This window comes from Coptis chinensis, chromosome 5 (assembly GCF_015680905.1).
Source record: "Coptis chinensis isolate HL-2020 chromosome 5, ASM1568090v1, whole genome shotgun sequence".
Lineage (NCBI taxonomy): Eukaryota > Viridiplantae > Streptophyta > Magnoliopsida > Ranunculales > Ranunculaceae > Coptis > Coptis chinensis.
In genome coordinates this window covers 35,641,017-35,713,105 of record NC_141460.1, presented here as the reverse complement: position 1 = coordinate 35,713,105, position 72,089 = coordinate 35,641,017, and the positions used below count along the sequence as shown (strand labels likewise).

The 72,089-nt window shown below is 36.9% G+C and overlaps 2 protein-coding genes and 3 long non-coding RNA genes across 6 annotated transcripts; 3 read left to right on the top strand and 2 right to left on the bottom strand.

Moving 5' to 3' along the window:
- Positions 1 to 27,882: 27,882 nt before the first annotated feature.
- LOC147497405 (uncharacterized) lies at positions 27,883 to 28,454 on the bottom strand. Its single transcript, XR_015197116.1, has 3 exons — positions 28,428 to 28,454; positions 28,216 to 28,317; positions 27,883 to 28,106 (listed from the first exon to the last, which is right to left on the bottom strand). It is a non-coding gene; the product is annotated as an uncharacterized LOC147497405 (long non-coding RNA).
- A 10,297-nt stretch (positions 28,455 to 38,751) lies between these two features.
- On the top strand, positions 38,752 to 39,438 carry LOC147497404 (uncharacterized). Its single transcript, XM_086562873.1, has one exon. The coding sequence runs from the start codon at positions 38,752 to 38,754 to the stop codon at positions 39,436 to 39,438; it is 687 nt and encodes a 228-aa protein (XP_086418999.1).
- Positions 39,439 to 52,995: 13,557 nt separating this feature from the next.
- Positions 52,996 to 53,741, top strand: LOC147497403 (uncharacterized). Its single transcript, XR_015194140.1, has 2 exons — positions 52,996 to 53,099; positions 53,578 to 53,741. It is a non-coding gene; the product is annotated as an uncharacterized LOC147497403 (long non-coding RNA).
- A 3,528-nt stretch (positions 53,742 to 57,269) lies between these two features.
- On the top strand, positions 57,270 to 59,016 carry LOC147497402 (uncharacterized). Its single transcript, XR_015197115.1, has 3 exons — positions 57,270 to 57,568; positions 57,930 to 58,161; positions 58,256 to 59,016. It is a non-coding gene; the product is annotated as an uncharacterized LOC147497402 (long non-coding RNA).
- Positions 59,017 to 59,860: 844 nt separating this feature from the next.
- On the bottom strand, positions 59,861 to 61,719 carry LOC147497401 (peroxidase 3-like). 2 transcript variants are annotated; one of them, XM_086563701.1, is made up of 4 exons: positions 61,477 to 61,719; positions 61,117 to 61,310; positions 60,621 to 61,030; positions 59,861 to 60,499 (listed from the first exon to the last, which is right to left on the bottom strand). In XM_086563701.1, exons 3-4 carry the CDS (start codon positions 60,718 to 60,720, stop codon positions 60,093 to 60,095), a joined length of 507 nt encoding a protein of 168 aa, XP_086419827.1. In that variant the 5' UTR covers positions 60,721 to 61,030; positions 61,117 to 61,310; positions 61,477 to 61,719; the 3' UTR covers positions 59,861 to 60,092. The 2 variants fall into 2 exon arrangements, with proteins under 2 accessions (XP_086419827.1, XP_086419828.1); XM_086563702.1 differs by having other exon boundaries at positions 61,117 to 61,256.
- Positions 61,720 to 72,089: the final 10,370 nt, after the last annotated feature.

Sequence of the window (72,089 nt, the reverse complement as noted above, 5' to 3'; positions counted from 1 at the left end):
TTTTGTGGGTTGTTCCAGGATCGTTTGCAGCTGTTCTAGAGCGTAGTTTTGTGATGACATCTCCTACAGTCATACTGGAGCAGTCTTTTGAAGACTTGTTGGGAAGCGAGACTTATGGAGGTTGGTTCCGCGACAGGATCTTGCAGTTAGGATGGCGGCATCTACTGCTAAGTGATGACGACTCATATTCACCTTAGCTTACTGCATTTTTCTACAATAATATTACTTTCTATTGTAACCAAGATGGAGAATAAAAATTTTCTCTTGCAATTAATGACACGATAATGGAATTCAGTAAGTCTTTGGTAGCGTTAGTTTCGGGATTGCCCTTGCCGGATCTTATGCACACGTGGGGATATATGACCGATAATGCATATCTCTATGACTATACATATTTCCATGAGTATTATGGAGGAGGGGTGTTTCGTATAATGGACCAAGGGCGATATAGCATAGCCCTTGGTAGACCTGTCCTTGAATGTAGGCACCACCATGTTATTCATCATGATGAATATTTTAGGGGAATGGCACTTGACTTCTGCAAATAGTACCGCTGCTGACGTTTTCCTTGCTTTAGCTGAGGGACATCGCCGATATGACATTCCCCAAGTATTAGTGGCTAGTCTTAAGAGAGCCCAAAGCATGAGGCATAAGTATCTTCTTATGCCTGTATTGGTTTGCCGCATCATGCGCGGTTGTTTACCTGTATTTTGTACCCAGTTCACGGATTGAAAAAGGGTTGAAGTCATGAGACCCACCAATTGTGTGGTTCGTTCCTTTCAAGTTATGACTTGGCCAGGATGGCAGGTGCAACCTCATTTGGTTGCTCCTTACACCCTATCAGACCAAGTCACACTAGACAGATTAACACGGGTGGATGACACATGGCAGCGGGCTTGGCAAGTTATCATGGCATGGCAGGACGCGAAGGAACCTCATCTCTTTGAAGAGGAAGATGAGGAGGATGACGCTTAAGGGGGTGATAAGGTAAGTTTTTAGTTTCAGTTAGTGTCCGCTTATGTCCGAAGCAATTTAATTCTTGTTAACCCCATAACAGGTGGAACTCCAATAGAGTTGCGCCTGTTTTTCCTTTTTCTATATTAGTAAGTTTTAACCTTGTTTTGCATATGTTCTAGAATTTCACGCGTTTCTATGGTATTTTTCTACCCTTTTTATTTCAATACTTTGAGGACAAAGCATGCTTCTTGTTTGGGGGTGGCATAGAAACACATGTAATTAAGGCATCTGTTAGGATATAGATATGTACAATATGCACTTATTTTCCAATAAAAATTCAAAAATATAAATAAAAAATTTATGCTGTACACTTAGGAATATTGATATTGTTTTATTTCTCTATGCTCTTAATAATCTAGAAGTCTCACATAGCTTTTGCATTAGAATAGTTTTTAGAAACTTAGGTTAATATATAGATAATAATCTTTGTATCTATCTATAAATATATTATATGAGAATCTATGATTGTTTGCCAGTAAATTTCTGAAATCTAGGCTAGAGTACTTATTCTACAAATCCTGTGAGAATATAGCCTAAAGCTTTATATGAGCGAAACATTTGAGAATGACACAAGGGAGAAGTAAAATCCGGATAGAGAAATCACACGTCCACTTGCTTGATCATTATACCATATCCTAAGCGAGAATTTAGGCCCTCTTTGGATCGATATAGCCAGAAATTCAAACCTTATGAAATTATTTTCCACTAGTTGCCCGTTTGAACCTTTCTTTAGCCTTTCATAAACTGCAAATCCTTTAACCTTTTACAAAAACAAAACAAAATAAAAAATCAACCTACCCATTATAGAATGAGTCTGAGAATAGGATGAGTGAAGAAAAGAGAAGGGAAAAACATGTGTAAACAAAAATTAGTTAGTTGCTTCAGAAAAGAAAAAGAAAAGGAATTTCCATCCAAAGAAAATAAAAGAAAAATAGAAATAGAAACAAAATAAAAACTCCAAAAAGCAGAATAAAAGGAGTCAAAAATCCAAAATAAAAAGGCTAAGGATGGAAACAAAGTGTAGAAGCAAAATAACAAGGGTTTCTCTAGTAACGTAATATGAAGACCCTATTATCTCAGACTTGTCCTTTTTGAATATTCATTTTCTTCCTTCTGAAACCATCTCCCAATCCCCGCAATACCTAATAAAGACCTCTAGCTCAATTAGGAATATGTTAGTGTGATAGTAAGTGGCAGATGTGTTTGATCAAACCTGACTTCCTTGTGTGTCATTGAGATTGTAAGGTAAAGTGTGCTCACTGTGCACTGGAGTAGCAAAACTTGAGCGGAAAAATCAGAGTGGTTTTTGTCTTGACATTTATGTGAGGACTTACTTAAGGACGCTATTTCGAGTTTTCATAAATGGACCTGCTAGTGCATTTCATAGTATTACTCATTGTATATATGTTTATTCGTAGATGATTAATTATTATGCATATATTAGCTTAGGTTTCGACTTGATTATTCTGTATTCATTGCTAGTGACATATATAGATAATTGGGAGAATAAATAAGGAAACAATAGTTTTATTTCTTAATCGTTATAGTATAGATGAAGTTTGTGAGTACCTTCACTGGAAAACTCTCACGAGGCTATAACTCGTCCACTAGAGAATTCCTAGTGGTTTAAGGCATTGTTGCATATGGTCAATGCAATCGCACTCGGCGAAACGAGATTAGTTAGAACTCCATTTTTGGTCACTTATGCTAATTTCTCATATTTGCTTGAAGACAAGCAAAATGCTGTTTGGGGGTGGTTTGATAAAAGCCCAAAACTGTAATTTTAACCCCCTAACAATAATACTTTTAGACCAATTATGCGAGTAATAAATAAGAGTTAATTACGTGTTTTTATGTATTTTAGGCATTGGAGTCAATTATGTGCAGAAATGTGTCACTTTTGCGAGATAAAGGAGCAAGGGTTGGTTGCTAAGAAGTTATGTGATTAAAGATCAAGATTCAAGGAGAAAAAGCCTTTTTAAAGCCCGGTCAAAGCTGAAAAGTCAAAGTCAACGCGGGCATAAACAGCGCAAAAGTTAGCAGAACTTCCGAAGACCGTATCTTTTGACTCAGACCTCGGAATTGGGCCTACCTTACGTCAAAAAGACCGGATCGGAAAGCGCTTTCCAATGGTCTGAGCCTTGACCGAATCAGAGGAGCAGAATGGGATGAAAAGTCTACTGAAGTCAAATCCAACTGAAAAGGGCTCTATGGACTGAAGAGATTGGGTTTCGGGCTCGATTTTCCGGCCCAAAACATGGCTCCTCAGCTCATGCACGAAAATGTGGATCTGGTCTCCTCCATTTCAAGACAGAAGACTTAACTCTAAAGCATTCTAGTTTTTAGGTAACCATTAGCCAATAATTCTAGGCTAGTTTTATTCTCCATTAATTAGTTTCAATAACTTGTTTTAGATCTAGTTTTTTTCATTCCATTAATTAGTTTTAGAACAAGTAGATTATTATTTGAGAATCAATTTTAGTTTTACAATAAAGTATTAGTTTTTATTTCTATTTAGTTTATTGATTAAATTCGTATTTAAGTTTTAGTTGTTTAAATTCTTAAATTATTTTGTCTTCATTGATAATTAGTATTCATAATCTTAGTGTTAATTTAGTTTTAAATCTTGTTTAGTTCATTTGGAATTATTAGATTATTATTGTTTAGATCAAATCAGTAAATTTACAATCTTTATATGATGTCTTGTTTAAATTTAATTAGAAATGATAGTTTAATGACTCTAGGCTAAACCTCCATTAGAGGGGTTTGAGGAAGCCTTGATGAAAACTTGAATGTGTAGTGTAGAAATAGTTATAAGATTCTATTCCACTCTAGAAGGTAGTTGATTCGCCATGAGAGTGGGTTGAACTTCCTCACATGCTAGTCATTATTTGGTAGAGATTGCCATGATTGATTAGGGATTAGAACGACCAATTCTTATCGTAAGAATTGGATTACAACAATCTATGCTAGTTTATTAAGTTTGATTCAAGGTGGAATCAAATTCCCCTAATTCTTTATCTAGATTCAAACTTTAGTATTTAAATTCCGTCATTTCGTTAATTACATATTGTTTTCTAGTTCCCATCGTAGTATAATTCCGTCATACTCTCATTAACTTTGGATAGACCGATAATTTTAGAAAACCCTAATTCCAAATAACTAGGAGTGGAACGAATTCTCTACTCCAACTCTATTGCGATAGCATTCGAGAGTAGAAAACTTTGATAAACCCTTAGCAAGAAAATAACTTTAGTTTTTCTTGCGTTTGAGTCTCGTCGCTTATTCATAGGTAAAACGATCGTTTTACCTTTATCAGTTTATATAGGACACCAATTACATATTTGCCCCTTCTAGAAACAACCTTGAGGATTATATTAAGTTTGTAGACTTTTTGTGACTTAAGCCCATACAATTGAATTCTTGATTTTGGCTTTAAGTCCTTAAGTCCATAGCTTTTAGTCCTGAGTCCTTAAGAGTTGACTTTGACAGTTGACTTAATTTGATTTTTTGGCACTTTTGCTCCTAAGCTGGAATCTTTCCAAGAAGCATCAATAGCAATCATTTTTGCGCTAAAATACACGTATTAGAAATATATGTCCTAAATGGCTTGTATCCTGCAAAAGATAGCAAAAGCTATAAATTATATGTTCATTAAGCATAAGAAGGGCAAAATTGAAGCATTGTAAAGGAAATAAAATGCACATTTGGGGACTGATCAACTACCCCCAAACAATATTTTGCTTGTCCTCAAGCAAAGATGAGAGAGAAAAAACTAAGATCACAAATGTGTGATTTATTATACTAGTCTCGTTCCGCAGAGTGCGATTGCATTGACCATATGCAACAAGGCCTTAAACCACTAGGACTTCCCTAGTGGATGAGCTTAAGCCTCGTGAGAGTTTTCCAAAGAAGGTACTCACAAACTTTCTCTATTTAGTATGAAGGGTCTCATTTCCTTATTTATTCTTAGAGGTTTATACATCTCATTAGCGGGGGAATAAAGAAAAGCTCATTTGAACTCAGAATAATATATATACAATAATTTATCATAAATGTAAAGATAAACGTGCAAAACATGAGTGGTGAAATGCAAAAGCAAAGTCATTTTCGAAACTTTTAGAAAGCGTCCTTTAGCTGGGTTCTCACAGGGGTGTGTTGTAATAACAACTCTTTGATAGATTCACTCAAGTTTCATTTTCTCAAGTGTAGAGGGCAGTTATATTCCTCACATACTCGAATGAGGTCCAAGAAAACCAGGGTCGATTGATCACAATATCCACTTACTATCACACCATCCTATTCCTAGTTGAGCTAGAGGTCTTTTATTATGAATTATGGGGCAAAGGTAGTGGTTTAGAAATAAAAGGAAGGGAAAACAAACTCTAATAAGTTAAGAAATTGGGTCTTCAGGATATTTGTAACTAGAAAAGAACCTCGTTTTGTTATTTTGCTTCCAAATTTGTGATTTATTCTTTAGCCCTTTGGCTTTGTGACTCCTTATGATTTTGAAATTTTGAGAGTTCTAACTTTGTTTTTGTTTCTTTTGAAATCGACTCCTTTTGATTTTGAACTTTTGGGAGATTTCGATGTTTGAATCTTTTCTTTATTTTCTTTTTGAAGCTTCTAACTATTCTATTTTTGTACAAGTCCTTCTCTTCTTTTTTTTACTGTTCATCAAATTCTGAACTCATCAGCTGGGTAAGCTTTTTATTGTGTGTGTAGTAACAGTTCAGGGATTGATTGCAAAGAAATAAAAAGGTTTTTAGAAATTGGTGAAGGCTCAAGGGGGGTAACTAGAGGAAAAACTATCTTTTTGGGGTTTTAACGTTTATTTGACTATATCGATCCAAAAAGGGGCCTAAATTCTCTCCTAGGATATGGTGTGATGATCAAGCAAGTAGACGTGTTATTTTTCTATCCGGACATCCCTGTGTCATCACTCAATAATCATTCAGATGAGGCTTTTGGCTAGATTCTCACAGGATATGAAACTTAATTGCTCTAACCTTAGTCTCGGAAACTTACTGCTATATACAATCAAATGTTGATGCATGACATTCATGAAAAGATGCAGAAACTATTGTATGTATATTAGTCTGAGTTCGAAGAACGACTCTTTACTCTATTTCTATAATGAGACTTCTAAACCATTTATTCATCATAGAAAAAGAAAAACAAGACTTTTGGTACTAAACAAAAAAATATTTTTGGTATTTTCGAAATATTATAAGAAAGAAAGAAATATAGAAATATACTTAATATATCTAATATAAGAATAAATGTCTAGTTTTTGTAGAATGTTACTATACCACCCCAAAACAGAAATATGCTTTGTCCTCAAAGTATGAAGAAAATGAAAGAGATTACCATAGGAACATGAGCAAAAGCGTAGTAACCTGTACTCTGTTCTTTGTGATGAGAATATACCACCCCCAAACAAGTTTGGAGTGTGGGTTGATAGATATAGAACGAGAAATACATGGTTTATCTAAAAGGTAAAAAATGTACTTATTCTAACATGAAATTTTTGGTTTTTTTGAATTTTATTTGTAAAAACATGCATAGTGTAGAAAATAAGAAAATTTGGGCATGATGTATTTATATGTCCTTCTGCTCATATACCACAAATCCTTATACATTCCACAAAACATAGGCATACATAACAGGTAATACTAATAAAAATTAGAAGTGCAGAAAGTAAAGACATGTACTAGAACAAAAACAAATTACATATAATTATGTAGACACTAGGGAGTTGCCTAGCTAGATTCTGCATGGGGTAACTAATGATGTCGAGATGAACTCGAGCAACTCCTGTCTTTTCCCTCTCGTCGAGCTCTCTTAGGTGTAGGAGCCTACGGAACTAACTCATCTCGCAGCTCCTGAAGCATCTGGAGAGTGCTAGCCTGAAAGTCGCACTGCTCGTGCTGAATTGTACTCAACTGTTGATGTGGTTGACGCTGACCCTCATGCATGAATTGCAAAGCATCCATGGGTCGTGTGAATTGAGACAGAGCTCCTGAAGTAAAGTAGTCTACTGGAGGTGGAGATGGAGCGGCATCATCGTCGAGACCGTGCTCGATCTCTTCTACAGCCTTTGAGGACCAGTTGTGCTAAATGCAATGAAGATACATAGGAGTGAATGTAGCAGACTTCACTGCCACAAAGTCACTCAGAACTGCTGCTCCCTAACGAAGCATGAGCTTAGTTACAAGGGTAGGAAGGGGAGCAGTACTCTGTCTAGACTAAGAAAGCTGGTCCTACAGGAAAGAACTAATACATAACCCGTTGTTCTCGGTTTGTAAAATCCAAAGAATGTGAAGGATCAACTTACTTATATCCAAAGGTTTTGTCATCCCCACAAGGTTGTGCACAATCCAAGTTGCACTGCCAACTGGTTCTTCCTCAAAGAAGTCTGCCTTGCGTAGGTGGAACCAATGACGTACTCGCCCTCTAACACAGTCACATGCATCAAATTGAACACTGTGCCATGTAACTGCTGACTCTTGGGCACCTTGTGTTGCACTTTGATACCCAAAACCAACCCAACTACCTGCCTAGTGAACACATGAGAGCCACCTCCAAATGAAATGGTAACCAAGCCTTCGTTATCGCGAGCTAAGCCGTGATAGAAAGCTTGAACAAGAGAAGGGGAGTAATAAGTAGAGGCTTCTAGCAAGAGTGGCCTCCAACCTCTTCTAAGGATCTGTCCCTTGAAGAAAACATAAAAAACCCTCAAATCAAATAGATTAGAAAAATCCATTTCGGGTACAATCTTTCGATTGGCAGCCATGAGAGGATGGTTTGGTTAAATTGAAAGTGGATATGAGGTGGGGGGAAGGTTTTCTAGTGGCAGTAGGAAATGTTTTTTATTTGGTGAAGAAGGAGGTGCAGAGCGGGTTGGGTATACGCGGGCGCGTGTCGGGTTTGATTATGTGAGCTAGGGTTTTTAATGAAAAAGATGGTACGTCGGGCAGTCACGTGGTTGGAATTTAAACTCGCGTACGTCCGTTGTTTGTTGGGTTTTTAAGGTTTGAATTTTTTTGCCCACGCCCATATGAAATGTGGAAATACTGAAAAGGTCCTATTCCGTCTCATAACTCGTAAAATGTGAATCCCCGCTTCATTACCGGTCCGATTCGGACAAACGAACTATTTAAACGATCAGCACGAAAAATCCTATCCAACGGTATATCACATGATTTGATCCAAGGTTGTATGGCACACAAGATGATAGATGAATGCCTTGAAGCGTGAAGATGACATAAGCTGTATACACGAATGAGCTTTAAAAAGAATAGAGTATGCCAACTTGAAAATAAAGCACACAAATAGCATAATGAATCAAAAAGAATGTTACGAGAGCAAAGAGAACGGATGGTGGAAAGAATATACAAACTTGAAATTAAAGACTAATTATTATTTTTTTAATTATATTTTTGAAAAACTATAAAAATGTTGGTCGTTTTTAGTCAGATCCCCGAGACTCGGGTCAATCCCAACCAGATGGTTTGATTACTCTATGAAGTTGGGCTCTGTGTTTTGGTATAAGACACATGTAGACTGTAAATACTGAGCCTTTGCTTATCGGTTGAAGCCTAGGGCAGTCTGGTGTTTGACATCTCAAACACCAATTCTCCCTGACTGACTGCATTCTGACGAATCCATTAACCTGTTAGCTCTTATACTATCCCTTCTCACATTCAATTTGAACATATTCCAATTTCTTTTTCATTGTATTAACCCCCATTTTTTACCAACAGAAAGCTTGGGAGAACGAAAGAGGCAAAAACAAAGCAGGGCTCGACGAAACAGAAAGTCTCATGGTACGTCGTCTTTCCCTGTCTCCTTGTTGCCCACATTCGATCCTTTTGGGACATCAAATTCTTCCCCTGATCTTCAACTTGGGGAGCCCGAAGCGAAGAGATTGGTAAAATTATAGACCAACTCGTCGTAAATTACCCCCCTGGGAAGTCGTAACAAGGTAGCCGTAGGGGAACCTATGGCTAGATTGAATCCTTCCATCCCGGTGAGTCAGTTACCTTCCTTCGTTGGCATGTAGCTAGGAACGTTTTCCTACACCAGGTGTGATAGTGTGAATTCTATTCCAGATATCATGTTTAGTATCGATCGGAAGAGACACAAAAACTTTAGAATCAGAGGGTGCATGTCTCCATTGAGCCTTGCTCGGTGGAGAAGAACTGTCTTTAGACATTTTGAAAGGTTTGCAGAAGGGGAGAAAAGAAGTTTTTAAAATTTTTGGCAACTGAAAATTTTGTAGAGTTTTTAGAAAAGAGGGGGACAAAAGTTTTGAAATTTTTGTACAAAATGAGTCTTTTAACGTCAGATTCTCGAGACAATAATAGAGAGGTGCATGATAGAGTTAAACAAATCATGGTTTCACTTTGGGTTACACCATATGTTTAATTCTAGAAGTTGACCCCTCGTCGAGTTTTTTTTTTTTTTTTTGTTTTTCTTAAAAGACATCTCTAACAAAATAGATTTACAAGAAGTTAAAATCATACGTTTATCTAGTATCATTTTGGTTACTCTAGGACTTAAGATTTTAAATTTTTATATCCGCAAGTTTTTGAAAACTATGTAGAGATAAACACAAAGAACTCGTATAAAAGCAGTGATTAAAAACATACCACAACAGATTGTTTAAGGAACTTTCATGTCGGTTAAGGTGAGCCCAATCCAGACAGACAGAGCTTTAGTTATACGAGTTGGGGGATTTGCTGCGCAAGACATGGAATGTCTTGACCTTTGCGAATAACACGGTGATATAGGCGACCCTTAATAAGCAAAACTGATCTTAAACCGCCCCTAGATTGGGTTTTTCTATGGGTTGGTCTATGTAGAATCCATTGCTCGTTTTGGAACAAAATCACATGACTAGTGTTGTATCGAGAATCTTCAATTATAAACACAGGAAAAACAAGAACTTTTATGAAAGGGTGAGAGAAGGGTTTTTCTTTTTGGCTTTTTTGGTTTTTTTTTCTTTTCTTTTCTAAATTACTTAGAACAATAACATAAAAAGAGAAAACTACTACTAAGAAAAATCACTATGAGGAGAGTGATCCTCCCAATAGAAGAAAAAGATTTTTGAATGTAGGTGACTCAAATTGCAAACCATCCCATGGTTTGGCATCCTTAGATCTTCCATACATGTTTTGCAAATAGGCAAATCTAGTGAAAAGGACTAGCTCTATTTCTAGATAATCTAGTCTCTCCTCTCCTACTCTATAGTTAGCCCTAGTTAAATCCATTCCAAGTAGATTGTAAGATGAAACTCGAAACAACTAAAAATCGCCCATAGAAGGAAAAAGTTTTTGAAAATAAAGTACCATAGTTGCCAACTATCCCATGGTTTAGCATGCCTATGGAGGACGAGACATGCTAAACAACTATGAGAGACAACCATAAGACATCTACACTCAATCCCCATCGCCCTTTGCTTTGTTTCACATCTCTTCTTTATAGAGGAAAGACTACTCAGCGTCAAAGGTGAGATTAATTGAAAGAAAAATGCTTATGTAAAAATAGAAAACAGGGAAATGAAAATAAAGACAGGAATTGTAAATGATAGAAATAGAAAAACTATTCTAAAAATAAGTGTAAAATAAAGAAAAAGAAAATTGTATACTTGCTCCATAAAGGTACACTACTCCAACTACGAGTAAAAGTGTTAACAAGGAATATGCAAGTATACGTGGACTCAAGGCTCTGACACTTACAACCACACACTCCAAGTGGAGTGGTGAGGTTACCTTTTATGATGTATTCCATAGAAACAGATATAAAGGAATGAAAGGATTGGAAATACATCACGGAACAGAGGATTTAATCCTCATACATAGGATCTTCGAGAATGGTTTCTTCTACATCCGTAGACCGTAACTCATGATAGTGTTTTAAACGTTTGTAGCTTCCAAGGATGAGTTTGCTTGTTTAGGATTAGGAACTACTTGTCCTGGGAACACATCTTTCTGAGCTTTCTCTTGAGTTTGGTGGCTTAGAGATTGTTGTATGGACACCAAGATTTGAGATTGTTGATACATCAAGGATATCATCATCTCAGATGTCTTGTCTAATGAGACATTAGTAGGTTAGGCAACTGGTACTAAGTCTCTTTGGTTGTTGGTTGGTGGATTTTGGTAATTCTGGTTAAAGTTAGATGGAACCATCGCTCTATTCTGATTGTTGTAGGTACCTTGTCTTTGTATGAATTGATTGAATGTATTTTATGGTTTGACATGATTTGTGAACCCTAGAGGTGGTTGGGTTTGTGGATTAGTATTACATTGAAAATTTGGGTGTTATCTCCATGGTGCATTTGGTACATTGAAAGCATAAACTTCTTTTGGTTGAAGTGATGCTATGTTGTTGAGAAAGGGACAATAGGTACATACGTGATTTAGATCTAGACCAAAAGTGCATGGTGCTATATCGATGTTCATTATTGGTTAGGGGGGTATGGTCTTTTTGTTTGGTTGCAAGGGCATCTATCTTTCTTGTGAGGGTTTCGATTAGTGTTTTCATCTCTAGATCAGATTTTACCTCAAAGATACCATTGGCTTTAGAAGTACTGGGTTGGGATGTTATGGAATTGTTTGTGTCGCCCCAATGAGTACTCTTTTTTGCTTAGTCTTCAAGAAAGGTTAGAGCTTCTATAACACTGTTATCTAAAAAGTTTCCATTACTTATGATATCCAGTGTGACTTTGTGTTCTTGGAGAAGACCTTTGAAAAAACATTGGACAAGAGTGGATTTTTCTAGTTAATGGTAAGGACATGGATAGAGTAGGTCAGAGAATCTATCTCATGCTTCAGAGAATGTCTCACTCGGACTCTGTCTGAAGAACTGTATTTTGCTTACTATTTTCTCTATTTTCTTTGGTGGAAAGTACTTCTTTATGAAGGAGAACACTACATTTTCCCATGTATCGAAAGAATCGGGCTTCTGCAATAGAAGCCATACGTGGCTCTTGCCAGCTAGAGTGAAAGGAAACACTCTAACTTTAACCTAAACATTAGAAAGGCCCGGATGATTGAACGTACTGCATACCTCATGTATCAGGCGTAGGTGTTCGTACGGTAACTCGTGTTCAAAACTGTGAAAGACGGGAAGAGATTGAACACGTTCGGTGGGATGCAGAAATCGTTATTGAGTTGTGTGAGTCGTATATAAGATGGAGGTCCATCTTGTAACGGTGTGTAGAAACTAGAGAGAGGCTCTTCAGCTTGAATTACTTCATCTGCCATTCTAGTAGTTGGGGGATGAGAAATAGGAGTATGTTGAGATCGACGTGCTTTCCTATGTGGGTAAGTTTTAAATGCACTAAGCTTTGTATAGCCTGAGCGTAGTCTCATGCAGAGGATTGTGAGACTATTTAGAATCTACTTATATGTGCACACAAATGTATTGGATGCTCAAACAGCGAAATTCATTTGTAGCTTTTAAGTTTTTGAAAAGTTTACATGCAATGTCTATAGATTAGAAACTATGCCCTATTTGAATTTAACAGTGGGTGTGAAACTGGGTTTTGGGAACTACACGCATCAAGGGAGAAGATCGCTACTTCACCAGATGGTGTGCCACCAAGAATCTCACCTACGGTATTTCTGAGGGAGGGGAGTGAGGAAGGTGGTTGGTCCACTGAATCTGTTAGTTCACTACTCTCTTTGTTCGTGCTAGATGTTTGTCCTGATGGATGTGGCTAGATTGGCTCTGCTTGATTGATTTTATCTTTTTAGTTTGGTCTATGTAACAAACATTTCATGCAACATCCGTTCTAAAGTGGGGCATAATCTCACTTTTTGTTCTTTTAGGGTTCGGGTTTTACCTTAGCGTTAATGTAAAGACGATACTGAAATGTAAATCACACAATCATCCAAGCATGCTTAGTAACACACAAGTATCCTCTTACGCTTTGTAGCAAGGAGGTTTAGAAATTACTGCCCAAGGTGTGCGTACACGACCCTTGGGGTGAAAACGATGTGTTGGGGTTGACTAAGTGTTTGGTGTCTTGCGTGTAAACCTACCATTCAAGCTTTTCCTTACAGTTACAAATTTAATCTATCTAAGACCCACAAGTCGGGTCGAAATGTGGCAAAGCCAATAAGATACAATTGGTTGCCTTTGTGGCTTAAAACTATGAAAGCGGTAAACATGAAAATTAACTACGCTTAACTAATTAACTAATGATTAATTAAACAAAATACATAAAAGCTTGAAAAGTGTTCATCAAAGATTAGAACTTCAACCCCCAAGTTGGGTTGAGATGTGTGAGCGTGATGTTACACTACTCGCCTTGCACATCCAACTGGTCTAAGTTGGTTGAATCCCCAACTTTTGGTAAGTAAACTTAAACCAAAAGTCTAAACTTCCAAAACTTAAACTATTTTGGATTTATCCTAATTATTTTTTTGTATTTTGACTTAACTATATGATATCATCTTAATCTAATCATGAATAACAACACTTAATAGAAAATAAAACCTACTCATGCTCAAATCTATGTAGGGTATTATGTCAGTGTCATAAAAACACGTGGTAGAGTGAGATTACACCGAAGGATCATTATTAGAAATGGAATATAGCATAAGATAATAGCTCTAGAACTGATTTGGTCAGTTCTGGTCAATTCCTACGAGTTCAGGATAGTTCCTTTAGTTTGATTAGTCAGTTCCGCGAAATAGTTTGGGAACTGGGCAGGTCAGTTCTGGAATTGGTCCAGAACTGGATGACGACCTTGTACAGTTGTATTTCAGTATTAGAAGCCATGTTTAGAAGAGGTTTTCCATTTAGAGCAGACGTCTAGGTTTAAAGGCTTATTATGGAAACCTAGTCCAACTATGTCTCCTTCTATGTGATAACTTAGATTCTGACGTTGATCCTATCTTGACAAGAAAAGAGGAAACCCTAGCGAGAGGATGGTTTTTTGGTAGCCAAGGAAACCTTATTCTAGGGCCTTCCATAAGTCACTATATATAGGAAGCAGCAGTATAGGAATAAGGGATGGATCCCTAATGACCAAAATATAGAGGCGACTCTCTGGAGGTCGACTTCTGGTCATCTCTTCTTCCCCACTCAGTATGTTATTCAGCCACATAAAGAACTATGACAGACTTGGTTCCTGAAAGAGGATACATAGGCAGCCACTTTGTGGTTCAGTCCATAGTATCAAATACTCCTATTGGTTTTGGTAGATACGTTTTGAACTAGAACACGGTGTGAAGACATTAGTAGAGGATTGTGGGAACTCAGAAAATCCCCTACATCTTATGGCGCCGTCTGTGGAGAGAAAAGATACTTGTGGATTTTGGTTTAAAGCGTGGAATCGATAAATTTTTCAATGAATATGTTTTTGGGAAGATGAGTTTGTCCTTAAAACTCATGCTTTTTTTACAGAGATTTTCCTACGCATGTGACGGTGGGTTTTTAGACAACCAAGGTCACACCTTGATCAGGTCTGTTGGACGATATCAAAGTAGCCACTATTTCTGCTTCGGGTTTTGCATTGTGGATGTTTGGCCATTCCGAAGCACTCTTGGTAAAGAGCTTTTTGTTACAGTGGTTTTACATTAAGCGTGGCGACGGGTTTTTAGACAGCCATGCATGGTTGCTCTTTTTGTTTGCTCTAAGGCTTTTGCTTGCTTTGTACCTGTCATTGTTGCACTTGACAGAGAAAACACGTACTGGAGGTAAGCTTATTCGCTTTCTTTAGGTGGTAGTTTGGTGGTGGACACTGATTGTCCAGCCACATCTTCTTACTATTAGTTAGTATAGCTGAGCATGAGATTTAAATTCGATCTTGATGTGAGAAGTTAGAAATCTATATGCTTGATTTAAAATTTCTTTGTCTGATCCCAACGTAAAAAACGGTTGTGATCGGAAATTCCAAATCTTGCTCGATGAAGTTTCACCTTATTTATGGTGATGCTTTAGATTTGCTTAGGTTTAATAATCTATGATCTACGATTTGAAAATTTCTTTGTTACATCGCGTGTTTGTATCAAAGACGATTACGAATCTTTGAAATCACATGGCGATCAAGGTCATAAGTAAGAAGTCGTTTCTTTTGGGGGATATTTCTACCAGTTGCAAAGATGGATTTGCTTACCAGCCCTTCCAGCTCTTTGAATATCTTCGAACTGTACCGGGGTTAGTTGTTCGACCACTTCCAAACCAGACGACAGCTTGGTTTCTATTCATCGATTGGTGGGGGATGCCTAAAGTCCAGCCACATGCCCACTACTGTCAACCCATTTTTTGTTTCGACACACGATAGTACAAGTGAGATATCTCTTTGTAAAAAGATCGATTTTGCAAGTGGTTTGTCGTGATTGAAAGATGACTCAGTAAGTTTTCTTATGGTGTATGGTGCAGCATCCACTTCTGATGCAGGAGGATTCGAGTCAAATGATGTTGAGTTGATAGGTTGCACATTGATGGCACTAAAGTTTCACGAGTTGGCGGATCAGTGTAAAGATGGCAAATAATCTTGATATTTTTCTAATTGGGGTAAGTTGGGATGAGTTTTGGTATTTTGGCCAAAACTTTGGCTACGGTTGTCATAATCACGCGTTTGACCCCAATTCAGAAAGATCTCAGCGGCGTGCATGCTATCACCACCAAGCTACGCTCTGTGGTTGCCGTTTTCAAGTTTCGACGCGAGATAGAGAAATGGGCATAACTTTCTCTTTTGAGATCAGTTTTGCATGATGTTTCTTACGTTGGAAACTAGATTACAGTGTCTTTCCGGTGATATGAGGCACTACAATTGGTTCTTGTGCATTTGGTTCAATAACTTATATCTTTGGACAGAAGTCATAAATTGGTAGTTTTGTGGTGAAGTCCCGAAATCGGTATAACTTTCCCTCTGGGGGTCTGACACTGCCTCTTTTTGTGTGTGTAGATGTGTATGGATGATGTAGATGTATGATGGTCGTTGAACAAATAGAAGCGTATCAAAACCTAATTATCCCTCAATAAGTAAAGGATAAGTAGGGTATCGTTCCACTTTTAAGTGTATGTTATGTGAAGGACAGGACTGGAAAGGGGGTTTGAGGGATTAAAAACTATGATTGTAGAGATTTTAAATACTAAACTAAGATAAACTAACTAAACTATTGAGAATTTATAAGAGAGGGAATTCAAGAGATTAGAATCCACCAATACTTTTGATCTATGACCTTCTCGCTTCATGGTTGTTCTTACAAGTAGACTACAATTAGGCAATCGGCGAGTGCCGATGCCCTCTTGATCTAAAACATCGTTAAGAATTAACTCTACTTAAGGTTATTCCTATGTTTATGCTATTAATATCTTCTTTCCTTTTATGTAAGCTCGGGCAGCCATTCAATGTATTACCAAGAGCAACATCAAGGAGTACTTCCTAATAGAGTATGCCATTCAATGAATCACCACTTAAGGCAAACACAAAGAATACTTCCCTAACTCTAAAAACTATACTACTAGAAAAAATACTACTAAAGAAAAGAAAGAGACTAGCATGATATTAATATTGCAAAACATAAACCCTATTCTATACTTCCATCCCCTGGTGTGGGCAATGGAACTAATAACTACAAACATAAAGAACTAACCTGATTGAAGAACACCATGAATCAGAAGAATCATTAAACCTTAAGCACTGGCTTCATCTTCTCCCTTGAAGGAGAAGATTAGCCTTCCATAAAGAAAGAAGAACACGAAGAACGAGAAGAAGAAGAGTCGAAGAACATAAGACTAGAAAGACTAATTTATTAAGACTTCGACTAGTTAAAACCGATCTTTTATTATTAATCTCTCTCTCCTCAAGTTAAGGAGACAAGAATATAAGTGAATTGGCCAATTACATGAGGCACTTAGGTCCTCTATTTATAGGGGTTACAATGAGCTCTAGAAGCATTCCAAACCGTCATTTGTTTCCTAATACAAATAGACTTCTTCCAGAGTCCGACTTCGTCTTCAAAACTGAGAAGGAATTGGCTACAGTGTCGATTCATGCGTCTGGACGCATTATTCATGCGTCCCAGACTTAATCAATGCGTCTGGATGCTTGATCTATGCGTCCCAGACACATGGGTCACGTCTGGACGCACGACAGTCGCGTCCCAAACGCGAAACTCTATTTTTCCACCTTTGGTCCATTTTTCTTTCCTCTTTTGCGGGCTTTGGTCCAAGCAATGAATCTTTTGGCCTTGGGCTTCCAAATAGGCTTTAAAATAGGTCCAATTCGCATCTTTAAAAGCTTCAATTCCTTGGCCTTCTCCATGATTGTCCACGGGCTTCCCATGTGATCCTTAATGCTCCGAATTGCTCTGTTTTACCCATTTTTCTCTAATATTCCACAAAACTCACTTTTTCATCTGTAGAATCTTAAAACATAACTTACAAACACTATTAGTCCACTAATATGGCTAAACAAAAGGCATAATCGAGGGTTAAATTGCACTTTTTGGGCACTTATCAGGGTCGGTTGTGCAAGCTGTTTCATGTGACAAAAACTATATTTAGTTGTCTTTCCGGTGATATATGGTACTACACCTATCACTTCTCTATCTGTTTCAATTTTTTAAGTTTTTAGGATGTAGTGAAACAGTGGACAGTTTTAACACATGTTGGAGGAACATGTATAACGTCCTCCCTTAAGGTCCGTTTTGTGAGTTGTTTCTTGCATTAGAAACTTGAGTCAGTTACCTTTTTGAAGGTTCATGGCACTGCAAAAAGTTCTCCTTGTGATACATCAAATATTGAATCTTTTCTGTGACTGTGGACTAAACTTGGAACTCAGACGGTTATGACACATGTCACAAAAAAAGGGCATGTTTTCCTCCATGCAGGTCGGGTATGCAAGTTGTTGAATGTTTTAGAAGATAGACTTAGAAACATTTCCATTGGAATATGGGAAAATGTCTTGTTCTTTTGCAGCTGGTATAGAAATCCAGATATTTAGATGAGTGTGAAGAAAACTAAGAGTCTAGTTAGCCAGTTTTGACACATCTCACGGATATGGGCACCTCTTTCTCTATCGAGATCGGAGCTGCAATCCGTTTGTTTCTAGTATGAAGCTGGTTATAATGCTCAGAAAGGCAAATAGTTGCCTACCTATTGCACTGGGGCTGCAAACCAACTCTAATCTATGTTCTTAATAGTCGAAAATAATGATGGGACTTTTGGTCTTGGCTTCTTGACTCTCTTATGGAATGGGGGCAGTTTATATACTATCTACCTAGCCATAATAGACAACTTCACCTACGCTCGGCCTAAGAAAAACTGGGGGTAAGTGTGTATCTTATCATTGTTGCTTACAACTTTGTTTCTGACAGGATTCTTAACGTCGTCGCTTGCAACTTTGCATAAGTTTTCCTTCTACCGACCAATGAAGATTCTAAGTCTAAAAGCATGCGACGCGTGACATCAGAAATTATTTCAAAATGGTTGGTCATGTGAAAAATTGACTCCAGTGTTTATATTAAGTTCCAGATTAGATCCTCGATGGAGTGCGCCTCCAGGAAGGGTAATCACTAGCATTCGATCGGTGAACTGCATGCCAGTTCGACCTGGATCTAACATGCTCACTAGCATTTGATTGGTGAACTGCATGCCAGTTCGACCTAGATCTAACATGCTCACTAGCATTTAATCGGTGAACTGCATGCCAGTTCGACCTGGATCTAACATGCTCACTAGCATTTGATAAGTGAACTGCATGCTAGTTCAACCTGGATCTAACTTGCTTGCTAGCATTTGATCGGTGAACTGTACGCCAATTCGACTTGGATCTGGATGTTCAAATTCTTGATGGATTGCACTTCCAGGAAGGGCAATCATCAACATTTGTTTAGTGAACTGTATGCCAGTTCGACCTAGAACTTAGAATCCTCAATGGATTGAGCCTTTAAGGAAGCAACCATTATTATCTGTTCAGTGAATTATATGCCAGTTCAGCTTGGAACTACATATAGTGTTTCTGGGCGAACAAAGTAATGATACTTCAATTAGTACTCCAGACATCACCCAAGGAGTTGCTAGGAAGTTTTGGGTTAGATCCATAACCTAGCACGTAGTTGTGGCCTGGACCTGTGTCGGCATAATTGTGCTGAAGAAGACTCTGCCACTCTTGACTTAATCAACAGTGTCATCCTTGATGGATTAAGCCTTTAGGGAAAATGACCACACTATCTGTTTAGTAAATTGTATGTTAGTTTGACTTGGAACTAGAGATAATGTTCCTGGGGACCTGAGCTATATGCCAGTTCCTTGCATTCCCATGACAGCACCACCAGGGTTGCTAGGAAGATTTGGGTTGGATCCAAATCCTAGCACACGATCACTGGCCTGGACTTCTGTTGGCATGATTGTGCTGAGGAAGACTCCCCCAATGTTGTTCTAGCGACAACCTATTTATTTTTTAAATAAACAAGATCGACCTATCATTTTTTAACACAATGTCGTGATTAAGGCACCGAGATACCATCGTATAGAGATCCCATCCATTGTTGTTTCTCTCCTACGATTGTGATCTCCACAATGGTTAAACATGATGACTCCCATTATATCCTGATTAGATTGTGGTTATGCCTCTGTTTTACCAGTTCAACATTTTAGGGTTACCTATATTGTTCCAAATAAACTTTGGGGGCATCAGAGGTAGAATATGCATATTAGTCCATGTTATGTCGTATAACAACGAAATTATTTAAATGCATGCATAAATAAGCGCAGAAGTTAAGTGAGCTACAAAGTTCCAAAATTACAAAACCACTGACTATTAGTCTCTTATCTTATTTGATGTACTAATATTCTAAAAAGTGTTGTGCGTACAAATTCCTTTGGTTTAAGACACTGGTTTTGTGATGACACTCAACTCTATGGTTAGTATAATTGGTGGTTAAATCAGTTCATGAGACGCACCTACATTACTAAGATAGATTACTTTTGCCTATAGTTAGTCTCTTTTGATGATCTACCGGACTCATGAACTGATTTGAACACATTATTTCTTTTACACTTCACTAACTCCTAGTTATTCCAAATAAGCTATGGATCAGAGGCATTTGGACTCAAGGGTTTGAAGTTGGTAAAGTTTTTTGGTTTCGGTCCATGTATATATAGACATGAACTGAAGAACAAGATAAAGTGAACTTAAGTACTCAATTCGGTATATCCGATTGAAATGTGAAGTCACGAGTGCATCCTAGAATAAGCTGTTTAACAGTTTAGTCTGAGCATATACACTAAGTTGTGGGCAACTTCAGAGAACTTCTCGCTCAAAGAGTTTGAGCTCAGTCCACGAGTGGATTGGAGTTCACCTCATATGAGCACTAGAGGTGTTAGTAACACTTATTCACTCAAAATTCAGACTAGTTATTGTTGGAGATCAAGATATGCTAAATATGGATCTAAACCAATCAAAGTAAAGTTCTGAGGTGAAATATAGAATTCACATGAGATCTCCTACTAAGAGTCACACCTTAGTGGTGTCAGCTGACTCTTAACAGGAGAGGGGGCATCTATAGGGGTAATATTCCGTCAGTGTCCTAAAGACACGTGGTAGAGTGAGATTACACCGAAGGATCATTATTAGAAAGGGAATATATCCTAAGATAATAGCTCTAGAACTGATTTGGTCAGTTCTGGTCAATTCCTACGAGTTCAGGATAGTTCCTTTAGTTTAACTAGTCAGTTCTACGAAGTAGTTCGGGAACTGGGCAGCCAATTTTGGCCCAGAACTGGATGACGACCTTGTACAACTGTATTTCAGTATTAGAAGAACTCTTGGACGTGTTTAGAAGAGGTGTTCCATTTAGAGCAGACTTCTAGGTCTAAAAGCTTATTATGGAAACCTAGTCCAACTATGTCTCCTTCTATGTGATACCTTAGATTCTGATGTTGATCCTATCTTGACAAGAAAAGAGGAAACCCTAGCAAGAGGATGGTTTTCTTAGTAGCCAAGGAAACCTTATTCTAGGGCCTTCCAGAAATCACTATATATAGGAAGCAGCAGTATGGGAATAGGGGATGGATCCCTAATAGCCAAGATATAGAGGCGGCTCTCTAGAGGCAAACTTCTGGTCATCTCTTTATCCCCACTCAGTATGCTATTCAGCCCCATAAAGATCTATGACAGACTTGATTCCTGAAAGAGGATACGTAGGCAACCACTTCGTGATTTAGTCCATATTATCAAATACTCCTATTGGTTTAGGTAGATACGCTTTGAACTATAACACGGTGTGAAGACATTAGCAGAGGATTGTGGGAACTCATAAAATCCCCTAAAATCTATATGGTAGGGAAGTGCTTCATAGTTACCCAATGGACTCAAGATGTTGAGAAGAGGAAAAATACAGTGAAAGCTATTCCGATATAGGTGAATCTATATAATGTGCCAAAAGATTTATGGACTGGTGAATGCTTGGGGTTTTTAGCAAGCAGAATAGGTGAACCTTAGAGGATGGATGAAGCCACTACCACAAGGAAAAGATTGGCTTATGCTAGAGTTAATGTGTTAGTAGAGATTAATTCAGAACTACCTAACACTTTTGATATAGACATAGGTGGTGAGGATATTAGAAAGATTTCTGTGGAATATGGTTGGATACCAAAGTTGTGTGATCATTGTAAGAAATTTGGATATAAGATTGACGGGTGTTTGCAAAAAGACAACACAAGAGGAACTGAGAGACAAAAGGAGGTGATGACGGATAATTCAGTCACCATACCCGAGAGCAATAGTTTTAGAAATGAAGCAGGGGAAGAAATTACAAGTTTTGCTGAGGCCACAGTAAGGCAAGCCCCTGGTGATATACCACTAGATAGAGAGGAATTTGTAGACCATAACATCAATGAGGAAATGGTAGCAGGGAACCCAGAGAGTGTAGTAGATACAGAAAATAGAGCTGACATGCTGACATATACAGAGGTAGTGGTTAGTACAGAGTTAGTGATAGCAATAGAAGCCGAAAATGACATTGTGACTGAGCAAAGTAGAGTTCTGAACAGTGAAAATAGGGATGGGAATTATGAGATGAACCACGGTGATCAGACAAGGCCAGAAAGGGTAAATGAGCAAAATATAGAGGTATCAGCTTATTCAAGTGGTTCAGGAACTGAGAATGAACAGACTAGTAGGGTGGGCAATGTGTACAGGGTGAGTAAGTCAGTGGTGGAATTAGGAGAGAATGCTAATGCTATAGTGCCTTATGTGGAGATCACACAAGGCCTTGAACATGTTATAGGGTTCATTCCTTTGATGCACTACGATGTGGAGCAAAATGAGTACAACAACAACAATGAAAGCACAAGACTTGAGGATTTGTCAGAAAAGGAAACCGTCTATTTCAAAGACAAAAACCTTCTACCTTTGTCTAAAGAGCCTCTATCTCTAGCAACTAAAGGTGGAGTAGTGACTCGAAGTCAAGGCAAACAGACTCAAGCATCTAGTGGCAAAAGAAAACAAGGTAGTAGGAACAAGGGGAGACCCAAGGGATCAAAGAATAAAAAAATATCATCATTAATGATAGGTCCTATATGTATATAGAATGTGAGAGGAGCAAATGACCTTTGGAAAACTAAGGAAATTAATAAGGTGAGAATAGACAAGAAATTATGCTTGTTTGGGTTACTTGAAACAAAAGTGAAGAAGGAAAAGTATGATGGAATTCGTTGTGTTTGCTGCCCCTACATGGGATCATGTGAATAACTATGAGAAATCCTTGTCAGGTAGAATATGGATATGTTGGGACCCTTTTGTTGTGAAGATACAAAAAATTGCTATGACTGAACAATTCATTCATTGTAGAGTTGAATACCTTCCTGAGGCAGATTTTTTTTTTCTTACAGTGGTGTATGCGAGTAATTCTTTTCAAGAAAGGTTAGTATTGTGGAAAGATTTGATAGGGCTGCATGGCTCAATTCATAAATCGTGGTGTGTAGTGGGAGATTTCAACAATATCAGGACTGCTAATGAAAGAATAGGTGGTGATCATATGCATCCAAGAGAAGCCCATGACTTTATACTCTGTCTCTAGAATTCTGGGTTAACGGATATCAATTATAGTAGATTTTTCTATACATGGTGGAATAAATCTATTAGAACTGCAAGCATTATGTCAAGAATAGATAGATGTTTAGTGAATAGTTTGTGGTTAACAACATATCCAAACTCAGGTGCTGAATTCCTACCTCAGGGAGTTTCAGATCATTCCCCCATGCTATTCACATGGAATGATATTTGTCAGTCTCCAATTCCATTTAGATTTTGCAACTTTTGGGTTTATCAACCGGAATTTAAAATCATTCTAGAGGAAGTTTGGAATACAAGGATATATGCTAATCTTATGTATGTTCTTATTCAAAAACTCAAGATGCTTAAGGAAAGGATCAGACCTTGGGCTAGAAAAAAAATTCCAACTTACATGATAGAGTTATATCAGCAAGGCAGCAACTACAAGATGCACATATTCTCCTCCAAAATAATTCTTCTGATGTGGGTTTGGGACAATGTGAAAAGGATGCTATGAAAAAATATATTGATCTAGCCAGAGCTGAAGCCATAGATTTGGCCCAGAAGTCTGAGGCACAGTGGATGACAGAAGGGGATAGATGTTCAAACTTTTTCTTCAACTCCTTAAAGGAAAAGGTAGCCAGGAAGGGTATATGGGCTATAGCTAATGATACTGGAAGTACAGTTCATGGACAAGCACAAGTAACACAGAGTATTGTGAAATACTTTACTTAGATGTTGGGTGTTACAACTCCACCAGTTAGTGATAGGGATTTTTTCATGGAGTTGAATGCCAGAAATACTATTGATCTAGGTATGAGTGATGTATTAGAAGCTGATATGACTGACATAGAAATCAGGGAAGCTTTTTTTGAGATGGAAAATAGCAAGGCGCCAGGACCTGATGGATATAACCTTTTCTTATTTAAATAATGCTGGGATACAGTAGGGGTGGATGTTACAAACGCCATCAAGAATGTGTTTAGAACTAACAAGTTGCCTCGGGGTACTAATGCAACATTCCTCTGTTTAATCCTAAAAGTGGTTTCCCCTTCCAAAGTAGAAGAATTCAGACCTATTGCTTCGTGCAACACTATTTAAAAGTGTATTTCCAAAGTCATTACCAATCGGTTGAAAATGGTGATGCTAGAGCTAGTACATGAAAAGCAGTCGGCTTTTATTCCAGATTCTATATAGGAAAATATCCTTATGTCCCATGAAGTTTTGAGAGGATATGAAAGAAGACACGACACCCCCAAATGCTCGATGAAACTGGATATCAGAAAGGCCTATGATATGGTGAGTTGGCAGTCCATCCTTTACATGCTGGATAGATTTAAGTTCCCACTGAAGATGAAAATGTGGATTCAGATGTGCATTAGCTCCCCTTCTTATTCTGTCCTCATAAACGGCTCTCCTGAAGGTTTTTTTTCCCAAAGACAGAGGTTTAAGGCAGGGGGACACCATGTCTCCCTATTTGTTTGTGCTCATCATGGAAGTTTTGGGTTGTCTAATTAGAGAGAGTATTAAAAACAAGCTTATACAATATCACTCTAAATGTAGGAGGAATCAACTCACACACCTGACATTTGCTGATGATGTCCTCATTTTCTACAAAGGTGAAGTGAATTCTATATACGCTCTCAGAAATTGTTTGGTGGAATTCAGTGCAGCTACTGGTCTACAGATAAATTTGAACAAGACCACTATTATGACTGGTGCCATGGGACAACAAGATTCATTGGATTTCGCTCAGATTCTAGGTATTGAACTTGTTACTCCTCCAGTAAGATACCTAGGACTTCCTCTTTTCTCTGCTCGACTTGGTGTCAAAGAATATCAACCACTGATAGATAAGGTAACAAGCATAATCAAGGACTGGAAAGCTAAGCTACTCTCTCATGCAGGTAGATTGCAACTGATCTTATTAGTGCTTATTTTTCTACACATTTACTGGGCTATGATAAGCACCCAAAATTGTAATATTAAACCCCATATAGACATAACAATTTGGTTAATTATGTGTTTAATAATCATGAAATAATTATATTTTTGTACTTTTACAGGTTTTCGCAGTAGACGTAAAAATATTGGTTAAACCTGCGTTAAAGCACAATAACAGTGTATATCTGAAGTATTCCAAATTAGTCGTGTGAAGCTCAACAAAGATGGAGAAGAAAAGCGTAAACTTACGGAGCTCATATCTCTTGAACTTGGACTCCAATTTCGGCAAGTAAGCTGTCCAGATGATCAGTACGACTAGCTCTACCTCAGGCCAGAATTTGCAGAAATCGACGTCCGGGCCCACCAATGGACATAGCACATGGACTCACCTTTCGGGCCTATAAGAAGAGATGAGTCATCAATCATGGAGCATGTCAAGACAAAAGTGCCAAATTATTGGCACAAATTGACACCTTGCATGTGGTTAAATGCATAGTTATCCAAAATAGTGTAATTTTGGCATGATTTGGTTTGAGAAGATAGGTTTGTAATAAATGTAATAAATGTGGGAGGTGATTTCACGAGGGAGAAAAGGAGAGAAAGCTTAAGTGTGGGCAGATTGGGGAGTTAAGTCCTTAGCCACATTTTTGATTTTACATTCATTCTCTCATTATTGTAATTCTTTCACTTTTTCATATTTTTTTCTTTTCATGTGCTCAAGCTTGTATAACATTTTAATGGTCGAACCTTTCACTAGTTATTGAAATAAAATTACATTCCTTTAGGTAAAGATTGAGTATTCTTCTTCTTCTTCTTTTTTCCCCTCTCTCATTAGCATATATAACTTGTAGTCTTTCATTAATCTAAGTATCATGAACTAAAACCCTCTCCCACTATACCAAAACAGGACATTCCTAACGGTTAGAAACCGTTACTAAAAATATTTGTAACGGTTTTTTTGGGTCACAGTTTTGGCGTTTCTAATGCGTTATTAATATTCGGGCATTGATCGATAATACACCTTTCTATTCCTATTCATTTTCTTTATTCCAATTTGGCTGGTTCACCTGCATTGGAAGTCTCGGATGAAGCTCCCGCGCCTTTTGGCTACCAATGCGATTGATCAGCAGATCTACAATTTTGATTGGGGAAAGGAGGACCTCTATGTTGAGACCAGGATATTTGAGTCTTTCATCCACGACCCGCGCAACCACATCCATCCCTGGGCCTACGAACCGCCTTCATCAAGTGTCAAGATCCCAATCACTTCCAGGAAAGAAAGGGGAAAGACATATACTTAAAAATACGTATACATCTACCGGTAAAGAGAAGGGAAAGACCCTTCGCTATTCCCATTCATATGTCTACATCTCTACGGCATTTATAGGATGTTCGATCTTCTCATATGAGGCGGAAACCTCATAATTGGAAAGGAAAGCATAAAAAGAAAGAAGAGAAAGAACTGGGAGAAAGAAAGCTACAAAAACGAACTAGAATATCTCATTCGTGTTCTAATTTCTTGTATTATCTGATTTAACGGTTTTTTCCGTAACTAAAAATATTTGCTAACGGTTTTATTTGTTTAATTGTGTTACTCTTTTCTAACATTAGTAACGCTTTTATAGAGTTCGTAACGCTTTTTGACCGTTACTCTTTTTTAACAACAGTAACGGTTTTATAGTATTAGTAACGTTTTTTTGTGTTACTCTTTTCCAACAACAGTAACGGTTTTAGAAAGTTAGTAACGTTTATTTATGTAATTGATTTATAGAATTTGTAACATTTTGGTAACGGTTTTGTTGCTTTGTAAGTGTTACTTATTACAAAGCTTAGTTACGGTTTTCCACCGTTACAAAACTATTTCATATGTAAAAAAAATAATTTCCCCCAAAATCACTCTTTTTGGGAGACTACTAACCTGCATAAAGATGTCCCCACTTATTGGGTATTCTACAATCGTCCATAACATAAACAAGAAATCTCACAAGTACATCTAATCACATAATCTTTTATTAAAATAACATCACCAAAACGTCTTTTCATAAATAGGACTTGTTACGAATGAAATATACATTGTTTTCCAAATCAATGGGACTTGTCCCTAAACTCAAGCTCTCACGTCATTTGTACAAAACTCCCACTTTCAATAGTTGCAAGCATCAGGGGTTGACTTTGGAATGGTATCATCAGAAAAGTTCTGTTCATCATATACACCAATAGAAATAAATAAAAAGAAGTCGGGCAGTAGAAAACAAATATGTATAGATATATACTTATATCATTATATCTTATTCTTAAGTAGTAGCTCCTTATACTCAAACTACAAAATTCAGAAAAGAGAGTATGGTAATAGACTAGTAGCAATAGAAGCATAGTATTGAAAGTTTATATAACGCCCCAAAACCCTATAACCTTGTCAGACACCTTGACGAAAGACATAAAAGTTTCGGCAAAATCTCCTTTGTATTTTCAACATTTCATAGACATAAATCCCGTCATAACCTGAAAATCAAATAATATACTTTCATAACATATATTAAAACCTCAGACCTCGGTCGTAAACCTAACTACTCAAATATATATTGATTCGTAGAACCAGCTATTTAACCATCTCGACCACTGCCAGTTAAGTCAAATAACTAATCCTCGAATCAAAAGGACACTATATACACTAGTATACTGCATTGTAGTGGGGGCATGAGCGGAGCGGGGAAGATTTTTTTTAGGGGGGGGGGGGGTTTCAAGAATATAAAATGTCCATCTTACTTAGGTTTAAACAGTTTTTATGCTTTCATACATAGTTTGACTGGATGGGATTGGAATATCAATAAACTACAAAGAAATCATGAACATACCTTAAGGGGTTATGACTTATGACGTCTGACGTCAAGGTCACTTTTCTGATTATCTTACAGTGACATTATTTTCTTTACAGAAATGCACTCATGGCTGAAAGAGACAACACATAATACAGACCTCTATAAGCATGTGCCCTGGCTGCTCAAGGTCCTTGACGACAATTGGACAAACTTCCAATTGGGTCCCCATTTCAACAGCCCAGCTTGCACCATTTTCCTTGCCCTGATCTTCAAATAACTCCAAGTTTTTTTTTGTCAACAGCCTGCAGAGATTGTTGTTTTTAGATTTGGAGTTGATACATAGTTAATAAATTACATTCCACCTAGGTGGGAAAAAAAGAAGAATGCTTCTTTAGACAGACAGCAACTTACATCTGTATATACACACTGCTTTAACTTCTCAGCTCGGTTAGTAACACTTCTTAGAAACAACATGTGCTTTATGGTTTGATCCAACAAAGAATCAATGCTACACTGTTTCATCACAGAAGAAAAAATGTGAATTACTTGAAAGCAAAAGGCAGAAAAGTCGGTAAAACCATAGCAGAGAACAGAGGATTTACTACTATAAAACAAGTATACACCTTTCCACCATTTGGGACAAGCTCTCGAGCTCCTTAACTTCGATCTTGGATCAACTGCATCCCTCCTCTTGGCTTTTGAACATCACTATTCCCCGGCCTTCTTTTGGCCAATGTGACATGGCTTGGTATCCTTCCTAGATAGAATACACCCAAAACCCATTTCTTGTTCTTCGGCAATCAAATTAGCTCTCGATCTTTTCAGTGAAGATTTAGATGGACACTTTGTAAGATCTTTCCCCAATCGGAAACAAAACCAGTTCTTCTTGAGCTCCATGGACTGAATCATTTTCTACCAACCGATCAGATCCATCCAGATTGACTCTGCTGCGTTTGGCAAGAAGCAGCAATCTGTCTTGAGGAGCTTGTAGGTGATCTGATACTATTGGATCTAACTGATGCAATATCCCCAGAAGCATCACACATATATGAAACCATTGCATCCAATAGATTATCTGCATCTCCTTTTTTCAAAATAAATCCATTGGATACCCCAGCTGATGGCTCCTTACTTCCAGTGAAATATGTATTGCAAATTGAGCTGCTACGCACATCATCACCTGAGCCATTTGGGATCCACAGATAATCATTGCAACTTTGCTGGAGAGATGGAACAAGTGCTTTGTGTAACTCGCACTCTGTGGGAAAGTTTAAAAATCCATGCAAACTTTTCTGATCAGTCACCTAACCAGACTCCGCTTCAAATTGGTGATCCACCATCTCACAATAAGGGGAAATGTTCATACCCATGTTAGTGAGAGCAGAAACACTATGTTCATTGAAGTTACAGTGTGAAAAAACCCGTAGATTTTCCTCTAGACCAGCAAGGTCAGGTGCATCAAGTCCCATCATATCCAAATGGTTTTCATTCCACAATTGGTTTTGATTATACGATACTGCAGTAGTATCCATGGTTAGATCTCCAAATCCAAATGCCATTATGCTACTAATATTGTTACTTTGAACCTGAAGATAATCTTGACCAATAAACTGGGTTTTCAAGTTTTTCATCCAAGACCGAACACAAGTAAGAGGTAATAAGCTAATTTGGTGAAAAAATAAAAAAACTGGAACCACAGGACATCACTTATTCAGTAACTTGCTTTTTTCTACATTTAACATCACTTTTAAAGTGGTTTCATATTTTCTAATTTTCAAATCGTTTTTAAAGTGATCCCACTGTTTAGAGAGAATTGAATGCTCCCACTGTTTACCCAAGTGGTCAACCCACAAGCTGCCATTACTGCTATTCATCAAAAGCACGACCACAAGCTTCGGACAATTAGCTAATTAAGACTCTTAATCATCTTGGTGCGCACTAAACATTGGACAACATATTTAGGTGACAGAGAGTAAACAAGCCATTTGGGCCACAACAACTATTCGAGTAGATATGGAGTGGGGCCTTTGGTTTGTCCGAGCTCCTTCAGAAAATGGAGGTGGATTGTGCGGTCTGCATGCTGCCACTAAGATCATGAGAAGGATGACCAATGCACCTAAAGCAATTCCTAGGATAGCTGCTTTATATATTGAGGCTGCAAAGACCACATTGGAGGAAAATAATGAAATTACCAAGAACTAGAAAAAACAATTAAACGCAAATATAACCACATTAATTTTGGTTTTCAAGAAAATGAATGAGTTTGATGATATGGTTTTTAGAAAATGGGGACGACTCCGAAAGGGCATGTTCATGAAGTGAATAATCTTAGACGATATAGCAGCCATTTACAGGAATAAGGAAACCATAGGTCCTGTGTGGTGCCCATTCAATTGAATTTTGACAAATTTCAGATTTCGACATGCAGCCAAAATGATATTTATGTGCACAACGACCACACAGATTTGTTACAACGAGCAACGAATTGGAGAATAGTGACAGTAGAAAGATCCGTATGTACAATGTCTAAAGCCTATATGTACAATGTCAAAAGGGATACAAAATTTCTACATTATCTAGCAAAGCTTATAAGCATCACACATACCTCCTTCGGATACTAGACACCAGACTACGTACTTTCCTCAAAAGCTGCAACTACAATGCCAGCTGTTGAAGTTCCCACTGATCTGAAAATACAAGAATTGAGAGTGATTGTGAAGTGAATAACTCGCAATTAACACCTTTCAATTCAACTTGACAGACGAATCGGAAGCTGGCTCAAAAAGCAAATAAAGTATAAATGATAGGAAAGTATATTGTCAACAAAACTACAATGTGGATTACAAATTTCTATCGAATGAAAGTAGCCTAAAAACCCAAAATCAGCCTCTATATACACAAACCGACCAATACCCAAAATTGTACGTAAAGAACATATTGGATTCTAAATTAGACGCCAACTCGATACATTGTCAAACTAGACAAACTCATAGTCAATCATTTCGTTCTAGGTAGTCCAAATAAGCTTTACGTTTTCATGACACCTGTTTATCACAATTTTCCTTTTTTGAAGGTAGAAATCCGATTTCCTACCAAGCAAAAATAGGCTAAAAACCTAAAATCAGCATGCATATTTATAACGACCAATACCCAAAATTGTACCTAAAGGAGCCTCCCACCTTGAACGCATTTGAACAAGCTTTCTAATAGGTTAACAACTTGGTAAATATCATATCGAAAACGTATCTATACCAAGCCAATGCCATTGTAACACACTAAGAATTCTAAAGTGAACATAGGCAATTAGAGGATTAACTTTGTCACTGATGTTTTCAATGCAAAGACTAAGTGCTCGTAAGCAGTTGAAACAAGTATTAAATTTAAAATCGACTTCATAAAATTACAATAACATGATTGAAATAGGATCAGGTTCGACCTGTTTTGGTATTGGAAGGATTAAACGTGAACTGATTCCAAACACTACGGCATTATTAGCACAGAATGCAAGTCAGAAACAAAAGAGAACAAGAATGAAACAGGACATCCCTCCCCTCCCCCGAAACACGGTTCTTAGTAACACAATCCATCATTCACCATAGTCAAGCATAACATCAAATGAAGTAATTGAAAGAAATATAAAGCATTCCAAACATGCAAACTTAAAGTGGCATATACTCAAACAGTTGATGGAATTTATATTGAGTTAAAAGACTAGAGACCAAACACAATTCAGGAATGGGGATCACACAAATTCAATACCGAATTTCATAATCTAAAGACAGAAATATAATTAAAAAATAAAAAATGAGCATAACTAGAAGCAGAAAATCTGCCCATTTTCAAAAAAGACCACCAAAGTACTGGAATTAATAGAAAAAAAACATAAATATAAAAAGAAAAAACCGTACCTTTGCTGCGAACCAGAGTTATAATACTGAACAAAGAGAAAAATATACCAAAACTTTGTACCTTAACAAATGAGAAGCTTAAGACCTACACCAGAACTTTGTCCTCCAAGGGAATGATTTGGTGCATAATTTTCAAACAAAATAGGAGTGTCTAAGCTGCATGGCTGATCCCTTATCTTGATCACCTGCAAGAGATAAACCAATAAGAACTTCCGCATTCCTGACTGATGAATATCAACTATCAACCTCAAAAGAACATAAAATAAAGAACATGTACTCGCACACCATAGACAAAGAAGCTAGTTTAGGAATAAAAGTGACCAAGTGCTGCCTTCTTTTAAAAAAACTTCAGTAGGTTACCAACAACATTTAAGATTATTGACTTGAGACCTAATGCATGTTTAAAGATAACACATGTGTAAAGCTTAGAAAGTGAAAATTGTGAGTTAGTAAATCAACCAAAGGGTGTACTGATTAGTTCCATAATGCAACCTAAAGTCCTTTTGGGTTCCAACCTTAGCAATCTATCGTTTAGTTCAGTTGCAATGTCCAAGTACAGTTCCATAATACAACCTAAAGTCCTTTTCGGTTATAAACAAAGTATCGTCTAGTTCAGTTGCAATGTCCAAGTACAAGCAGACTTCAATTTCGGAAACAAAAGCTAGTACATAATATTTAAGCAAACAAAATCTCATACAAAATAATGAAAAAAAAAAAAAAATAGTTCATGCGTAAGTTTTGCAACAGATTCAAAATATCTAACTAAAGGTAAAGGATAATGGCTTGTAACCTTTAAAGGAGGCACCAGTAACATACATAGGTTACAGAAGAAAGCCTACTTATTCAACACCAAGGGCCCTCACAAATAACATCTACGCAAAGACTACAAACCTGCCATTGATCCCTTCAACCATCTTCTCCATCCTACACGATGAATTAAGAAAAAAAAACCCAATAGATACATAATTTAAGCAACCAAAATTTAGGTTGAGGTTAAGCCATACCCTTCCAGATACAAGGAGTGACAACAAACACAAAAATATTTTCAGAGGGCATCACCAATCACATCTACACTAATTAAAAGATCAAAGACCTATATACAATTCAACAAGAAATATCTCCTTAAGGAAAATTAAAAGTAAAGCCAACAACAAAATTACAAAATTCCACCGTTTCATACCTTTTTTCGTCCAAGTAGGTTGAATAATAGAAAAAATTAAAACTTTTGAGCAGAGTTCTAATTTTTATCAAACAATTTAAACTATTAAGAGCTAATTAGAAACCCAATGTTCACAAATCCCTTACCAAAATTAGCTGACCAAATCCGAAATGTTGAGAGCGTACCATTGAGAAACTCTAACTCATTCTCAAACCGAAATCTGAAATCCAACCAAACCCTAAGTAGATAAACACAAAAGGTAAAGAAAAGAATTGAAGAGGAAGCCTCGAAATGTTTTTAAAAAAAAAAAAAAAACTAGGTTTTCCAAACCCAAAAAAGAAGAAGAAGAAGAAGAAGAAGAATAGGAAGTGAAGTAACAGAAGATGAAGAAGAAACAAAACTAACCTTCATTATAGATGAGGAACTGCTGGTTTTAGCTATCCACTTCTAAAAGTGAGAAAGATGAGTGCGGGTTTCCAACCTTTAATGTGGTTTGGACTTTCTTTTTTTTATTTTTCATAAATTATTTTTATTTTATTTCTAACGAAATCCATCTGTTAGTCTACCATGACTAAATAATCCCCCTAATTATCTAAAAATAAAGTAACGGAAAGCAAGCCATACTTACGCTTTCTAACTGTTAGGAACTGTGTTACGGTAAAAAAACTGTTACTAAGTGAAAAATGGGTGCGTTACAAAATCACCCTTTTGGTGTAGTGAAAGTGGAGGGTTAATGATGCTCATGTGAGGATTCTTATATGTTTTTTTAGAAGTAGGATTCACTGCTTAGAACTTAGGACCCATGTAGCACCCTACCCCAAAATGGTAGTGTCCGACCAAACTTGAGGCCTGGAAGTTGAGAATGACTCGCGTGCGCCACCCAATTCACGCTTGGGATAGTCACGCTTGCGAGTCACATTTGACCTCATATTCCTCTAATTGACAGGAGTCTATTTCATGAGTCCAGGAGTTGAGATGGTATTTCAAAGATGAAATATCAGTTCAACTCCTCATGCTAGTAAGATAGACTTAGAGATGAGTTCATCTCGCTAGGGATCGATTCTCAATCCGTTTGGGGTTTGATAATGAACCCAAAATGGATTAGAGATGGTAGTAATATGATTCTAAGAGAATATAGTGAGACCTTACATGAGTAACATAATCCTCTACCCCTTCTCTCTCTCTAAGTACCTCGTTAAATATCAAAGTTAATCTATTTTCGTGTCTTACATGATAAGTGTCCGTAGGAAGTAAAACAAAACAATATTTAGCATAAAAGCCTTACTCATTAGTTTCCTAAAAGAGCAAACTAAAGCTTGGTACCATCCATTACAAGTTGGAATTGCTCCACAAGAAAACCCCCCAATCTCCTACCTTTCTTTTATTTCATTTTCTTGCGTTTTGTCTTCGTTTTTTGAATTTTCCCGCGTTTTGCTACTGATCCGCATACTGATTTTTGGTTGCCCTTAGAGGTTCCAAATGCTAGGACCTGGAAACTAGTCTACTATGAAATCTAAGCTTACTGTGAAAATTATGGCCTTCTGTGCACGTTTTTTTTCTTTGACGGACTTACGGGACGCTAACAGGTCCCAAATTTTAATAAACTATTGTATGATTCACATGTATTATCTAATATGTCGTAGGTTATTGACTATTATTTGCGTCTTAGGTTAGAAATATGTATGAATAATGTGAATACGCCTGTTAATATATATATATATATATATATATATATATATATATATATATATATATATATATATATACGTTTGAGTGATTATGAATTGTATCTTAATGTATATATACATGCCGGTGATAATGTTTTGCATAGTTATGTTTCTCTGTCGGTGGGAAATTTCAAAATTTCATATTTTTGTGGCTGAAATTTAAGTATTTTATGGGTTCAATTTTGAAATTTCGTTTTTTAATCTTGATCATCCGGCAGGCTAGGTAGACAGCAGATTTCAAAACAGCATCTAAACAGCAAAATTCAAGCCGTTGGATCATAGCTGATCAGATCAAGCTTAAAAAACGAAATTTCAAAATTGAACCCATAAAATACGAAATTTCAGTTTTCACAAAATATGAAATTTTGAAATTTCCCACCAGCAAACAACATAACTATGCAAAACATTATCACCGGCATGTATATATACATTAAGATGCAATTCATAATCACTCAAACGTATATATATATATTAACAATACACAATAGTGTGGGGCCCGCAGGGCCTCCATCCTACGGCTCTAACAAAGTTTTCTCGCTTATGACGTGGATAATCTAAGTAATAAACGCTCGTCTGCTGGTTTACACAACAACATCCGCCCTCATTAGATTCAATATAATCTAACTCTCCCGACCGCCTCTCTCTTCTCGCTCTCTTTTAGTTTTTAGTTGATGCCCTCTCTCACACAACTCTCCCGACCGTCTCTCTCTCTTCTCGCTTTCTTTAGCTTTTACTTCATGCCGATTTGTAGTACTTTTCCAACAGTGGATTCAACCAAAGTTTACGGAATTGTTCAGTAAAGGTTCTTCTTTTAGTTTTAGGGAGTCCTATTTGTACTTTTGGTTTTGATTCCTTTAACCTCCTTCTCTCCTCTCAGTTGAAGTCTAGACTGTGAAAGTGTAGGTTGGGGGAAAGTTAAAATGTTCCAGCCATATTAAAGTATTAGAAACACTAAAAGCATGTTTAGTCCCTTTCTTTGTTTAAGGCACAAAAAGCGTGAATGGTGTGCTGATTTCATGTGTTAACTTATACAAATATATTACTTTAATACTTGCCAATCTACATTTTTCTTTGTTGTGCAGACCCACACTTCAAGAAATTCAAGTGCAGATTACTCAAGTGCAGAAACTCAATAGTGCAGATTACCACTGGTTAGCTAATATTGTCTTTCTTGTCAACAGGAATGGAAGTGTAGGTTGGGGGAAAGTTAAAATGTACCAGCCATATTAAAGTATTAGAAACACTAAAAGCATGTTTAGTCCCTTTCTTTGTTTAAGGCACAAAAAGCGTAAATGGTGTGCTGATTTCATGTGTTAACTTATACAAATATATTACTTTAATACTTGCCAATCTACATTTTTCTTTGTTGTGCAGACCCACACTTCAAGAAATTCAAGTGCAGATTACTCAAGTGCAGAAACTCAATAGTGCAGATTACCACTGGTTAGCTAATATTGTCTTTCTTGTCAACAGGAACATGGGATATTCACTCTTAATAATGTTATAGAAAAGTTGTAGTTAAGGAGCCACCAAGAGCTATGAGTGTCAACTTTCGTCCATTTTATTGCACTACGTTTGAGCCTGTTTTTTCTCATTTCTTCTTCTCAACCCAGTACCTTCAGTTCAGCTTATTTTGGGCCTTAATCTTCTCATGATATTTACCCAAGAAAATGTAATATTGCTGTGTTTGGTCACACGTGAGAAAATTCGGAAATTTTACTTGTTAGTGTTGAATCTTTACCATGTTTAGTTTAGTTTCTCGGAATAGAAAAGATAATTTGGCTTTGAATGTGGTGTCTATTGTTGTGTCGCAATAGTGGAAGCAAGCAGGGCCTACTTTGATACAGCATACTTTTTTTTTTGTATTAAAACCTGCCAAATGCAAATCCTTAAAGAAACCTGCCATACTTTTTATTATTCATGGTAACTTGACAGTTTTGTGCAACTTTGTAACTTAATTCTTACTGGAGTGACTTACACTTTCTTCATATGGAACAGTTTGTAATTGGCAAAGAAAGCAAAGGGAAAAACAGTATAGGTTAGTTCAAACACTTAATTGTCACCAACTCATTATGCTCTATGGATGTCTGAGAAACTTTTCTGATTTTCTTCTTCTGACTGAATTTCGTGCCATTGTCATGTGCTTCTAATGTGGTTCAGAGTGGATTGGCGTGTAGCAAGATATTTGGAACTCGCTTCCGTAGTTCCACGAGTATACTGGGACTTCACTCTTACATCCAAGTACTTGTAAGAATGCTTCTCTGATTGTGTACCTTAATTTGAATTATGTGATGTAAGCTAGACATATTCATGCGTTCTACGTTCATGCCTTCTTCTTCACAGCCTCCCAAATGGCGGACAGGGGCAAGCGCCCCATGAATCCACGCGAGGATCCTCCGAACCATGAAAACCATAATTCTGATCCAGCCCAAGATAGGTTGACCCTTCAACCACCACCTGCCTTTCGGGTACTACTTCAACATCTCACACTTTTCTATTATTTTGTTATGAATTTTACTACCCTTCGTACTTGTGCGATGTCCGTTGCTCCTACTTATTAAATTTTTTTTCCTTCTTCTATATTGCTTAGTATTAACTTAATCTTTTCTGATTTATCTTTATTAAGCAACCCAACCGACCAAATGTGGATAAGGGCAAGCGTAAGCGCCCAATGCACTCGTCTGAGGAACCTTCAAACCAAAAAAGACGTATTTACATTCCCCCTCAAGATAGGTTGAATCTTCAGCCACCTCGTGCCTTCCAGGTCTTACTTCAGTCACCTCGTGATTGCAATTAAGTCTATTATTTATTTGTTTATTTTATATTTCTTAATTGTTCAGCGCCCAACGGCTGACATTCCTCCCTCTCTTCAGTCGTCGTTTGGTGCTCAGGTCAGCTTCGAATTGAACTTTCCATATTATTAATATTGTCGATGTGTTTTATTCTACCATCGTCTACAATTATTTCTCCACCAAACTGTATTATTACTATAGAACTCTTACTTTCTGTCTTGTTTTTTTTATTGATTTTATTTTTGAAATTTCAAATTGTTGTCACTACTCCAACACATTTATAGCTATTATTATATAGATTTTCATATTGTTTCCTTTGCTATAGATATTAACAAAAAGAATGATGGCACAACGTACTAGAAGAGAACGAGAAAAAAAACCTTAAACAAAACAATAACTTCGCGTTGTTTGTTAAGCACAATCTACCGTGCAGTCTTACCGGTTTCCCAAATGACGCCCGGTCCTCACAAAATATCATTCCTCCAAATCTACGTACCCCTCCTCAAGCTGTGAGACGCCCAACTCACCATATCCCTATTACACCTATTCCTGGATTCTAGCTACTCACTTCCTCTGAATCTCTTCAACAAGTTGTAGGACATCTTAATCCTGTAAGGCTATTTACAGATGTCCTCCCATCACGTGCTCAGACTGATTCTGTAATGGGTCATCAAAATGCAAGGTATTTAAATAGGCAATTATTTGTTACCTGTATGATCTTGACTTTTACAATCAACTCTTACATGTATTCTCTACAGCGTATGCCCCCCCGAGTCTTCAACCTCATCATTTCTTCCTGCGATACCACATCCAACAACATCAAATGGTCCTTCAACATCGCATCACCAAAATGCAGGGTATACGCCTGTTCTTATCGAAACATTGATCATTATTTGCATTTTCGTCTAATTTGCTGACACGTTAACCTTCATCTACTTTGCTGACACATTCGCTATTATGTAGACAACAACAATATGATGGAAATGATGACATGACAGACGATGAAGATGATGTACTTCCTTCTAATGTTCTTAACCGTCCAATTGAACAATGACGTCACTCTTTAGGGGAAATGAATGTTCAGTGTCCTTTCTGCCATGCACTTCATTGGAAAGACGAACGGTTGAGTAGATCGTCGCTAGCAAATCCTCGGTTTGGGACTTGCTGTTTGCAAGGAAAAATACAAATGCCTCCATTGCAAACATTGCCTGATGCCCTCAAAGCTTTGTACGAGGGAGATGATCGCAAGTCAAAGTCTTTTCGAAAGTACAGAAGACAATAGAATCAGGCATTTGCATTTACAAGTCTAGGTGCTGATGAACGTGTCTTTATTGGTCGAGGTCCACGACCTTTCACTATACATGGAGAACTACGACACCGAACAGGAGCTCTTATTCCCCGATCCAGCATGCGCAACATACTCTCAACTCTATATTTATGATCCAAGTGCAGCATTGGATATTCGGCAGCTTCGGAATCTTAATCTGGATGTAGATGTTCTTAGAATCCTGCACGAAACTATGCTCCAATATAACCGTTTTTTTGACACTTTCCTACATGCATATGAGGTTCTTAGATCGGCTTCTATTGGGAATGATGAAAATCTCAACATCCATTCTTATTTACATTACAGTGCGGACACTGACAGACGCCGCTACAACTTGCCATCAGCTGATGAAATTGCGGTTATTTTACCCGGAGATGGCAGTGAGCGGGACAGTATGCGAGACATTGTGATTTATCTTAAAGGGGGAAATGAATTTGTTCATATCAGTGAATGTCATCCAGCATACTTACCTTTGCACTATGTGTTAATGTTTCCTCGTGGAGAGCTTGGGTGGTCACCAGATCTGAGGCGTTCGGACCCCTCAACTTCAACCACCACTGCTGACCGCCTCACACAGATGGACTTCTATTCTTATCTACTGTTTCAGTGCCCCAACGAATATTCTTCTATTCTGCGAGGGAAAAAACTGTTTCAGGAATTCTTAGTTGATGCATGGGCTGCCACTGAACAGAACAGATTAGGCTACTACATATTTAGGTAAGATGTACTTTGTGCTGAATTATATCAAAATCTCACTGATGTCCCAGCAGAAACCTTAAATCCAGATCAAGTTGGAAGGCACGTAGTTCTACCAGCATCATACGTCGGCAGTCCAAGGCATATGTTTGAGATATTCCAGGACTCAATGGCTATAACTCGGTTCAACAACCATCCAGATATATTCCTCACCATGACTGCGAACCCACATTGGGAGGAAGTTATTAAGGCCTTGCAGAAGAACGAAACTACTACTGATCGACTGGAAGTGGTAGCCCGTGTGTTTGAACTAAAGCGAAGAGCCTTAATGAGAGAGATCAGAGACAAGGGTGTGCTTGGTATTGCTATTGCACATGTTTACACAATTGAATTTCAGAAACGTGGTCTACCACATATGCACGCCCTTATATATCTTCGACATCAAGACAATCAAGACAAGATTCGGGTGTTGACAGTCAATTGATTGTTTGTGCTTTGAATTTCTGATCCGGATCTTGAACCTGAATTGTTTCAGATCATATCAAATGTATGGTTCATGGGCCATGTGGCTTAAAAAATCCAAGTTGTCTGATAAACATAAAAATGATGGTTTACCTACGAAATGAACGATGAACTCAAAAATTAAGTAAACTAAACTAATTTTACGGGAAGCTATCAAAGTTTCTACTCCCTTTCTATTGAACAGATATAGTGGAGTAGGAAGTTCGTTCCACTCCTAGTTCTTTAGCATGTGATGTTTTCTAGTTAACTAATCGGTCTTAAGTCTAATGAGAGTTTTACGAGGGGGAATTATACTACGATGCAACTACCCACAAGATACAAACTATAATTGATTTAACTACGGAAATACTACGTTGATTCTATAATAAGGAATTAGGGGGGATTGATTCCACCTTAACTCAACTTAACTCACTAACGACGAATCGTCGTAATCCGAATTGAACATGCATGCAGAACAATTGGTTTTTCCTAATCCCTAATTACACATGACATTTCTACCAATTCATAACTAGCATGTGAATGATTAAACCAATTCTCATGGCGAATTAATCGTTTCTAGAGTGGAATAGAAATTACGACGACTCTACGATAGTCGGAATCAAGCTTTCATCAAGGCTTCTCAACCCCCTCTAATGGAGGTTTAGCCGAGAATCATTCCTCAATCATTTCCATATGAATCTAAACTAAACATAATATCAAGATTCGAAATTTACTAATCTAAATTAAATAATAATTAAAATCTAAGTAACAACTAAGAAATGGTAACCAACAATAATTAAAACTAGATCTAATAGATTGAAATAACAAAAATCGAAATGACAAGAATAATAACTATTTTATTTATCTAATGAATGATATTCAATGATTCAAGAAATTAATCTAAAACAAGAAATGAAATTCTAAAACTAAGTTCTAAAACTCATTAGTGGAGGCTAACTAATCTCCTTCTAATCTAGGTCTAACTATATACCATTAACAAAGAGCTAAGCTTTTGTTTTTATACTTTCAGATCCAAAAATCGTGCATGGGCTTGGAGCCATGTTTTGGGCTAGAGAATCAGCCCAAAACCCAATTTCTTAAGTCCAAAATGGGCTCTTCAGCTGCAGTTGGCTTCGACAGATGTTTTGTCTACTTCTGCTCCTCTGATTGAGTCAAGGCTTGGACCATTGGAAAGATCTTTCCGAGCTGGTCGTTTTGACATAAGGTAGGTCCAATTCCGAGGTCTGAGTCCAAAGATATGGTCTTCGGAAGTTCTGCTGACTTTGTGTGCTATTTCTGCCCGCGTTGACTTTGACTTTTCAGCTTTGATCGGGCTTTAGAAAGGCTTTGTCTTATTGAATCTTGGCCTTTAATCACAGAACTCCTTAGCAACCAACCATTGCTCCTTTATCTCGCTAAAGTGGCACATTTCTGCACATAATGGACTTTGAAGCCTGAAATGCATAAAAGCACGTAATCAGTATTAACTCTTACTTATTATTCACATAATTGGTCTAAAAGTATGATTATTAAGGGGTTAAAACTATAGTTTTGGCCTCTTATCAACGACCCCCAAACAGCATTTTGCTTGTCCTCAAGCAAATATGAGAAATTAGCATAAGTGACCAAAAATGGAGTTCTATCTACTCTCATTTCACTTGAGTCGCGATTGCATTGACCATATCGCAACAAGGCCTTAAACCACTAAGAATTCCCTAGTGGACGAGTTATAGCCTCGTGAGAGTTTTCCAGTGAAGGTACTCACAAACTTCATCTATACTACAACGACTAAGAAAGAAAACTATTGTTTCCTTATTCATGCTCCAAATTATCTATACATCTCACTAGCTATGAACAAGAATAACCAAGTTAAAAACCTAAGCTAATATATGTAGGTAATAATCAATCATCTACAATAAACATATATACAATGAGTAATACTATGAAATGTAATAGCAGGTCCGTTTTTGAAACTCGGAATAGCGTCCTTAAGTAGGTTCTCACAATAATAGTCAAAATACAACACTCTGATTTTTCCACTCAAGTTTCGCTACTCTAGTGCGCAGTGGGCACACTTTACCTTACAATCTCAATGACACACAAGGAAGCCGGAGTCGATCAAACACATCTGCCACTTACTATCACACTAACCTATTCCTAATTGAGCTAGAGGTCTTTATTAGGTGTTTCGGGGATTAGGAGATGGTTTAAGAAGGAAGGAAATGGATATTCAAAAAGGACAAGTCTGAGATAATAGAGTCTTCATATTATGTAACTAGAGAAAACCTTGTTATTTAGTTTTGTTTCTACACTTTGTTTCCATCCTTAGCCATATTTTTTTTTTCTTTTTCTTTGGCTTTTGACTCCTTTTATTCTATTTTTTGGAGTTTTTATTTTATTTCTATTTGTATTTTTCTTTTCTTTGGATGGAAACTTCTTTTCTTTATTTTACAAGCAACTAACTAATTTTTGTTTACACGGGTTTTCTCTTCTTCTTTCTTCCTCATTCTATTCTCGGACTTATTCTAAATTGGGTAGGTTGATTTTTTTTATTTTGTTTTGTTTTGTAATAGGGTAAAGGATTTGTGGTTTATGAAAGGCTAAAGAAAGGCTCGGAGGGCTTACTAAGCGGAAAAAATAATTCATAGGTTTGAATTTCTGGCTATATCGATCCAAAGAGGGCCTAAATTCTCGCTTAGGATATGGTTTAGTGATCAAGCAAGTGGGCGTGTGATTTCTCTATCCGATTTTACTTCTCCCTTGTGTCATTTCTCAAATGTTTCACTCTTATAAGGCTTTAGGCTATATTCTCACGGGATTTGTAGAATAAGTACTCTAGCCTAGATTTCAAAACTTATCGCTAACAATCATAGATACTCATGTAATATATTTATAGATAGATGCAAAGATTATTACCTACATATTAACCTAAGTTTCTAAAAATTATTCTAATGCAAAAGCTACATTGAGAGACTTCTAGATTGTTAAGAGCATAGAGAAATAAAACAATACCAATATTCCTAAGTGTATAGCATAACTTATTTATTTATATTTTTTGAATTTTTGAAATTTTAACTAGAAAACAAGTGCATATTATACATATCTATATCCTAACAGATGCCTTAATTACACGTGTTTCTATGCCCACCCCAAACAAGAAACATGCTTTGTCCTCAAAGCATTTAAATAAAGAGGGTAGAAAAATACCATGGAAACGCGTGAAATTCTGGAACATCTGCAAAACAAGGTTAAAACATACTAATATAAAAACTAACGCAACTCTATAAGAGTTCCACCCATTATGGGGTTATAATTAAATTCCATACACTAAATGGAATTAAAACTTACCTTATCTCCCTGGACATGCATATTATCTACCCAATAAATTGTATTTCAGCCGGGCATGGCAAGTCCAAGAACAAATGCTAGAACATAAGCATACACAAATGGAATTAACAAATCTTGAAAAAAGACCTTATTATAGGAGATGTCATCTCAAAACTACGCTCTGACATGCATATTATCTTGGAAATTTTCCTAAAGCCGGGGCGCACCATGGGTCTTGTTTTGGTTTTTTTTTTTTTTTTTACATTTGTTTTGGTGCATGGCAAGTCCAAGAAATTTCAAAATGCTAGCAAGAACCATAAGTGGTTGCATGCGCCCGAGGTGTTGATGGTTGAAAATTGAGACGAACAACGGAAATGTGGGAGTGAAAGGTGAGTGATGGAAGTTAGGTATAGTGTGGGTTGTGAGTGTAGAATGAATGAAGTTTATATAGGTTTAAGTTGCTAAAACGAATCGGGAAGTTGCCAAAAAAGCTTTTCCGGCAATTTCGAAATACTAAAATTTCGAACCCAAACGGAAACAACTCATATTCTTGATTCTAAAACAACCCTAATATCTTTTAGGTTGAATTTAGGATAGAACCTACCTATTTTATCAGATTTCATCCTACCATGATATTTATTCATAGATATGCCTATTGCTATTCTCACCCCGAAAATAACTTCTAAAAAAAGGAGGTCATATAAAAATCATGCTTTGGACTACATAATACCCCCCAAACAATTTGGGAAAGTGGGATCAACATTAAACAACCAATGCCAATGAAAATAACCACATTATATTAATATTGTCATTCAAACAATATTTCACTACAAAAGTCAAAATTAACTACGAATTTAACAACGTAACATCCTATTTACTAAATATAATAAAAACAACATCAAAACAACAAACAAGAAGAAATCTAGCTACTCTTCAAGGGAGCGAGGTGGGGGTAAGAATAGGAATTTGAGTGATCAAGAATGGAAAAACCAACACCCTTCCCCAAACAAATTTTTGAAAACAGGGTTGTAAAATTTGTTTTAAAAAACGGGTAGGTCTTTTAAAGTCGATTCCCAAGACTTGCTAGATTACAATTTTTATAGCTTTAAACTTTTTTTACTTTTATATGAATTAGGTTTAATATAAAGGAAAACAATAAGCAGATAAAGACATAATTCACACCATAGAGAAACATGACTCAAAACCAAGAAAACATGCAAGAGTGGAAAACGGAATTATGTGAAACGTGGACTTAGGATCGGTACTTACAACCACACACTCCATAGGGAGGGGCCGGTTACCTGAATGGTGCATTCACCAATATATGGAAATGAAAAGAAATGCACCAAACACAAAAAATTGAGTCGATTATAGTCGATACTTTCGAGACTTTATCTAAACATATGTATGAATATGCAAAGTATGTATCATATATCAACAACAACCGAAATAGTTGTGGATCGCTCCATAAATAAATATCACAGAAAACATATCCAAACACAATCAAGCACCAAGATTTCCTACGACGCAGCCTAGTGGAATGAAAGCGCATAGACCTTAACATAACCGAGCATGCACCTTTGTTTCATCTTTGAACGAGAGGGTGTCCTAGTGAATAACCGTGGAAAAGTGAATGGTTGTGGAAGATATGGTAGATTGGGATAAGTTTTAGAGGAAAACATGGAAAAAATGAGGATGTGGGTTTAGCACAAAACTCATTTATGGTGTAGTTAGGGACCGCCTCAAGTCTGAAAATGAAGGTGTCAAGTGGTTTATCCTTGGGAAGTATTTGTTTACTAGGTGGATTTAAAAATCATGAAGCCGCGGGGAGAAACTAAAGGATCGAAAGTGCAAACTCGAGGTTCCTTTGAAAAGGTGGAGAGTGGGAAATATTGGTGATGGAAGGTGAATGATTCTCACCTAGAGCTCTCAAGTCCATATCATCGAAATCTTGATATATGCAAGACATTCCTCAATAGGTAGGTCAAAAGGATCACCGGGATAGAGATTGAAAAATTCATCTTCCGTCCAAAGATCAAGGGATGAATGGTTGTCGGCAAGGGGGACTCGCTGAAAAGTGGTAAAGAAGCGGTGCAAAAAGAGTTGCAAGAATTCTTCTTCGATTTCTACTACCGGGAGTCATTGTTAAAGTCGAATTTCGAAGGAAAGGAATTTGTTAATCTGTTTCTCCGAAACATGTTTTCGGCAATCTTGAGCTAAGCTCTCGATCATGCTAACCTATCCATTTGTAGATGAATCGATACTTGTGTCCTCGTTTTGAAAACATTTACCTCAACGTAAAGATGGCCAAAGGACAAGGACATCAACCATCGCGCAGTTTATGAGCGTTGGCAGTAGCCAAGAAGGGACGCCTAAAATGATAGGTACAGTCGTTAGTAGTGACTTCGTGGTCGAGGATAACGAAGTCGGCCGGGGTAGTAAAAATTTTGAACTTTAACCAAAGACGCTTTCAACCACACCCTTAGGATACTTAATAGACCGATCAGCTAATTGCAATGTCATTTTAGTAGGTTGCATCTCCTCTAGACCTATTTGTTTATACAAATAAAATGGGAGTAAGTTAACACTAGGCCCCAGGTCTAGTAGGGCGGTCGTCGTGTGAGAATTTCCTAAGGTGCATTGTACAGTAGGACGACCAGGGTCCTTGTATTTAACAATTCCATTATTTTCGGATAAAGTTGGGAACTGTTCAGTTAGAAAAACGTCTTTAGGTATGTTGGTCTTACGCCTAGTAGTGCACAACTCCTTAAGAAACTTAGCGTGGTTAGGTAGCTTTTTTATAGCTTCGAGAAAAGGAAGGTTTATCATTAGATTTTTGAAAACGTTCCTAATCTCCTCAAAGTTAGTATCCCTGGTTAGCATGGCTAATTTCTGAGGGAACGGTGGTGTCGCTCTATATTTAGCGTATGGCTCGACTTGATGTGTAACCTTGGCTTTCTCGTTTCTTAGGTTGTGGTTTAACCGGTACCTCTACAAAGGGTAGGTTCTTCGGTTTCTATTTTGGTATCTAGTTCGATATCCCGCGTAGGAGTATCATGGGGTAACTATAGGCATAGTTACTTTGTTATAAACCACTCTTCCAGAACGGAGAGTGGTGATGGCATTTAGCTCACCTACGGTTGTAGTTTCCGTACTAGTATTACCGTTTACCTCAAAAGCTGTGTTTCCTGTTCTAGGGTTGGGTATCGCTTAGCCTGGAAACACGCCTTTTGGTTGGGCTTTCTCTTGGGCTAACTGTTGGTTTAAATTATTAAGGGATTTTAGAATGTGTTGGTTAGATTGAGCCATGGTTTGGAAAAGTTGTTGGCTCACTTGTATGAAGGTGTCAAGATGATCCGGTTGTATGGGTGTAGTAGTCACGGGTGGTGTGACTGGAACTATCTCGTGTTGATTATTTATGGGCGGATTGTGATAGTTATTATTTACCTGAACGATACCTCTATTAGCATTATAATTATTATAACTACATTGACCTTGTGCTTGACCTTGTCGAGGTTGCTTTGGTTGTTATAATTATTATAATTACCCCGATCCCGTCCTTGTTGTGGTGGAGCTTGGTTATAATTGTCGCGTTGGCCTAACATATTGATTATTGTACCCTGTAGGTGTGACTTGTCGGTTATTTCTCCAACCGAAGTTGGGATTTTGTCTCCAAGGGCGTTAGGTTCACTATTAATGGAACAAGAATGTTCATAGGCTATAGGACGATTAAAGTCGGGATGCTCGGGACTCCAAAAAACTACATAGATTTGAATTTACATTCATGACGGGGATAGGCTTTTGTTGTACAGAAATGGCCTCTACCTTTTTTGTGAGGGATTCAATTAGAGTTTTAAGCTCAGGATCTGATTTAACCTCAAACATACTGGTAGCCTTAACTGTTGAAGAAGAACTAGCGGGGCGGGAGTAATTGTCACTACCCCCCCAATTATTATTATGTTTAGTCTGATCTTCCAAAAATTTATATGCCTCTGAGGCTCCTTTACTTAGGAAACTACCCCCATTCATTATGTCTAGGACTTCTTTATTATTACGGGAAGCTATCAAAGTTTCTACTTTCTTTCTATTGAACAGATATAGTGGAGTAGGAAGTTCGTTCCACTCCTAGTTCTTTAGCATGTGATGTTTTCTAGTTAACTAATCGGTCTTAAGTCTAATGAGAGTTTTACGAGGGGGAATTATAATACGATGCAACTACCCACAAGATACAAACTATAATTGATTCAACTACGGAAATACTACGTTGATTCTATAATAAGAAATTAGGGGGGATTGATTCCACCTTAACTCAACTTAACTCACTAACAACGAATCGTCAGAATCCGAATTGAATCGCTACGCTAGAAACAATTGGTTCTTCCTAATCCCTAATTACACATGATATTTCTACCAATTCATAACTAGCATGTGAACGATTAAACCCATTCTCATGGCGAATTAATCGTTTCTAGAGTGGAATAGAAATTACGACGACTCTACGATAATCGGAATTAATTTTTCATCAAGGCTTCTCAACCCCCTCTAATGGAGGTTTAGCCGAGAATCATTCCGCAATCATTTCCATATGAATCTAAACTAAACATAATATCAAGATTCGAAATTTACTAATCTAAATTAAACAATAATTAAAATCTAATTAACAACTAAGAAATGGTAACCAACAATAATTAAAACTAGATCTAATAGATTGAAATAACAAAAATCGAAATGACAAGAATAATAACTATTTTATTTATCTAATGAATGATATTCAATGATTCAAGAAATTAATCTAAAACAAGAAATGAAATTCTAAAACTAAGTTCTAAAACTCATTAGTGGAGGCTAACTAATCTCCTTCTAATCTAGGTCTAACTATATACCATTAACAAAGAGCTAAGCTTTTGTTTTTATACTTTCAGATCCAAAAATCGTGCATGGGCTTGGAGCCATGTTTTGGGCCAGAGAATCAGGCCCAAAACCCAATTTCTTAAGTCCAAAATGGGCTCTTCAGCTGCAGTTGGCTTCGACAGATGTTTCGTCCACTTCTGCTCCTCTGATTGGGTCAAGGTTTGGACAATTGGAAAGCTCTTTCCGAGCCGGTCATTTTGACATAAGGTAGGTCCAATTCTGAGGTCTGAGTCCAAAGATATGGTCTTCTAAGTTCTCACGACTTTGTGTCTTTGTTTACGCCGCGTTGACTTTGACTTTTCAGCTTTGACCGGGCTTTAGAAAGGCTTTGTCTTATTGAATCTTGGCCTTTAATCACAGAACTCCTTAGCAACCAACCATTGCTCCTTTATCTCGCTAAAGTGGCACATTTCTGCACATAATGGACTTTGAAGCCCGAAAATGCATAAAAGCACGTGTCGATATTAACTCTTTACTTATTATTCACATAATTGGTCTAAAAGTATGATTATTAAGGGGTTAAAACTATAGTTTTGGGCTCTTATCATTGTCCATGTATGGTAAATAGGCGTTGGAAAAGTCAATATCCCCGTGCTTTCGAAAATGTTACGACCATGGATAATACCGATATCCTATCTCGTAAAATTAAGACAATCGGCAAGAAATATAATGTTAGAGGGCATGAAGTTGATAATAGAGATGTTGTTCCATACAATCCTTATCTTTCTAAGATGTTCGATTGCCATATTAATGTTGAAGTTTGTCTTGGATATGTTTGTGTCAAATACATTCACAAGTACATATTCAAAGGACACGACAGACAACAAAGGTGTTCAATGACTTGGATGACATACAACAATATTTAGATGCACGATATATCGGGCCACCAAGCGGTTTTGAGGTTGTTCGGTTTTCTCTTCACCAAGAGAAGCCGTTGTTGTGAGATTGGCACTTCATCTCCCTCGAATGCACCGAGTAGTTTACAATCCTAATGAATCAACAGATACTATTCTCTTAAGGGCTCAGCAACAAAAGTCAACTCTAACTGCATTTTTGAGCGTGTGCTTGATCCCGATGCACGAGGGCTTACATATAAAGAATTTCCAGAACATTATGTTTGGAGTAAAAGGTGGCATAGATGGACAAAAAGGACTCAAGCACCTGCTATTGGCAGAATGTACTTTGCAAGTCCTAACTCTAGTGAGCGGTTTTATTTGCGGTTACTTCTAACTGTTGTAAAAGGTCCGCAGTCCTTTGATGATCTAAAGAGAATTGGAAATGGTCCTCCACTTCGTACTTTCAAAGAAGCGTGTGTTATGCGTGGACTTCTTGAAGACGACAGCGAATGGGTGTAATGTTTACAAGAGGCTGCAATCATGCAAACTGGGTATCAACTTCGTTGACTTTTCTGTACTATTCTCACAGAGTGCAATCTGGTGCAACCTGAAGTCTTATGGAATGAATTTTGCGAAAGCATTTGTGATGACCTCCCATACAAGCTTCAAACCATGTTCTTCATTCCTCATCCTACAGATGACCAGGTACAAGATTATGGCTTATTTCTCCTAAATCATATTCTCTACGAGTCAGGTGGTCGAAGTCTTGCTCATTTTCCTATAATGCTGCTCCCAATTAGAAATTGGAGCTTGGTTGTTGGGAACAGACTTATATGGGAGGAAAGGCAATTTCAGTTTGACCCACACAATGAAGAGGCACATGCCAATGCCATCCACTTAAATGCTGAGCAACACTTTGCATATAGTGAAGTGACAGATTCAGTAGCTCACAATAGCGGACGACTATTTTTCTTGAATGGAGCAGCCGACACAGGAAAAACTTTTGTTTACAACACCATTGCTGCTACGTGTCGTACTCAAGGACACATTGCTATTATGGTGGCTTCATCCGGAATAGCTTCTTTACTATTGGCAGGTGGTCGGACTGCTCACTCAACCTTTTGCATCCCATTAGATATTATGGATAACTCTGTATGTGGGTTCAGTAAACGTTCACCACAAGCTAATTTATTCAGACAAGCTAACCTAATCATATGGGATGAGGTCCCGATGCAAAACAAGTTCTGTTTGGAAGCTGTTGATCGCACACTTCGTGATATTCGAGACAATGACAACCCATTCGGGGGAATCACTGTTGTTCTTGGTGGTGACTTCCGCCAATGCCTGCCAGTTATACCCAGAGGGTCCCGAGAGCAAATTGTTCGTGCTTCCTTGCGATGCACTTTTCTTTAGAATCACGTCAATGTTCTCACCCTGGTACAGAACATGCGATTAGAGCGTGGCACTTATGAGAATTTACTTTTTGCAGAGTTCTTAACAAAGGTACGAACATTCATGTCCTAATTTATAATATTCCTCTATTAGAATTCTCATAATATTCTATTTCACATTTTATGTCATCAGGTTGGAAACGATCCTGAAGCGGTTATTGAGCTACCCTCAACGATCCATCATTGCACACATCTTCAGGACCTGATTTCTGCTACTTATCCTAATTTGGATGATACTTCTACTGTCACCCCTGACTATTTAACTGAGCGGACAATTCTTTCTGCGAGGAATGATGATGTCAATGTCATTAATGCAGCAGCTTTACGTATGTTCCTAGGAGAAACTAGGACTTTTCTGGCTGCTGACAAGTTGGATGAGGTAGATGCAAATAATCCTAGAAATATTAATCAGTATCCAAATGAGTACCTAAACTCACTTGATCCCACGGGTCTGCCACCATTTCGACTTAATCTAAAAGAGGGTTGTCCAATAATGTTGCTGCGCAATATTGCCCCCAGAGATGGGTTATGCAACGGGACTCACTTGATGGTGTTGCAATGTCAACCACACGTTATCTAGGCCAAAATTCTTACAGGTGAAAAATCAGGTAACCGTGTATTTATTCCAAGGATCTCTTTGTCACCATCATCTTTAGATTTTCCTTTCAATATGACAAGAAGACAATTTCCTATCCGTTTGGCTTATTCCATGACTATAAATAAATCACAAGGACAATCCGTGAAGTTTGTGGGAATCGATCTTCGAACTGAAGTTTTCAGCCATGGCCAGTTATATGTGGCATTATCCAGGTGCACTTCCATAGCCCGCATAAGTATTCTTCTACCTCCAAACGCTGAAAAGCTTACTACAAATGTCGTATACCCTGAAGTCTTGCTTTAAGCATTTGTCAGGTCAGTGCATACGTAGTTTCTTTTCCTTATTATTAGTTTTATTTTATTTTCATGGTTGTTTACATTTACTTATTCAACAAGTCGATCTATTTGCACTCACTTTATTATTAATTCTTTTTTCCTTCTTATGTATTAAAGCAATCCAACCAACCAAATGTGGATAAGGGCAAGCGCCCAATGCACCCGTCAATAAACCTCATGGCTTCTAGGTGTTACTTTAGTTACCTCATGGGTTACTATATGTACAACATTGTTTTCTTGCATTGCAATTACGTCTATTATTTATTTATTTTATCTTTCATAATTGTTCAGCGCCCAACGGATAACATTCCTCCGTCTCTTCTACTGTCGTTTGGCGCTCAGGTAAGAATTTAATTGAACTTTCGCTATTAATATTGTCCAGTGTTTTATTCTACCGTTGTCTTGCTTTAAACTTTGTATACCCTTAATTCTTAATATTATTGTTTGTCAAGTTCAAAATGCTCTGGCCTGAATCAAACTGATTACATCTTGGAACTTCAGTGCTCTGTAATTACCATGTGCAGGCTGATGAAATGAGGAAGAGCAAGCACTCTAGGAGGATCGAGGTACCTGTTCACGAGGATCAGATATAGTGGAATGACAAAAGCCCAAGTCTTAGAAGCTCATGATAAAGAGCTTAGGTTGGTGCAGTAGGATCAAATTATGGAACGAACCAAAGACAAAAAGAATGCTTTGGAAGCTTATGTCTATGACATGCGTAATAAGGTATACCATTGTAGTAAACAATGTTTGGAAGCTTGATTTAGAAAATAGGACAAAGTGGCCATATAATTGAATTGAAGAACTTAACATAAATAATATTATTTAACACTGCATTACAGCGCTTACATGTGAGTTTATTTTCACGTTAGATGTCATTTTGTTATAATGGACAAAGTGGACAAGAAGACAATTTCCGATCCGTTTGGCTTATTCCATGACTATAAATAAATCACAAGGACAATCCGTGAAGTTTGTGGGCATCGATCTTCGAACTGAAGTTTTTAGCCATTGCCAGTTATATGTGCCATTACCAAGGTGCACTTCCGCAGCCCGCATAAGTATTCTTCTACCTCCAAACTTACGGCAAATGTTGTATATCCTGAAGTCTTGCTTTAAGCATTTCTCAGGTCAGTGCATAAGTAGTTTCTTTTCCTACTTATTAGTTTTATTTTCTTTTCATGGTTGTTTAAAGTTACTTATTCAGCTACTAATTTTTTGCTCAACCAGGTTGAGATATTCTTAAAAAGGATGAGCTACTTAGGCAACGAGTAGATGAACTTCTTTGAAAACATCTATGCAATTGTGGGACTGTATTGTGTATCAAGTAAGTTTGGAGGGCATCATACTTTACACTCTTCGGTAACCGCTTTCTACTGCGTGTTTTGGATCGTCGCGAGAATGTCATTCAAGATTAACACTCTTGAATGATTTGGTGAAAGAGCCTTCAATTGATGTTGATTTCAAGTTTACATACCGGTTGAGAGTTGGCGTGCTTTTTGCTCATTAGGGATGGTGTTCTTTAGTGGCTTGGTAGCTATATCGTATTTCACAATGCATGGTACTTTTGTTTTCCTCGGTTTAGTTTTATTCTTTCATGTTTTTTTAGTTTCTTTATTCATATGTATACACAATTTAATGGTTGTGTGTATGGTTTAACACTTTAACATGACCAGGAAATGAAATCTCAGATAACAATCTCATTTTTGAGTTGCTACCAACTTGAGGTAACTTTTGGACGACTTGATTGTTCACTTTTTTCTTTATCTATTTTAATTGTCAATTTTTCTGTATAAATGGAGGCTTTACTCGCAAGTGTTGTGCTTTTACTTCTTTTCTAGTTTTGTCATCACTAAAAATTACCTTGTTTCACCCTTCACAATCTAAAGATTTATTAGTCCGGTCATTATGATCAATAAGCGATCCTGACCGTGATGAAAACTCTCATTTTTAAGGAAAAAAGGCACCTACTGGTTTGTGTTGGCGTCAGTTTAGGGTGTCATACACACACGACGACCTATTACCTGATACACACACGCCATACATTTTTAATATGTACATATCTCATCATTATCACCACCAAATTGGTGTGTGAGTGTGGAGATGTAAGACCTAGAGACAAAACATATCTATGCAGTGTGTTATATCTACTAATTTAAATTGTTGAAATGGTCATAACCTCTATGTTTCTGAAATGTACAACAGATTTTGCCCAGCTGACAACTGACTTGAAGCATCTTAGTCCACTTCAAGAAAGGAACGAGAAGAGTTGTTGTTTATGTTGTGGCAATGCTTACAATCAAATTGTAGTATTTGTACGATGGTTTGCAGCCCTTGTTGATTATCTAATTTGGATTTGAAGAACTCAATTATATTGGTGCTATGCACTCACAATTACGGATAAGTACAGTGATTTTTTTAACATATGATCTTCATTTTCTTGTGTCACCATTCTTTGAGTTGATCGTATAGTTAAATGACTTATTTCCACTTCCTTTACATACTTGTCAGAACTCTGAACTTGCACATGATTTACTCAGTTACGAAACAGACTCAAAACAGATATGAACAATAACTGTTCATACCCAAAACAGATATGAACAATAACTGTTCATACCCCAAATTATGAACATTACCTATGAACAAAACAGATATGAACAATAAATGTTCACACCCAAAACAAATATGAACATTGATTGTTCATACCTTCTTTAGGTATGAACAATTCGTGTTCATACCCAAAAAAAACATGAACCTAAAACAAATATGAACATTGATTGTTCATACCCAAAACAGACATGAACATTGATTGTTCATACCCAAAACATATATGAATAATAAATGTTCATACCTAAAACATATATAAATATTGATTGTTCATTTTTCGAGGTAGCGCCGCAGGCACGTCGAGGTCGCGTGGGCCATAGGCACGGGCATATCCTAGAACTTGTACCTACTGATTGAAATTTCTGCAAACCCAAAATCAGTAATTCTAAAACCACATCAAGGAGTTGAGATCTAATAACGACGATCGAAATGAGGAGGCGACTTTAGCTAAAAAACAAAAATATACTGAATACGAATATGGGTCGGGTTCGAGGGACATATACAAAAGACTCGTAATTTTAGGAACATTGTAAATATTGCTTGTTCCATTTACAATCTATAAAGCCATTCATTAGTTATCCTTAATTACCTACGATTGTTTAGAGAATTTGAAATAAAGGGAAGGATAGAAAATCAATTATATTAATTTCACACTGATTGAATGTATCCAGGAGAGGGAGAAGGTTTTGTCAGGTTTTCGTTGCTGACCAACTTCTTGTGGTCCCAACTCCTCCATCTGTTTCCTCTACTCCTTGAACAACCATCTTCTGCTCCCGTTAAAATGCTGATTTGAACTACATTTTTCAAGAATCAAGATGGAGAGTATCCTTGCATTGCATATTGCATACGTTTTAAGGTTGTCAAACGTCAATTGGATTGCGAAAATTACTAAATTTGTAAGCCAAAATGGCTCATGGGTCCTATTAAAATACCACACAATCACTCAATTTCAGCTGGAAGTTGGGAGAAGAATTATCTAGTAAATTTTACTACGATAGTAAGATCACAGCCACCATGTTCTATACTTCTATCTACTAGGCTAACTAAACACCAGTGAGGCAGTGAGTGTGCTTGGAGGTCCACAATCAACACAAACTTTTACGTCTACTGAAATGGTGTCCAGTTCAGTCTCAATTTACGTAGGGTAACGTCATTCTGGTGCCAAGCATTACTCTTATTATTATTATTATTATTATTATTATTTCACCACATTTGAAGCTCTGTCATCCGTGTAAGAAAATACTTGTCACTTTGAATTAGATCTAGGCTAATCCAACTTTAATTAAATTAAGACAGGTTGCCAGAGGTAGACAACAGCATGCATAGTGGGAAATATCCACTACCTTATATATATCTCAAGTTCACCGGCTCTTATTCCGAACAAATTGTACAAGTCTAACTTTTCAAAAATATTTGTAAGCACATATCAGTTTCAATTGAGTAGTCAAGCTAAACCTTATATCAAGTACTTGCAATTAGTTAAGAACTTATTAAAATTTTGTGAGCTGAGTTAAGCTAAGGTGATCTTAATGCCTTAATGGGGATTGAGGAGGTGGCTGATTGACTTGAGAGCCAATGCCAACTTTAGAGATAGTGATAGAGTGCAGATTTTCATACTCGATACTTTGCTTGTCAAAGTTAACTTTGATATTGCTAAATAATTGCTTTCGAGTGCTGAAATTGATCCGAAAGATCGGATCAAGAATTGCTTTTGGGAGCAGCGTGAGTGTGTGCGAGCAAAATAGATATGAACAGTAAATGTTCGTACCCAAAACATATATGAACATTGATTGTTCATACTTTCTTTATGTATGAACAATCCGTGTTCATACACAAAAAATACATGAACCCAAAACAAATATGAACATTGATTGTTCATACCCAAAACATATATGAACAATAAATGTTCATACCCAAAACAGACATGAACATTGATTGTTCATATCCAAAACATATATGAACAATAATCTATATTAACAATACACAGCAGTGTGGGGGCTCGCAGGGCCTCCATCCTACGGCTCTAACAAAGTTTTCTCGCTTATGACGACTCTAACATTGATTGTTCATACCCAAAACATATATAAACATTGATTGTTTATTTTTCGGGATAGCGCCGCAAGCGCGTCGAGGTCTCGTGGGCCGTATGCACAGGCATACCCTTTTGTATACAAGTCCATTTAACTTCTTTAACCATCCCTGATACGTTTCACTTGAACATTACGTGCACTTCATTTCAGTATTTCTAATTCCATTGTCTTTTCTCCTTCAAGTTCTTGTAATCTTTAAGTCTGTTTAAAAGCACAATCCAAAGCTATCTTTTCCTACACACTTTACTCGCTAATAAGCCCATAAGGACTATTTGTCGTTGGAAAGCATGGGGTGTGTGACCATTTCTTCATATATTTTATCACATATATAGCTTCTCAATCAACTATATAGTTGTTCTTCATCAACTGCTTATTAAAACAGATATGAACAATAACTGTTCATACTCCAAATTATGAACATTAGCTATGAACTATGTTGCACGGATGCGGACGCAGACACTAACGCGGTGACTCGGTTATATCTCAAAAAAGTAGGACGTGGACGCGGCAAAGGACGCGGAAATTAATTAATATTTATAATTTTATTTTATATAAATTAAACATTAAAAACTTAATTAAATGAATCAACATTCATAAATTCAAAACTATTAAAGATAAATAGCCACAAAATTAAGTTTAATATTTCCTAATCAAACTTTAAAAACATGTTATAAGTCTTAACAAAACAAAAAAAATGAAAAAATTGAGTTTTTTAATATTATTTTGATTTATCTTTTTAGGTCAAAATCCGCGTCCTGACCATGTTGACCGCGTCCTAACTGTGTCTTGACCCGCGTCCTGACCATGTTGACCACGTCCGACGGGCATCCATGCTGCGTCCGTGTCCCGTCCTAACCATGTTGACCGCATCCTGACTGTATCTTGACCTGCGTCCTGACCATGTTGACCACGTCCGACGGGCATCCATGCTGCGTCCGTGTCCGCAGCAATGATTGTTCATAGTTTATACCCAAAACATATATGAACAAATGTTCACACCCAAAACAGATATGAATATTGATTGTTCATTTTTTGGGAGTTGCGCGCCCCGAGGTCGAATCTCGTGGGCGTAGCGCGGGCATACCCTAGTATATATATATATATATGGCAGGGGAAAGATAGATGCACAAGCACTATAACCACATTCTAGACACAGCCTATCCCATCCCTCTATCTATTTCAATCCTACGGATACAATCAATTCTCAATTAGCAATTTGAAATTTTTTTACCGAAACAAAAAAACAAAATTTTCAAAATTTAGATCGAGAATGTGGCTCTGAAACTCCTCCTTCTCCACTGTCTCTTCTCTCTTCTCCACTCAACCACGACTCTTTCTCCAAAATCAGTCGGCTCCACCACTCCAAAATCAGGCGACTCTAGATCTCAATTTATCTCTTTCTCGATCTTAAATCGATTTCTCCCTTTCTCTCTTTCTCGATTTAAATCTAGATCTACAACTCTCGAGGAAAGCTTTGTCTATCTACAACTCCAAAACAGGTATCATTTCATTCTCTCTGTTTCAATTATGTTTTCTTCATGGGAAAACTGATGGATTAATTGATCATTGAGGTATTTGATTACTATCAGCCCATGGTACTATCTTACATATCTCTTACACTTGAGTTCAACATATATGGTGTCAGTTACTATATGTCTTTTTAAGTTATCACTTTTGGTAGTTTTGTTGAAGTTTGTATGCTTGGTAGACTTTTTATGTGATCGATGAAATAGAATATTTGTATGCTTGGTAGACTTTTTATGTGATCGGTGAAACAAAATATTTGTATGCTTGGTAGACTTGTTGTTAAGTGCTTTGCACGTTTGTTTAACTGAATCCTGATATACCCAATGCTTGCAGGGATGAAAGTGTTACAAAAGCTGCTGTTGCAGTGATGGGTGACCTAGCGGATACACTTGGCCCAAATATGAAGATAGCTTTCAAAGATAAGAGCTTCTATGTAGATTTCTTAGGCGAGTGTCTTCAGACACTCTGATGATGACCAGCTCAAGGAAACTGCTGCTTGGACACAGGGTATGATTGGTCACATTTTGGTTTCGTGAGGTGAAGCCGATGTCTATCTTGGGTGAAGGTATGCCAACTGTGTTTAGATGTTACTTAGGTCCATTATTCCTTTGTAATATATATTGAGAGCTATTCTTGGAACAACACTTTATGAATGACAGATAAAAGCAGCCAAGGGAGGAATTATTTTTGTGGATGAAGCATATAGGTTGATGCAACCGAAGCATGAGGATTCCAGGGACTTTGGTTTGGAAGCATTGGAGGAGATCATGTCTGCAATGGATAGTGGAAAGGTTGCGGTCATAGTTGCTGGCTATAGTAAACCAATGCAGCGTGTGATCTCGGCAAATGAAGGATTTCACAGAAGAGTGACCAAGTTCTTTGTCTTTAGCGACTACAATTCTGAAGAAATAGCCCAGATTGTCCATCTCAAGATGAAGAATCAAGCTGAGGGCAGTCCTTTGTATGGGTTCAAGTTGGACCCATCCTGTAGTCTGGATACTATAAACGAGCTCATACAAAGAGAAACAACAGAAAAATAGAGAAATATAATGAATGGGAAATATAATGAATGAGAAACAACTTTAGTGGACTCAATGCTTGTGAATGCCAGAGAGAATTTGGATTTTCGACTTGAAGTTGACACTGCAAGTTAGAGAATTTGGATTTTTGACTTGAAGTTGACACTGCAAGTTTGGATGATCTATTCACCTTTACGTTGGATGATCGAGAGAAAGGCCTCCGATCAATTCCTACATAAGAAAAGACTAGTCTAGATTGAATAGGATGCATCACCGCTATGTAATTATCCATCGTTTGTTTTGGCTTTATTAATTTTAACTGCTCATTTGCAGATTGTAATAAACAATGTCATTCTTTGTTCATGCAAGTTCGAAATGATATGGAGAAGAATTTGGGAATAGTGTTCTGCTTTGTATTAAGTGAATTATTTCATATATATTTCTTTTGAATCTTAACAGATAATTACGTACTCATTATAACTCCTCAGACTACGAAGTTCTATATCTTCTATACGGACACCTCTAGTTGGGTGGAAAAGAACCTTATGGTTTCACTCTCGAGAAAAATAACTTTTTGAGTAGGTGACCGGGTTTATTGTGATTTGGTAGGATGAACTTGGAATGCTCAAATTTGAAGATTTATCTGTAAATTAAATGTTGTAATTGTGATAATAATGCAACTGGGTGCTCACCAAAGTAGTACCCTTGTATGGACCTGTAATAACACATTAACAGCTCGTGCATTTTGAGTACAGTCGGACATAAATTTTCTGAACCTAGCTGACGGCAAAAACATGTGGAGCTCAGTATATTTGTAAGTCAGAGAACGCTGGACTTAAAAAAGAGGATTGCATTTGAACTTCCAAATAGTGTGTGCAGGGGCGCACAGGGGTGGTCAAGACTGTATCCAAGCAATACAAAGAACTTGAAATCAACCACTCATCTAATTTTACAATAAAGCTCAAATTCTTTCGACAAACCATTGTCATCAATTTCAACTGTAATTTTGATTTTTTAATCTTTTTTTGAAGACAAGGAAGAGGTGACTGTGGAAGAGTTTGAACTCGCTGCCAACTCAATATTGCTCCTTAACAAAGAATGGTGTAACAATATGCCCTTTAAGAATGGCAATGCTCTGACAGGTTTAAGAATGTGTCATGTCTTCTGTCGAGCAATGCTCTGGCCTCTCTAAAGAGTTTGCAAGCTAGAAAACTGTTAATTTTATAGGGGATAGAAGAACACAGATAGTAGCTAGGGTTGTATTATTAGTATATACAAAAGAAATTAAAGAAGAAAACATTCTTGAAGCAAAATCAAGAGTCTCATTTACCTTGCATCCAAAACAAATACATATCACTGACCCCCCACCCTCACAATTAGCTAGAAAAACAAAAAATAACTTTTCCATCTCACATTCATCAACAATCACACACCAAAATTAAGTGCTTGCCATCCCAAACATGGAACAACATCCTTATTAAGAGTTCACCACACTACATTTCTTCCTAATCTCACCAGAGTTATCAGTTAGGACTCCAATGGCACCCATTCTCTTCATGGATTGTCTGAACTCGACAAAGAATTTCCCAAGAACAAGCATCTCATCAACAATATCGGCCGGTCCTTCTTCAGTTAAAAGTGAAGCATCTGATTGAAACATACCTTTGTGCTGCTTCAAGTTTGAATAATAATTGTTATCAAAAGATAAAGGAATCTGAGGCTCCATTGGTACAGTGGTTGTGTTGTCTGAGAGACTTTGGCATTTTGTTTTCAAGAAAGCTGCGTAAGTTGAGTTTAAGGAAGGATCTGAATCTCCTTTTCCTGTGAAATTATAGAGTCCGTTACTGAAAAAACTGCAATGCCCAACACCGATGGTATGTGAACCTGTACATGCATCCAAATGCAATTGGTGAAACCACATTAGTGCAGACCCAACCACCAAGGAGACAACAGTACAATCTGATAATTTAAGTATGAAGAACTTCACATAATGTAAAGCACATACCTGATAAAACCACAAGATCATAAACAGTAAGGCCTTTGCTGCTGAAATTTTGTTTAAGAATGTTGAAGCTCGAGAAAGGCGATGGTATATCATATATCATATACTGTCGTAGTATATCATATACAATAGTAGTCTCTTTCACTTGGGTGTTTGTTGAACAACTGATTGCTCCTGAATTGCAATACAAACTGCTCCCTTTCAACTTTAAACTTGGAACTTACTTGGTACGAAACGGAGTCCCTAGTAGCCAAAGCAACAATATTAGCACAGGAAACGGTTCCTGGCCTCTCTAAAGAATAAGCAGGGTGACCAGGCAAAAGGTCTACTTTATTTCCAATGCACAACAATATCTCAAACTTCTGAATATCAGTTTCAGAAACAAAATCCTGCAGAGTGGTGAAGGACGATGGCTGCCAATAAAGCAATCAACCGTCAGTTTCTTTACAACTTTCTGAATATCAAAATTTTACTGAAATTTTAAGCATAAGTCAACAACCTCATTCATGTCAAAAACCAACACCAAAGCTGACAAGTTGTCCGACTTGGGCAGCACCCCTATAGAAAATCATCCCCAAGATGAGCCATCCACACAGAAACATCAGTTGTGTAATACTTGGTACCCGTAGCACAGTATTTCTGATGATAATAATGAATCAGAGGCCTCTTCGTCAAAATTCACAGAAAGCAAACCTATAGCATCTCTCAATGCAAGGTGAGAATACATGAAAACAAAATATGGTTAGAAAATTATAACAATACATAAATATTAGCCCACCAATAATACCTCAATGATCACTTAATCAATCAGTTTTCCCATGAAGAAAACATAATTGAAACAGAGAGAATGAAATGATACCTGTTTTGGAGTTGTAGATAGACAAAGCTTTCCTCGAGAGTTGTAGATCTAGATTTTAAATCAAGAAAGAGAGAAAGGGAGAAATTGATTTAAGATCGAGAAAGAGATAAATTGAGGTCTAGAGTCGCCTGATTTTGGAGTGGTGGAGAGAGAAGTGGTGGAGCCGACTGATTTTGGAGAGAGTCGTGGTTGAGAGCCGACTGATGGCAAAACCACGTGAGTGATTTGATTCATCACCAAACCTGGAACCAAATATTGGTTGATTTGGTGTTTGGTTTGGTGTTTTCATCAACATGTTACTCTCCTGAAGTTGAAAACACAACAAATTGTTAGAAATTTGGTGTTTCATGCTAAGTTGATATCACTCCTAAAGATGCTCTAAGCGAACAAACATAAACCCTCCCTATTATTTAAAATATAACATCAAAGCCAAAAAAGACCAAAATACCCCTGTGAAAGTCGGGCTGACTTCATCAATATTTACTTATAATTTTGGCTTAAGGACAAACCAGGCTGACGTCATCCTATGTAAATTTGTATTTACATATGACAATATAAAATTACACAGTCTTCTTAACCTATTTAAATTTAAATTTTCATATGAAATTTTTTTTTATAGGAAAATTTAAATTTATATTATGTCTGGAGTCGTCGGAAAATTTTCAATCCCAAAAGTTACTATGTAAATTTCAGTTTTTATAGCTCCAATGACCATATAAATATAGTTTTACATATATATGACTATATAAAAATACATTTATATATATTCTATCAGGTGTCAGAAAATTTTCAATCCCAAAAGTTACTATATAAATTTAAGTTTTTATAGCTCCAATGACTATGCAAATATAGTTTTACATATATGTATGACTATGTAAAAATATATTTACATATAGTCGGGAAATTTTCAATTCCAAAAGGGTAAAAAAGGAAATAAGATAAAATGGGAAATAAAAACAGACCAGATTTTATCTCTTTTTTGGAAAATAAGGAGGTTATTTAAAGAGACCTAAATAATAGGGAGGTTATGTGATATGGGTCGATGGGAGGGAGTTTATACTCAACCGAGTTAGAACCAAGGGGCTGAGCCTCATTTCTTGGTTTCAGAGCCACATTCTTGATCTAAATTTTGAAAATTTTGTTTTTTTGTTTCGGTAAAAAAATATTTCCGAAATTTGCAAAATTTCGTATTGCTAATTAAAAATTGATTGTATCCGTAGGATTGAAATAGATAGAGGAATGGGATTGGCTGTGTCTAGAATGTGGCTACAGTGCTTGTGCCTCTATCCCTCCCCTATATATATATATATATATATATATATATATATATATATATATATATATATATATATATATACTGGACTCTTAAAAAAAATAAGAACTCACGTGTGAAAAGTTTTGAAAACAAAACAAATTGAGAAACATTAAATAGGTGGGCCCTAAAAGGTTGTCTCTCTACTGTCTCTAGTCTCTTTTCATCAGACCACTCTGTATCTCTTCTCTCATCTTTTTTGTCTTCCCAATTTTGTATCTCCCTTTTTCTTTCTCGTCGGTTCATGTATATTTTACAGGATTGGGGTTTGATGATCAAGTTAATATTTGTCAATCACAACAGTTGGTTAATTAATGCTGAAATTTATAATAAATCACGACGATAATTGAAGAGCTTGAGAAATAGAGGCTTATAGGCAATGAATTATCAAAACAATATTGAAACTTCTATGTCCTTTCTTTATTTCATCAAAGTATCTTCTCCTCAATTATCACAACTCGCTATTAACAACCCCATTTCAATAGCAGTGCTCAAAATCTTAAGAAGAATCCCCTAAGCTTCTTCCACAATACACAATAGTTGGTAGTGTATTAGTCTAATTATTAATTAAGAATAAGAGAGTGGAGAAAAGACTTTGACTTAAATTTCATCAGCACAAGAGAAAACAGATAATTGGAAAGGGGGAGAAAATCTAAAGGATGAGAACGAAGAAGAATAATGCATTTTTCTTCTCTCTTTCATGCTTTTATACCACTTTTTTATATGAACTCCCACAATAAGGTAGACCTTCAACCTTAAATTTGAAACCATTGATTGTTTCTAGGTTAGAGTACTACACGAATCTCTAGAAAAATTAAGAGTTGGAAGTTAAGGTGGAGAGTCATTTATTATTTGTGGAGAGGGATGACCCTACCTAATAAATAGTGTGGGAAGGACAAGCTAAATGAGAATGAGTCGTGAGAGGGAAGAGAGTTCTTTTAACTTCTTTCTTTATTGTGGGACCGCACTTAGGGGCTAGTTGAGAAAATTTCAGATAAAAAAAGAGAGAGAAAGTTTAACATGTGAGTTCTTATTTTTTTTAAGAGTCTGTAAACGGATGGTCCGTCAGAGAGCCAACCTCTATATATATATATATATATATATAAAAGTGGTATATTTAGCATATATATTACATTATGAGTGGTTTAACATTGCTTAATACCATCTATTTACACATTAATAGAATATCTTTCTATGGTAGAATATATATAAGTATGGATGGAATATATTTGTATGTTGGCATATATAACTTTTGAGTTATATATAGTAATTAGGGTGTGTTTTGGTATTTTGGCCATAACTTTGGCTACGGTTGTCTGAATCACGTTTGTGACCTCAATTCAGAAAGATCTCGACGGCGCGCACGCTGTTACCATCGAGCTAAGCTCTGTTGTAACCATTAGCAAGGTCAAAATCCACTGTTTTCCCTTCCAAATTCATCATTTTAGAAAACTATCTTGTTTAATAAGTTGATTTTGTCATGAAAGAGGAGAACATTCCAACGAGGGTTAAAATCTGAGTTGGGTAAGTTGTTTCTAAACCCTTCGGGGGTGAAGTTGCTCTCTATAAGACATTCACAATCTCACTGAGTATTGACAAAATCAATTTATTATGCAAAACACGAGTAGTATATTAGTCTATATATAATACGTTGCCTGTTTAGTTTTTACGTATATGTTACGTCTTTGCCTATCAGTATATACGTATGAGTAATATATAGATGATAAGTGCTCAAAAAGTGCTATTCATCCCTCGATTATGCCTCTTATTTAGTCATCTTAATGGACTAATAGTGTTTGTAAGTTATGTTTTATGATTCTACAGGTTAAAGAGAGAGTTTTGTGGAATATTAGAGAAAAAGGGGTAAAACGGAGCAATTCGGAGCATTAAGGATCACATGGGAAGCCCGTGGACAATCATGGAGAAGGCCAAGGAATTGGAGCTATTAAAGATGCGACTTGGACCTATTTTAAAGCCTATTTGGAAGCCCAAGGCCAAAGGATTCGTTGCTTGGACCAAAGCCCGCAAAGAGGAAAAGAAGGATAGAAGCGAGAAGAGACAAAATCGCTAACGCTGCCCGGGACGGATGGATCGATTAATCAGTAGCCAATTTCTTCTCAGTTTTGGAGATGAAGTTGGACTCCGAAAGAAGTCTATTTGTATTAGGAAACAAATGACGGTTTAGAATGCTTCTAGAGCTCATTGTAACCTCTATAAATAGAGGACCTAAGTGCCTCATGTAATTTGCCAATTCACTTATATTCTTATCTCAAGAACTTGAGGCAGAGATAGATTAATAATAAAAGATTGGTTTTAACTAACTGAGTCTTAATAAATTAGTCTTTCTAGTCTTATGTTCTTCGACTCTTCTTCTTCTCGTTCTTCGTGTTCTTCCTTGTATATGGAAGGCTAATCTTCTCCTTCAAGGGAGGAAATGAAGCCAGTGCATAATGTTTAATGATTCTTCTAGTTCATGGTGTTCTTCAATCAGGTTAGTTCTTTATGTTTTTAGTTATTAGTTCCATTGCCCACACCAGGGGATAAAAGTATAGAATAGGGTTTATGTTTTGCAATATTAATATTATGCTAGTGTTCTTTACTTTTCTTCTAGTAATATAGTTCTTTAGAGTTAAGGAAGTATTCTTTGTGTTGCCTTAGAAGGGGTAGCTCAGGGAGTGGCTGCCTAGGGGAAGTATTCTTTGTGTTTGCCTTAAGTGGTGATTCATTAAATAGCCGCCCTATTAGGAAGTACTCCTTGATGTTGCTCTCGGTAATACATTGAATGGCTGCCCGAGCTTACGTAAAGGGAAAGAAGATATTAATAGCATAAGCATAGGAACAACCTTAAGTAGAGTTAATTGTTAACGATGTTTCGTCCAAGAGGGCATCGACACTCGCTCGATTGCCTAATTGTAGTCTACTTGTAAGAACAACCATGAAACAGAAGGTCATAGATTAAAAGTATTGGTGGATTCTAATCTCTTGAATTCCCTCTCTTATAAATTCTCACTAGTTTAGTTTCATTTAGTTTAGTTTAGTATTAGAATCTAAAGTTTCTACAATCATAGTTTTTAATCCCTTAAACCCCCTTTCCAGTCCTGTCCTTCACATAACATACACTTAAAAGTGGAACGATATCCTACTCATCCTTTACTTATTGAGGGATAATTAGGTTTTGATACGCTTCTATTTTGTTCAATGACCATACACCATCTACATACACAAAAAGAGGCTTGTCAAATGGCGCCGCTGCCGTTTTAAGTTGTTTATGTTTAACGTTTTCTTTCAAGATTAGAATTTTGGATCTTGAGGTAATTTTAGCCGCATCATCCATCCTTTTAAGAAAGAAAGAAGCTTGAAGGACATCTCGAAGACAAGATCTACTATCCAGGTTAGTCAAATCTTCATTTATTTTATTTTATTCTTAATATAGTTGCATTATAGTTTAGTTTTATTGTTTTCTAGTATAATTGCATTTATGACCTTTTCAACAATTGAAGTTGTAAGCCAACACAGCGAAACATTAAACTCTAGTGTTTCTTGTCTGAATCTTAACAAATGAACTATCGTCTGTGGGCAGTGGTACTTAAGCAATCCAAGTGACTCACCATAACCCTAGAAGAGACAACTTTAGACAACGGGCAAGATACTAGATGCAAAGCCCAACCCAATTGAAGGAAAGTAGTTTTGCATTTTAGTATAATTTAGAATAGTTGCATATTAGTTTAATTGCATTCAAGCATAGTAGGATAGTTTTTTTTTTACCATTTTCGCATAGCATTTTCTAGTATATGCCCCGTCGTCCATATCATCGTCCGGTAAGAACACAACAGTGGACAAGATTTAACAACCGACTCACAAGAATACTAGACGAGATTGATACAATGGCTGCACGCAATGATGGAGGTGTTTTGGACACCAATAATCTTGAAGCTATCCCACCCATGCAAGCACAAATGAGGAAGAAGCCGAAAGTGATTTCTATTCACCAATCATTGGAGACCCACCAAGCAAGATTTGTTTTTCCAGAGACGAAGCTAACCAGTTTGAACTTAAAGCATCGAATCTCTATGCTTCCAAAGTTCAATGGTTCGCATAATGTTCAACCTTATGTTCACATGAACAAATTTCTATCGATCCTCTAACTTTCAAGAACCGAAATATCGTGGATGAGAGTATCAAGTTAATTCTTTTTCCAATCTTACTCGAAGGTAAAGCATCCGAATGGTTAACTACACACGGTAGATCAATTCAATCAACAAACTGGGAGAAGTTGAGAACAAAGTTTATGAACAAGTTCTACCCACCCCGTAAGATGGATGCCATGCGCAAGCCATCACAATTTCAAAGGGAAGGTGACTGAAGAATATCATCAAAGTTGGGAGAAATTCAATAATCTGCTAGTCTCATGTCCACATCATGGTTATGATAAGAGCACACTGCTTATTTTTTCTTTCGAGGACTTTCTACTATGAACAAGCAGATGATATAGTCAATGCATCAAGGTAAGTTTACATCATTGGATGGAGAGGAAGCCTACAAATTTCTCGAGAATTTAGCTGAAGACACTCAACAATGAAATACTAGCAATGAGGACGTAGCTAGAGTGGAGGGGGTGCCGAAGCAATTTGGCAACCAAATTCAAGAAGACCTAAATCAAGTGATGATATCAATTATGGCAAGCCTATTAATCTGGTTGTAAAACAGCGGTCGGGTTTGTCATTTCGTTCACATTTCAATAAAATTACAAAATATTTCATCTCAATGATTTTAATAAGTTTTGTTGTTTGATAAGTTCATTTTATTCTTCCTAGAACTCATAGACAAGTCTAATAGAAGAAAACTTGATCCCTAACATGTAGGGCTCATCTCTAAGCTCATACATGCTAGCAAGTGGAACCAAAGCAATGACTTATCTTTAAGCTCATCACTTTGATCCCTAACTAGACACTACACCAACTATCATTTTGGGATAGGATGTAGGTCTAGTTGTTCTTCCTAAACAACTTACCAAACCAACAACAAAGATTTTCCCTCACATGAGTTTTATTAACTCCCCAAACGGATATAATTCTCACTCGGGCAGAGTTTCTGCTCTGAGATCACATAACTAAAGTTTTATTCTAATTAACAGAAAATAAAACTGAATTAAAAACATTTTAATTAAAAACTGGAAATTAAATTCTTCATTACACTAGGAAAGCAGTAAACTACTCTACTCCTACTGATGGAATGCTAACCATTCCATGACAAAAACTAAAACTAGACCCTTCTATTTATAGTTGAATGGACGGTCGTGATCGAATCTCAGAAATCTGATCCAACGACTGATATTTGATCACTATTCAACTTTTTGACTTTAAGGAATAGTAATCACTATTTGACACTATTAAACATTATTTGACACTATTTGGAACTATTCATCTTTTGACTTTACAAAAAGTTAAATAATAACAAATCTAAAATATCTACGTCGTCTTCGATGAATAGTGACGTGCTTGGCTTTATCTCTGATTTCAAACCATACGTCCATTTTGTAAAAGCAATATACCGTTGTGTAGAGTTTTCTGCGCTGATCATTTTGACAGGTCATATGCTTCAATCGGAGTTAGGATATGGAAGATGTCACCATTTGAACTTTCTCCTGATTTTCGGACTGTTACAAGTCAGTTTGACCAAGTCTTGACCCAAACATGACTCCTTTGGCTAGCTCAGGAACTCAAGTTTGGATTCTTCAACTTGTTTCATGGTTCTCTCGAGTCCATGAGCTTTCTTTGGGTAGATTGGAGCTTTAAATGAGCCGACATCAAGATTTCAAGTCCAAGCTTTATTCGGTCAGATTTCATGTTAAAACGCAGATTCTGTGGTGTTTATTTTATCGCCGATTGTTGAAACCTGTGAAAACATGAAAATACAATTAATTTACATTTATTAAACACATAATTGACCCAAATGTAATGTCTCTGCGGGGTTTAAAACACAATTTTGGGTACTTATCAACCACCCCCAAACAGCACTTTGCTTGTCCTCAAGCAAAGAAGAGACACTAAAAATAGATAAGTGGCCAAAAATGTATAGTTCTAAGTTAATTCTCGTTTCGCAGAGTGTGATTGCATTGACCGTATGCAACAAGGCCTTAAACCACTAGGAATTCCCTAGTGGACGAGTTTTAGCCTCGTGAGAGTTTTCCAGAGAAGATACCCACAAACTTCACCTATACTACAACGACTCAGTAACAAAGGTTTGTTCCCTAAATTAGATATCAGATATCTATACATCTCACTAGCGGGGAACGCAGATTAATTCCTTTGAAACCTACGTTAATAAATGTACAATAATCAAAACATCTACATATGAATATGTATGCAGTGAACTTTACAATGAAATGTACAAGCAGGGCCGTTTCTGGATTCTTTGGAGAGCGTCCTTAAGTAGGTTCTCACAGGTATGTGTCGAAACACAAATTATCACATATTTTTCACTCAAGTTTTGCTTACTCCAGTGTGCAGTGGGTACACGTTTCCTCACATTCTCAATGATGTCGGAAGCCGAGGTCGATCAATCACGTCTACCACTTACTATCGCACTAACCTATCCTAATTGAGCTAGAGGACTTTTATTAGGTATTACGGTGCTTAGGAAATGGTTTAGAAGGAATGGAATGGATAACAAAACAATGAGTTAGAGAAAATATGGTCTTCAAATAATTACTGGAGAAAACCTAGTGTTCTTCTGTTTCAAAACTGTTCCATACTTCGCCCTTTCTGGCTTTTCTACTCCATTTGATTTTATTTTTGGAGTTAATAACTTTAATTTTTTTTTTCTTTCATGGAATTTATTTTTTTCTTGGTTTTGACACAGCTAACTAGATTCATCAATCGGTGCCAACTGATAGAACGAATTTTTGTATTTGTATAGGTCTTTATCTTCTCTTTTATGCTCTTCATCATATTTCTCGAACTCATCAAATATGGATATGGGAAAGGAAATAATGGATGAAAAATAAAATGGCTAATATAAAGGCTCAACGGGGAAAACTATGGGAAATATATATATATATATATATATATATATATATATATTTTATTTTTATTTTTTTTATTTTTATTTTTGGGTTTGTATATTTTTTATTTGGCTATATCGGTCCAAATAATGCCTAAATTCTCGCCTAGGATATGGTATAGTGATCAAACAAGTGGACGTGTGATTTCTTTCTACTCGGAATTGCTTCATCCTTGGGTCATTACTCAGATACACTTATGTTGAGGCTTTTTGGCTAGATTCTCACTGGATTTGGAATTTAAGTATTCTAACCGTGGATCCCAGAAACTTACTGCTATGTACAGTCATTGACACTCATTGCATGAAAATTCATAAAAAGATGTAAAAACTATTGCATACGTATTAACACAAGTTTCTAAGAACCAATCATAATTCTAATGCTAATGTGAGATTTCTAGACAATTTTCATCACATAAAAGGAAACAAGACCTTTATTAATAAGTACGACTAACTAATTTTTTTATTTTTATTTTTTTGAATTTTTTTAGAAAGAAAGAAAAATGAATAACTTGAAAGTGCCTAATTTTTGCAAAATGTTTCTCTCCCACCCCCCAAACAGATGGATGCTTTGTCCTCAAAGTATCAAGAAAGATAAGGAAAGAAATTACCTGAGAAACGTGAGCAAAAATTCGGCTGAATCTCTATAACAAAAATTACATAATGCATGCAATAAGAAAATTGAAAATAGCACACCAATCAAGAAAAACAACCAAAATACACACACATATATAGACATAATAATTTAGGTCGTTTATAGTCAGATTCCTAAGACTTTTATCAAATATAAGGGTTTGTAGAAACCCTTGGCATTCGCACCCAGATGGTGGAATGATTTAGCAAATACAGATTATTCGCTAATATGTTGAACAAATAAACTCGCGTCGTTGATAAACATTACCTTGCCACCCATCAGGTACTAAATTGGAATACACGATTTATTTGGACGAAGAAAACCGACACGACAACTATCCCTCCAAATAGAAGGCTGGTACCTTATTATGGCATTACTTGAATGCAACGAAAATGAGTCATTTAAAGTCAGATTCTCAAGACTTTATATTGGGTATTTTAAGTCGATTCCCGACTAGGTATCGCGTGGGGTTTTTTACGTCGATTCCCCTAGACTATGCACACCCCAAACGGGATGAAACTGGGGTGTCATATTTCTATATCAAATATTAGGTAATAGTTGAAAGATTTGGGGGTTTAGCGAGTACCCTCCTAAAAAATGGTATTTTTACACTCCTGTGTCGAGAAAAAATTGCATTAGAAAGTGTCCTTCATGAAGCTTAGATTTGGAAAATAGGACAACTAGCATTTTGAAGATGTTCGGTTGAAAGATTGGTCTCAATAACGGAAATGATTGATTTATCTCTTATAACACCCCGTGTTTTTATTATACGTATTTTTCTATTTAATTAATTAATTTAATTGTTTATTTTAAAAATTAAATGGATTGACTCGGATATCGTGGGGGCTTGGTTTTGGGCCGAAGTCAGTGTTGGGCTTGGTTTTAGACCCCAGTATATAAAACATTGTTCTAGAGAATAGGGTTTGGAAGATAATAAAATATAAAAAATGGAGGCAGAGAAAGAAGCTGGTTTGCTGGAGAGGTGGAGCACGACGGTTCGGGCTAGGAAAATTTGTAGGAGCTGTTCATACAGGTGAGTAGCTATTTTGCTATTTCACCGAACTTATGGTTTTCTGTGCATTGATACTGTTCATTATACTGTGGTGTTGGATTTTGTGCCATTGGTTTTAGTAAACTTTGTTAAATTCGGTTTGTATTTGTGTCGAAGCTCACCCCAACAATGACCAAACCAAGTTGGCTAAAAAAAAATATATATATGCCAAACTTGAAGTTGACTTTAACTCTAAAAAGAGAAAGGTGCTTGCAAACTAGATATACATGGATCGAGGCAAATTTTTAGGAAGATTTGGACTCTAAGATTGTGGAATCCATCGAATACGTTGGATAGGCGCCTCTTGAGTTCTATGAGGATCGAGATTCGCAAGCTTCGATGAGCGAGATTCATGCCGATTGTGGAACTTCGTAATTTCTTCTTTTTAAAGGAAAGCTTAGCTTTCATGTTTGAGATGGCTTATCTTTTGAAGACTCATTACGCCAATATGATGAGCTAGAACTTTGCTTTTGGAATCGGAATTGCTACCGGCTTGAAAAGAAAGGAGTTTGGAGGTTTTGACCGGTGATGATCGTCGCAAAGACCGCTAAAGCCCT

Bases quoted from the DNA above. Each gene is read 5' to 3' on its own strand.
- LOC147497404 (XM_086562873.1), top strand. From the start codon at position 38,752: ATGGAGAACTACGACACCGAACAGGAGCTCTTATTCCCCGATCCAGCA.
- LOC147497401 (XM_086563701.1), bottom strand. From the start codon at position 60,720: ATGATATATGATATACCATCGCCTTTCTCGAGCTTCAACATTCTTAAA. The intron at 60,500-60,620 runs GTATGTGCTTTA...ATGCATGTACAG, and splicing joins TGATCTTGTGGTTTTATCAG to GTTCACATACCATCGGTGTT.